Raw genomic sequence first — 72089 nt, 5'->3', positions numbered from 1 at the left:
AAGATTGATCTGATATTCATATATCATCAGTTACACATTAAGGAATAGGACATTTACAAGGCAACTTTCTAGACTAGGTACATGCATTATAAGTTTTTTGTAGTTCCATTTGGTTTGACTAATGCTCAAACTTCCTTTATGTGCTTTTTGAGTAGTGTGTTTCATCCTTATATAGATAAGTTTCTTATTGTATTCATTGATTAAATCTTGATATCTTATAAAAATGAGGAAGAGCATGCCAACCACTTAGCCGTGGTGTTCAGATTGATGAGAGAGAATTAGTTGTATGGAAATCATAGCAAATGAAGCTTCTTTTAGATAAAGGTACATTACTTGGGACATGTTGCTTCCAAGGAAGGTATATCAGTGGATCTAGAGAAGATAAGAGATATCATGGAATGGGTGGCTCCTAGAAATGTGGATGAGGTAAGTTCATTTATGGGGCTAGCATGTTACTATATGAGTTTCATCAGGAACTTATCACGTATTGCATATCCTATTACGTCATTTCAAAGGAAAGGTATGAAATTTGAAAGGATAGAGGAATGTGCAATTAGTTATGAGCAATTGAATCAGATGTTGAAAAATGCTCTAGTGTTCAAGATTGTAGATCTCGACAAAGAATTTGTGGTATGAAAAAATTATTACAAGAGGGGACTTGGTGGAGTCCTTATGTGGGAAGGATAGGTAGTGTGCTATGAGTCATGGAAACTTAATGAGCATGAGAAAAATTATCTGACACGTGATCTTGAGCTAGCACTGATCATCAATGCATTAAAGATGTGGAGGGACTATGTTCTTGGGAGGAGGATTGTATTCATGAGTGATCACAATGGATTGAGATACTTATTTGATCAACCAAACTTTAATGGTAGGAAATATCAATGGTTGGCCATGATTAGTGAGTTTGATTTTGAGATCATGTACATCAAGGGTAAGGAGAATAGGGTTGCAGATACTCTTAGTAGGAGGTTACAGGTGAACCACATGGAAACTATGAGTTCTTATGGGATAGACCTACAGGGCTCGATGTCACAGGCAAGACAATAGGATGACAGGTACATGAAACTTATGCACATGTTACAACGGGGTACATGTGGTCAAGATGTGCACTATCATCTTAAAACATATGGCTTGATCAAATTTAGGGACATGATATATGTGTCAGATAGTAGTGAGATCAAGAATACTATCTTGAGAGAGTTTCATGCGAAATATTATTTAGGTCAGCTAGGGTATCAGAATACATTGAAAATGGTGAATAAGTTTTATTATTAGTCGAATTTAAAGAGATATGTAGTAGCTTTTGTGGCTAGATTCTAGGATTTTACGTAGGTAGAGGCAGAGTGTAAGCATCCAGGTGGAATACTATAGCCGATTACAATGCCGGAGTGGAAATGGGTGGTCATTTCCATGGATTTCATCACAGGTTTTCCAAGTCCATATAGACAACATGATTCCATCATGGTTGTGGTGGATAGCTTGAAAAAGGTAGCGTACTTCATTCTAGTGAAATCTACTTATCCAGCTAGTGATGTATCACATGTCTTCATCACATATGTGGTAATATTACATGGTGTTCCGAAGAATATTGTGTCAGAGAGGGATGCTAAGTCCACTTCCATGTTTTGGAAGGAGTTGTTTGGAGAATTGTGGATAGAGTTGGCCTTCAGTACATATTATCATCCACAGATAGATGGATAGATAAACAAGGTCAACAAGATATTAGAGGACATGTTGAGGATGTATGTAATGCATCAACAGTGGAAGTGGGAAGAGTTTTTTCGATTAGTTGAGTTCCTTACAACTATGGGTATCAGGAATCCTTGAGGATGAGTCTGTTTGAGATATTGTATGTGCAGAGTTGTAATACTCCCATCAGTTGGAGTGATCCCATAAATAGGATGTTGATTGGAATATATATATTGGCAGAAATGGAACAGGAAATGCAGGTAATCAAGAAGAATATAAAGGTAGTAAAAGAGAGGAAGAAAAGCTATGAAAATTAAAATAGGTTGTTTAAGGAGTTTTAGGTTGGGGAATAGGTGTATTTTCACATCAAGTCAAAGAATATCTCCATGCATATTGGATCATGTGCCAAGATAGCACCTCGGTTTTGTGGAACTTTCAATATTCTTGAAAGGATTGGAGCAGTAGCCTATCTACTTGCACTGCCTCCAACAGGTAAATTCCATGATTTTTCCCTGTCTCATTGCACAAGGAGTATGTTAAAGATGTTGATCATTTTATTGACTGGTTTATATTGCAGACGGACCCAGATGGAGAATTCGAGTTGGAGACATAATGCATATTGTAGAGAAAGATGCTCATGCTCCGAAATAGAGCAATCGAGCAAGTTAAAATGCAGTGGTAGCACTTTGAGTCCGATGAAGTTACATGGGACATGACAGATCATATGTGGGCTATGTATCCTTTCTTATTCGTTGGTTGAGTTAATGCTTTTTTTATATATTTTGGTGTAATGTTTTGGTTTATATATATATATATATATATATATATATATATATATATATATATATATGGATGTAAATACCGCCATGAGTTGTGCTATAAAGCTCCAACAAGTGATATGGGTGTCATGTCATTATGGTTGTCATATTGTTATTTTGTCATGTTGGTTTTCTTTTGAGCAGGATGATAATTGTAAATACTGTATCGAGCTAATTGATAAAGCTCCATGGGAAATATGTTTTTCTTACAACATTCTAGTTGGTTGTAAGTGTCATTGAACACTGAGGACAATGTTCCCCAAGGAGGAGGGCACGCGAAGTGTTCTGCAATGGCCTTGGTGAAAATTGCATGTAATAAAAGTTAATAAAGGAAAAATAATAACCATAGTTATGGGACACTTATTCCAAGATGAATGTTGGGAAATACTTCCTATTGTGGGTGTTCATTTGGTGTATTATCACTAAGGAAATTGGAAAAATAAAAAGCAAAGGCTTTGAAAATACATGAGGGACTAATTGGAATTTTATGTATGAAAGTAATTGAAATTATGAGTAAAGGAAGGTGAAAGGTCACAAGTTTCATGTGAGGAGGAAAATGAAGGAAAATAATGGAGAATTGAAGAAAATAGAGGCCTCATTAATAAAAAATCTTCTGAGGATAAGTTGGTATATTTTTTTAGTTCAGTTTTGGAGATCTCTCTTTATTTTCTCTCTCTCTCACTTTTGGATACTTAGAGTTTTCTTGGAGCACTTCAGCATTGGATCAAGAAACGAAAAGAAGGCAAAGGAAAGAAAGGATCAAGAAAGGAAGAGCAGGAAATAATAACTACAGTAGGATTATTTGCAGGTTTTGATTTTCATGTGTGATTTCCTTACCAAATTTTTCATGCATGGTTATGAATGTGTGTCTTCTTTTTCTTCTTGTCATTAGCATGGGTTTTTCTAGGTGTGACAATGTTTTTAAACCTAGCCTTTCCATTTCCAGATAGCCTTGGTGTGATGGGGTTCTCATCTTTTGGTTTAGTTGGATTGCAAGATGGATTTGAAACTAAGTGAGGTGGATATATGAAAGGAAGAAAACATGGACGAGGCATCCCTGGAGCACATTATGGCCTAGTAACCCCTGGACTGAATTGTGGGTTACGATAAAACAAGATTTTTTGTTGCCTCGGTGGGCTTAGGAATCATTGACTAGTGAATGGTGGGATATAAGGTAAATCCTAGTCATGGGTTTCCTTAATCAGGCCTAGGAATCCTTGGTCGGTGAATGGAAGGATATATGGTAAAGCCCGGAGGGTGGTGTATCGATTATAGCCTAGTGATCCTTGAATAAGACTGTGGATTGCAGTAAAGCGTAGAGAGTAGGAGATAGTAAAATTCCTCATGGTGTAGGTGGAGAAATCTCGTGGCATCCATTATTATTCGTTTCTTATTTTAGTTATGAGTCCCACATTCATTTCTGGAATATGGAAGAGGGGTGATTGGCTAAAAGAAATATTTGGTTCAACCAATATATGGTCGGGTGGTTTGTGGAAGTCCTAAACCTAGTTCTATTTTGTATTCATTAATAAGAGTTCCTTCTCCTTATTATTTCATGTGTAAATGTACTGGTTTACATGTGGATTATATGGCTGTTGTATCCTTATTATTCCTATTTTTTATATGCTAGTTATGAGTATGTTTTATGACAATTATGATGTATGGATCTCATTATTTTTTTATTTGTAAATGAATGAATAATGAATACATGACCTAATAGATGATAATGCACCTAATGTGATAAGGCGTTAATGCTTCTTAGCAGTTTTCAAATAACTATGAGACCCCTATGCTTAGATCTATTGTTATGACATGTAGAATGCATATTTGTGATATGTTTGATGAAGTTTGGGTCATGGATAGTAGGGGTCCATTCAAGTATTTGGTCAATTATTTGCATTTGTATAATTATTTCAATGTTACTCTTCATTTTTGGAAGTTTCAAGAAATTATGGGCAGTGGCCTGAGAGTTGTCTCTAAAAAAAGTGGGATAGAATCTAGATTTGTTGGCTCTAAACTAGTTGATAAAGGCCCCGATCACTTGCATACCCTTGCTGTGAGAGCGACTGGAGGACCCATTTCACATGCATACCCATGTCATTGGAGTGAATGAGGCTGTAGGTCAGTAAGATGTAGGGTTTCCTTAGGGTTCAGTCACTTGGGAAGTTTGGTTGGCTCCTTGAGGTTCTGTAGCATGTGTAGAAGGTTAGGATGGTTGTTTTTTGTTGGTTCCACTTACTTAACTACACATGGGGAGTTGAATCATAACATAGTAGCCTCTCATCACATGTTTACCCCAGCGGAATGGTTAGCTTTTGTAAATGTGGGATCAAGGTGTTACATACCACATTTAAAGTGTCGAGACAATCAATAAATGCACGTGGATACCCCTCCACAATCTTAAATATTTCCTAGAGCCAACCATTCTACATTAATTCAAGCGCAAAATTACCAAACAAAAACTACAAAGAGAAAGTGCCTTCAATTTTTTACCTCAAATATGCCATTCTTCAAGTGTTAACAATATTTGGAAGATTCCAAAGAAAGTACATGATGTTGATGATCCATAATGAATTTCAAGAACCGTCCTTGATAAATTTGTTTTCTCTTTATTCGAGCAAGATTCTTTAAACGAATACCTAAATGTGATGTACAATGAGTATACACTACTTCACCCAAAGAATATAGCATCACAAATGTTGTATGATTTTTAGCAAAACCCTGACAGCAATTCATCACACGTGTATCTAAATCTTCATTAGTATGTCCCCTGTCACACTTTTCACACTTATAGGGAGAAACTGGTGCTTTCTTCCAGAGCTTTGAGCCATAATCCTGAACCAACCAATTTTTGGCCCTTTCCATTAGAACCATTTGTGCTTCCTTCTACATATTAGTAAAATGTATTGGGATAAAGCTTCCTTTACTATTAATTTGGGCTTCTTATTCCATAATTGAGTAGCTCTGTTGACCCCAACACTTAGGTAATGACTTTCTAATTCCCCCATTAAATATTCAACTATTACTTCTTTAGGAAAACCAATAGTAACATGGAGAAGTTTCTCCTCTTCATCCTTCTGAATGAGAAGCCACTAACATCATCAAACATACTAAGTGGCTTGTTAACTAGCCACTTCACCCCTACATATTGATGAAAGGAATCTATGGCACTGTCTCCATCAGTTGTGGGCCTTGTAGTTACCAATGCCTTTTCCATATAGACACTTCAAGCATATTCCTCAATAGTTTGATAGAAATTAATTTCTATCATTACTTGCAAAACCTTGAAAATAATTTTCTAATTAAATTACATCTCATGACAACTAGTAAAATATAGAATCATAATATATTTATGATACTAAGGAAACATACCATGTTTGTGGCACCTTTAAGTCTTGACTGAGAATCAAAAAATTATCTCATAGAAAATTCAGCACCCTCTTTCTGGCATCATCAAATTCATGTTTCTGCACAAAAAGTAGAACAAAATCGTTCAAATTCAAACACTGAAAATTTTTTCCATTAAGGGAAAATAGTGCTAAAAAGAAGCTTCACCACTTGTACCTTGTACATCAAATACAGATTCTTTCCCAACTTCCCCAAACCAAGAATAAACTTTTGTGATAGGCCTCCTAATCCATATTTATGATAGATGTTGTACAAATATTTTCATTTTATTTATTAAATTGAACTTCTTCTACCTTAACTTCATCAGGTGGAAAATGCAAGTTAAACTTCACAACAATGTCATCAACAATACATTCATACTTTGAATTAACAACGGACTATAAAATTGATTCTAATATATTCAATTTATTTTCATCTCCACATGTTCCTTTTGCAACACACTTCTCATAAGATGCTTTAAGAGCATTCTCTCTCATTTGAAGTAGAAGCCACTTCCTATCGGGTCTAATCATGGAGTTGGGTTACACCTTTTGAAAAAACAAGGGTGAATTTTGGTAAAGAAAGGTAGATTATTCAAGCCATTTAAAGAACTACTTAAGTGCTACTAAATAGTTCGATTAAGAATTTAAACAAAATCTCAATCAAGCTCATGCGTTACCCAAGTTAATACAAGATCTTGATAGAGTTATAGGCTTGATCGAGCCTCTATTGGGCATTAAAAGTCATGGTCGTGGTCTACCAAGCCATTTTTTAAACTATGAGGCAAACGACATCTCAAATGAGGTGTTTAAGTACCCAACCGAAGATTTTGGAGGTCGATTGAGCGTTTGGGAGATGGAGCAGTGACCCCGCCAATGTCCCCAAAGATCAAACTAACCATTTTCTGTAGGCCAAGGTAGGTTTCCTATCATTTTTTCTTTATTTGAGTTATTTTTCTTGCAAAAACAAAGAAATTATTTTGAAATGAAAACCCACCATAAAAAAACCATGAAAACCAAAAAGAATAACCATAGAACCACCCAAGAAAACCCTTAAAATCCAAAAAAACTAGATAATTTAGGTTTTAATTTTTTTTGTCATTTCATGGAATATAGCTTTCAATAATTGGAATGGTAGGCTCATGTTCATTATGATTTTTTTTTTAATTTTGAATGGTAAAAACTTTATTTTTTTATTTTATGTTTTGAAGTTCTTCCTTAGCAATATAGAGAAATAAATTTGCAAAATATTTTGATTTTTTGTTATTTAAAATGCATTTTAAATTTCGAACAAATTTGATAAAAAAATATGCCCAAAAAAACACCAAAACACAAAACAACCTAAAGTATAACCAATAATAAATAAATTATGAGCTTAAGATTCACATAATGAATGTGGTTTCTGACCACCTCTATTTATCAAATAAGAAATTTTGTTTCATTTTTTTATTTAAAATTTAAATTAATTTATATTACAGATATTTATTAATAACAAATCTATCATAATTAGTTTAAAAAAATTAATTACTTAAATAGAATATTATCTTTAAAGTTAAAAATCTAAAAAAAATGTTATTTAATTAAATTTTACAATATATATATATATATATATATATATCTATATATATACACGATTACTATAACTATTTATTATATTCTAATTCTAATTCTAATTATATATATTTAATATAACATATAACTATCGATAACATAACATAGCTAACATGTACAACATAACTATAACATAATATTTTTATAGCTATAACATTTAACACACACACACACACACACACACATATATTCACGTTTCAACAATGCATCATTAATAGATACATTAAATCCATGATGAAAAGTGCATTTTGGTCTTTTCTAATTTGTCTCCATTTTCTTGCATCTAGTACATGTAATGTTTCAAAGTTAGATATTATAAGGATTTAATTTCTATTGGAGTGTTTCATTACCATGAAATTTTATTATGTTTTCAAATAGGTTTATTTGAATTATTGTACATATATATTTAAATATTTATGGCCTATGAATAAAATGCTTATTTAGAAATGGGAAAAAGTATGAAGGTAGATGTGATCACTTCTTTTGATTGTGTTTACATGGAACTCAATACTTTGCTTTATATATTATCAAAATATGGACTCTAAAGTTTTGGACTTCAAGCTAGATTATTCTAGTTCACTTTAGATACAGTTTCTTTATCAGCATTATTTCTAAGACAACATTTTTTTCTTGGACTAGTTTATATCTATCATATGTAATAGTTTTGTATTATGTGTAATAGTTTAGTCAATTTGTTTTTTGGATTAGTTTATATGTATTATATGAAGATCAATCTCCTCTACTCCCCCCAACCATAATATTTGAGAGTGTGGTGGGATTGATTATACAAGGTCAAGCTCGTCATAGACCATGTAGCCCAGCTAGAGTATGTGTTCCACTCATAAATCTTGTCTCTAACACCAATCAGAGAGTCAGAGGAAATGTTTCTATCTCTATTGAAAATCATATTAGAAATAGTTGACCATCTTCACCTACTATAGGTGCATTTGTAAATCCTCTTTAAACATTATGTCATTTTGTCTTGAAATTTTCTTTAATTTTTAAATTGTCTTCAAGTCATGTGTTTGAATTTAATGTATACGTTATTTTTCTTCTAGTTTGTTAAATATATATGTTAAATTACATTTATTATTTGTAGAACGTCAGTAGGGTGAAGCTAAGGATCACAGTGTAGCGTCGATCCCTCTGCGTGATGATGTTATAGCTTGTATCATAGTAGATAATGTTACAACCAAGCATACATGGATCACACGAGATCTGGGTAAAATCTCTAATAGTTCACCTACTAGGAATAGTTTCTCTTTGATGTTAGATAACATCGATAGCTTGATCGAGACATACCAGAGAGTGGGCCGAGAGAGCTGCCTCCTACATTCCATACATGCAATTAGGAGGTAGGAGGTTAGAGGGCCATATACTTGGGAGGCGGTGAAAGATACCACCAAGAACATATATGTTTTTGGGGAGTTGTTTGACATCCCTACGGAGTGTCATTCTATACATCAAGGTCTGATTCCACTCAGATATTTTAAGAATGTTAATGCAACCCATTTTCTTTATGATCGATTCATTGGAGCTTAGGGCCAGTTCCCCCACCATGACCGGGTCCACTTTCAGTTTTCAAAACATATATAGGCATAGTTCGTGCTACATATGAGGTCAAATTACACCAACACAAGATCTGATTTTTATGGATCTAGATTGGGACATACCTTTGATCGTGACGGGGCTTGCAGGGACCCTAGGCATGTAACACAGCCTCCAAGATTATTCCCACTACCATCTTGGACCGTGGTATTACCAACAGAGCTAGAGGAGATGTTGCAGCTAGGCCCTAGGACCATACATACCATTATAAATAACATGCAGATGATATTAGACAGTTTGCATGTCCAATTTCATGGAGAGATGAGAAGACCACCACCATTTCGTCGTGACCTCCTAGCTCCATTATACGATGATTCATATATTGTGAGTCTTCCCACTCGTCATCTCTTGTCATATGCATGTATGTGTTGTGCTGCCATTCGTGACACTTGGAGGGTGCATGACCCACGTGACGTAAACCAAGAACATATATATGAAACATTTGACTCTTATAATCAAATGATACATAATTATTTATATTAATTTAGGTTGTGTTATATTTCATTTATATCAATAAGTTCATGATAACATGTAGACACAACCCAACTACATAGATGAGGTTATGAGTTCATCTAAGGGGGTAGTTGATCAACCAGACTAGCCTCTTCTAGTGCATGTTTCCATGGATTTTCCTCTACCTCCACCTCCACCTCATAACACTCATGTCGAGGAGGGTCACAATGTACAACCACATAGACCAATAGTTGAGGTAAACTTTTTTATTCCTGTGAGTTCAACATTTTCTTATTTTAAGTTACATGCATGCTAATTAATTCGTAGACTAATTATAATGTTTCTTTGTTATTGTGTACACAAGCCCATATGTAAAGTGTTATCGATGTCAAAGTTATGTGGACGGATGGGTGGTATGTTGTGTATATAAGCATTAGCGATGCAGGTCCAACGATGCAGGCCCCAATCTTTGAGCCACAGGTAGGGGAGAACCAAACCCAGATTCATCATATCCCCATCTTAAATGTGTTACATTTCACCTAGAGTGAGGTTATTAGATTCATATATGTAATTAAATATTGTTCAAAATCATTTATTTTCATATTTTTTATTTGGTACAAATAACAATCTAATTCATTTGAATTTGAATGTGTTATATTGCAGTACCGATTATGGACAATTAATTTGCGCAACGAAACTCACATAGGATTTCTAGCGCTACTTACACTGAATAGTTTGTATATTTTCAAAACCATTTCATAGGGCACATTCACATGTGATACAAACTTTTTATATTTTCATACATCGAAAGTTTATGGACGTACGCGAACATTATTTCAGTTTATCAATGCTTATTACTTGAGTTTATGGATGTTCATGTAACATTTGTGATTTTTATATAATTTAATATGGATATTTTATTGATACATTCATTATTTCACTTTATGGATTTTTATTAATCTTGTTTATAGATGTTCATTAAATTTTGAAGTTTATCAATCTATTAATTACTTCATTAGCTTAAATTTTTTCTATATAGTAAAAAAAATAACAATTTTGATTTCTAGTCTTATAGACTAAGAAGATAAGTACAATATTAAGCTATAATGCAAGTCACTTTGATACTTAAAATGAAATAAAATATATTATGGTTGAATTAAAAAAAAACAAATAAGATGGAAATAAGTTTTAAATTCAATTTAAAAAGATGATTGATAAACAACAAATAAGTTTTATTCAAATTTGTTTCTTTTGAGGTCATCTACAAGAGCTTAGTCATAATATGATATTTAAGTCATATGTGTTGTAATTTAATATAACAAAAAATAATTAATGATATATCTTTCTATAATTCTATATATAGTTAAATATGAATTGTCCAAAATGTACTTGGTTATCTCAAGGTTCAATTAAAAACACAAATGAAATTGAAATAAGCTTCATTCTATTTTAAAATATATCTTGTAAACAACAAATACGTTTTATTCAATTTTATTTATTTTGAGGTCATCTATAGGAGCTTAGTCCTAACATGATATAATTACAATATTGCTATGATGAAAGTCATTTTGATACTCAAATTGAACTAAAATATATCATGTATCAATTTAATATTTAGCATGGAAATAATAAAAATTATGTTTTATCTTGGCTTGTAGAAAGTGCCTTTTAGTGAAATCAATATATATGTTATTACAATGATTTTAAAAATAAATTATTTGAATTGTAAATTCATCCATATTATATATATATATATATATATATGGAGAATTTTGTGACCCGCCCATATACCATTGCATGGCCAACTCTTTGAAGTATATTTCAATCAATTCCTTATCTCAAGGTTCAATTAAAAAGAAAAATTGAAATAAATTTTATTCAATTTTAAAAGATTCCTTGTAAACAACAAATAAGTTATATTCAATTTTATTTGTTTTGAGCTCATGTACAAGAGCTTAGTCATAACATGATATAATTACACTGTTACTAAGATGCAAGTCACTTTGATACTTAAAACGAACTAAAATATATCATGTATAAATTTAATATTGAGCATGGAAAGAATTACAAATATGTTTCATATTGACTTGTAGAAAATGTCTTTTAGTGCAATCAACATGTATATTATTACAATTCAATTTAAAAAATAAATTATTTGAATTCTAAAGTCATCCATATTATAATAAAAAAACTATATATGAAAATTTTTGTGAGACACCCATATAACATTGCATGGTCAACTTTTTTAATTATTGCAATCAATTTCTTATTTCAAGTTCAATTAAAAAACAAAATAGGATTGAAATACGTTTTAAAATATGTAGTGTAAACAATAAATAAGTTTTAGTCAATATTATTTTTTGGAAAATTTCTACAAGGACTTAGTCATAACATGATATAAGTCATTCGTATTGGAATTTAATATAGTTCAAAAAATAGTATATGACAACATTTCTATAATTTTATATAATGTTATCAACTTTCCTAAATTTACTTAGCTATCCAAGTAATTTAATCAATTCCTTATGATTGAAATAAGTTTTATTCAACTTTGAAAAATGTGAAGGTGTAAACTACAAATAAGTTTCATTGAATTTTATTAATTTTGAGGTTATCTATAAGATCTTAGTCACAACGTGATATGTGTGGGTGTGTGTATGTGTGTGTGTTTGTGTGTGTGTGTGTGTGTTGTACTTTTTATAATATAATATGAAGCATGTGTGTAACTCTTTCCACGCTTTACAACAATCTAACACATGACATTTACTAATAACATAATTTTTTTTAATGTTGTTCATAATCAATATCTATTTGAATTTCCATTTTATGTGAAATAATATCATATCAACTTGGTTAAATTATCAATAGATTAAATTTTATATCTTTATTGATTATAAATCTATGGGGTCCACATAAGGTTCTTATCCTTAAAAATAAAACCTCCTAGAAGTTTGGAAAACTTTATTTTACAAGGGCTCGATCAAACTTAGTAGATTGATCAAGGGTTATAGCTTGATCGAGGTCATTATTAATAGTGTAAATGGATCGATTGAGGGCTTCTTAAAATCTTGATCGAGTTATTTAAATTTATTTTTTTATGCAGTTGATCAAGCTTATGAGGTCCTAAAAGCCATAATTTTAGCACCCCTTTTGCAGATTTCTCTACAACACCATTTTGTACCCTAGAGGAATTATGAAAACAATTGTCCTTAAGTGGAAGAGTTGATCATGTTGGTTTCATCAAGGAATCCTTTGTCGAGTGCATATGAGTTTGACATTTTCGAATTCATATGATTTTTTCATCTAATTTATTTTAAACATAGTGCTTGAAAGTTTTTTGGACAACTTCAAAGGGGTTAAATAAAAAATCAATGACTTAAAATATACAAAATAAAATAACTTCAAAAAATACTACTATCTTTGTTTATGAGTTCTCTTCAAAAGGTTCCTCCCGGTTTTCCAATTTATTTAAATTGTTGAAAAAAAACTTATGCAAACACATGTGTCTTGAAATATGACTTCGCCAACTTCAAAAAGTGATGAAAAATATAATTTTTCATAAAAAAATTAATATGAAAAACTTAGTTCTCTTTGTGTAGATCATTTTTATATATAAAATTTTTAAAAATTACACATTCTAGACTAAGTTATGTTATGTGAACACACACATACCTCTTAATATTTGTGAAAATTTGCAAGGACAAACATTTCATTTAATCGAAACTTAAAAGATTATATGACACTATTTTTTTTTGCAAAAACATATCATTAGGACAACAACATAATTCTACACAAGTTCTCTTTTTACTTTGAATCAAAATTCATAATGCTTATATGAATTTTGAGGGCTTAAATTCAATAAAAGAGTAAAATTTTAAAATTTCGTAGCCACATTTGGGCCAAAAGTGTAACCCATCTTCATGCATTCACCCTATCCCACATTTGTATTTCCCATAATGCCTAAAGAAAACAAGGTATATACAATGATAATATGGTTATGAAAGTTAACTGTAGAAGAATATGTTGTTAAGCTAAACAATTACCTTGTACATTTTCAATTTAGGCTTTTCATCTTTGTCAACATTTTCTGTTGAATTATGTCTTTCATCTCAAAGAAAATTAAGGCATTTTTCATCGTAATACATAACAATAAATGGAACTTGTTGTCCTCTGAGATGACTCTAGGTCAGTTAGTCATGCCATAGCATCTAAAATATTTTATTGGTTTTAAATTTAATGGATGACCAATGATATGAATTATTTAAAATAGGTGCTTAAGCCTTAACAATTACTAAACTAGATGACAGGCTTGTTATTTGTCTAGCTATAGTGAATTGATTTTAGAGTGAATGAATAGAACAATATATGATGTTATAACTTGCTAAATATTCAAACAAAATATTTGATTGGTTATAAGAAAAGAATACAGGCAAACAACGTTTCTTGTAGAACAAAATATATTCAAATGAATGCATATTTGTGTGACAATTAATTGATATAGGGGAGTTTATAATAACAAATAGTCTGATAAGCTAGTCCTTAGTTATTGATGATAACTTCACAGGGGATTTAAGACTCACTAGTACTCAATATGATCTAACCATATCTCTGCATAAAGAATTGAATATATGAAGCAATACATAATGAAATAAGCACATACGAAAACTTATAAGAAGACAAAACTATAGTATATAATCCTTTCATTAGCTTTGCAAATATCCGACTCGATTACAATTCTATTCTCAATGCTCTACAAGGGTTCAACCCTTAATAACTTGTAGAAGGATTTATTTATACAAAAGTTCTACTAGATATTTTCAAAACAAAATTACAAAAATAATACAAAATTGTAGGAATTTGAAAACTTCTAAGTGTTGGTCCTATCCTTTAGGAATCTATGGATGATGTGGTCCTCAAAAAGTGTTTCCCAGTTTTCCTTCAGTTGTTGATGAAAGTTACTCAATAAATATACATAAGTGATCCCATCAGTCTTCACTTTGTATCGCAAAATTTACCAATTTTCCGTAACCTTCATCAACCTCGGTGTATTTCTCAAAAGTGGGATTATTCAGAAAAAAAATATTTAATTCCATGCTGAATAGTTAAATCAAAATCTAAAGCTTCTAATGCTTGTTTGCCTGTAATATGCCCCTTTATACATGCAAAGTTTGATTTATCAGTGGTTATGGTGTAAAGCTTCTAGAAGTATTCTTCTAGACTGATCATCATGTCATTTGGGGCCACTAATCCTGGAAGTCCTCTCTGATTTAGTAAATTAAATTTAAAATGAAACCTATGGACCAAAGTATTCAAGGTTTGACACTTGGTCTCTAACTGAGTCATCAAGTTCTTCTTCTACAACACCTTCTTGATTTCCAAGATGGTTTTTGTTCTATCCAAAATTTGAATCTGCTACAATTCGGCCCTAGTTTTTGAGTTAAGAACTATGATCATGTCTGCAACCTCACTTGGTTTATCGTTGAGTAGCTTCTTCACTTGATCAATGGCTACCTGACATCTTTTTACAAGTTCCTCCTGCTCAAAAATGATTTGAATGGAAGGCCATACTTCATTCATGGCCTAACTTATATCTGCCCATATGCTTTCCTTGGCTTGGGGCAAGGTCTAGGCCATCAATGATTGACTCTATAACTCTTCAATTCTTTTGCTCAACCTATGTGATTTTTGCATTTCCTCAACATACAAACTACTTATTTTCTGAGCTTCCACATTCTGAAATTTCTTATGAAGCCTTTCATTCTCTTGCTTCTGGTGAGTGAGCTCCTGTGAGAGTTTGTTCAAATCCTATGTTGTCGATGAAGATTCCCCTGTGGCTGATGTTGATTCCCCTGTTGTTTTGGACACTGTAATAGGAATCGTAGTGATGGGAGCTATAACTAACTGAGTAAATTGATTTTTTCCTTAAGAAATTTCTCAATCTTCTCCTCCATGGTTTTAATCTGTACATTCTGCTCAATTATTAGTTTGATAATTTCTTCCTTGTGTTACTCATTCTATGATATCTCCTTGGTCTGGGGGTCCTTTGTAGAAGGAAGTTTCAATTTTTTTTCTCAATAATACAATGTATGTGTTCTTCTTCCTGATAATATCTTCAACAACTTTGACATCACTAGGGGCATATCCAATTCTAATTACTAAGTCCTCCAATGACTTAACCCTGTTGTCTTTATCTAAAGATGATATTTTCTCAATCTTCAACTTTCACTGGACATTTGACATAGCATTTTTCAGCTTTGACAATGCCATAACAGTGTCGTTCATGGTTGAGAACAACATCTCACCAGACTGCCTATGCATGTCCATTTGATCAATTGGATGTATCTGATTTGCATCAAATGTAAATACAATTTTCTTATAATCAGAAGAACCTTTAGGAAAAGGGACTTGAGCCTGCAGAAAGTCCATTTCCATTCTTCCTTTCTCACTGTCAAATGTTGTCAATAACCTATGCTGTGACGTGGAAGTCTGCTTTCAAAACTGTGCATGAACATTAGCTTTCAAAGCTTCAATCTTCTGCTTGATTTCAAGGAAGCCAGTGAAAACATTTGACTCTATTTCACTTGCTCATATTGATTGAGTAATTTCTAGAAAATTCTATGAAGTAGAAGAAAAAGGAGTAGTAGTAATCACAGGTTCTTCTGTCCCAACAGAAACATATGAATCACCCAAATTGATGATGATAGGCTCCTTCTAACCCTGAGTTGTAGTAGTAGTTGTAGTGCCCTTTGATTCAATCGTTGATTTATTCTGGTAATGGATGAATTCCTTCTCTCCAATTGTTGATGATGATGATCCTTCCCTAGGCCTCTTCTCATGTTTAGTTTGAGAAGTGGGAGTCTAAAGAGTACAAGGAGGTAGAATGTGCTCTTCTGCTTCTTGAAGAGTATTCTCTTCCCATCATTCCTGATTTATAAACTTCTTAATATATGGCCTAGGTGTATGATTATAAGGAGTGGTTTTGAGTTCCAACCTTAAGTCTGAAATAATGTTCAATGGATCATAGGACTAGGTAAAGATGGTTTAGAAATCCAACTATCTCAAAATAACATCTGCCTCTAAACCAGCTGGTCTAGTGTTACAGATGAATTATCCAACCTGTGCCTTTATCTTAAACTCTCATCTCCGCATCCCTGAAATGAAATGGAGCTCATCCATGTCCATCATCTGCCTAATATATTCTAAAGAAAATATTCTCATTGGAACATATTTTGGCAGCTTGTACGGAGCAAATTCACAGCCATATACTCGGTTCTCTATGTAGTTCTGGTAAAGGTACCAGTCTCCTATTCTGACTTTATCACTGAGGTGTGGGATCCTTTTAATTTCTAAGCTGATGCTGGGTTCACTTTGATTCCTCAGGAGCTATGCAATTGGGTGAATGAAACAATCTATGAAATCAGAGAATCTAAACTTAGTTGAGTTATTTCTAATTAATCAAGTCCAGTCAATAACTGATTGATTCTCTTGTTTATCATCCTTCTTGTGCAAAACAATAGGCAACCTGTATCCCTGCTAAGAAATAGACATATGAAATAAAATGGAGGAGTATTTAAACATTCCTTCAGTAGTGAGGTTCATCAATTTCTCATGCATAGATTCAGCCAAAAATTGACTATAGTTATACATGAATGCAGGCTTACTTTCTTTGGAAAATATAGATAGATGGCCTAGGATAGCTTCATCTACCCATTAGTCTGATTGATAGCCTAACAAGCAAGAAATGAGAGAAATTATATGTTTGGCACTTTCAGGGAACATAGATGTTGGGTAAGGAGGATTCTTCTTGGGGAGCTCAACATCTTCAGGGAGAAATATTTCAAATATTTGAGCTCTCTAAGGGAAAGTTAGTTTGTGATACAGGTCAATTGCAGATGTAGTGGAGAAAAAACCAAGGGAGTCACTGTGAGCTATCATAAGCATTTTGTTTATGGTTTTTGTAGAAATAGTTATTAGAATGTCTCCATTATAAGCTACAATTGTTCTTTGTAAGGGATTATATTTAGATTGGCACCAGATAACTAGGTCAGGAAAGGAATAAGTTTGGGGAAACATGTACAAGGGTAAATTGGATTCCCAAAGGTTTATTTCATCCTCAAAATCAAAATAGGTTTTCTTCAGCGAGTTGTGTAATTTGAACATGTCGAATTCACATTCGGTGTCTACAACTTTGAAGTATTGATCGACTAATGGAATATGATCCAAGTCCAAGGCATCAGAGGCCTTTTAGGTTTCTGGAGTTCTAGAGGAGATGGAAAATTTCTTATCCTTCTTCTTTGGAGCCATGGGTATAATAAAGTTGTAATGGTGCAGGGTAGAAAAATGCAGAGGTAGCTAAGAGGATACTTCCAGTTACAGGCTCAGCTAAAATAGGGAATTTTGCACACAAGAACAATGAATGGTAAGAGTGGAATAGTAGTAGAAGAAAGGAAGATGTAACGGGGGAGATGAATATTTAATAATGATTTAGGACGAATGTTACATAAGAAGTCGTTGTTGATCGGCTAATTAGGAAATTAATACGTTAACGGGAAGGAAGAGCAGCAACGGAAAGGGAATTTATGGTGGCAACAGATACACGGGAACGGTTAAGAGCTATTAGGTGAGGACATGTGGCATGGAGTCATTGGAGGAGGAAGGCGTGGGAGAAATGGCTGTTGGCGCAGTATCCGGAAGTGTGGGAGTGTGAATGGCGGATTTTTGGGGGGGGCTAGTGGTAAGTGGTTTGCAACGAGGGCGGTGAGAAGTGTTGGGGGAGTGACACGTAGGTGAGGGGGCCCACACCAACGAAACCGCTTTTCGGACCCCCCTCATTGTTATCTCATTTCGTAGAGAGGGGGTGTGAAGAGGGTTCACGTCGTTGATTTGGGCGGGAAGGCCGATGACCGTTGATCTTTACCCGAAGTTTATCATTTTCTGACAAAATAATTTTGTCATTTATGACTTTGATTTAAAAGAAAAAGAAACATATTTATTTACAATAATTAATCACCCTATTTAACAAGGTAATTTAAAAAATAATGAAAATTAATCTAACTAAGGGCGCGTTTAGAATAGCTGCCCTTTTAAACTATTTAACTAATCTAACCTAATCTATATGACTTTAGGCCAATTTTTTAAGCATATTAGGCCTTTTATTTGCCCCGATCCAACCTAATTTCTAATTTTCAACAAAGATTAAACTATTTGGTTAAATTTATTCTCTAGTATATAACAAAAATTTAAATGGTCTCATCAAGATTAAACAGTTTGATTGAGATAAGAAGAAAACCTAATTTTTAATTTTCAACTAAGATTAAACTGTTTGGTTGAACTTATTCTCTAGTCTATAAAAAAAATGTAAATGGTCTGATCAAGATTAAACAGTTTCATTGAGATGAGAAGAAAAGGTTGTGGCATAAAAAACAAGTTGCACATAGACCTTTATTATTAAAAATGGAATTTATTCATGAAGTTCATTTAAACAAGCACATTTATTCAAATCTTTTGACTTTCTATTGATGAGTTTCTATTTCATCTTTTTATTTTCTATGTTTTCAATATTTTTTCATTTTTATTTTTTATTTTTTATATACCCTATTTTATAAAATAACAACTAACTTATAAAAAATAAAACATGTTACAACAAAACCTAACAATACAAATCATCTTTCAACTCAATCAATAGTCAACCTAAACATAGAGAAACATAGTTTTTACATCATATGAACTTGCCTATAAAATCCAATAGAAAGAAATATAGAAACTCACTTCTAATTTTTTATCTTAAAACATCTATAATACATTGGAAATTTCCTTCACAACTTCTTCCTTGTCTAGTTTCATATATTCGTTTTCCTCAAGTACTATATTCTCATTGTGTGTGACTAGACATGATATATCTTCAGACAACTGAGTAAACAAAAAAACAGATTTACTTTTAAAGTCAGAATAAACGCAAAGTTAACCTTTTAAATTTAACAAAAACGATAGCGTACTAACTAGATGTAAAAATGTATTTGTTTTCTTTGTCGAAATGGAACTATATTGCTCCAATTAGATATTGGCACATGCTACCGAGAGGAAAGGAAACAAACTTACTCTTGTGATGAAATGATATTCTCCTGCTGCATAAATGTTTTAGCATACTTCTCCATTTCAAGAACCTACTATTTTATTTTACACCCATTCATTACAGACTAAAGTAGAATTGACACAACCCCAAAGAGGGAGGAAGGAAACATCGAACTGAGTTGAGTGGTTATTTTGTTTGACCATCCATAAAGGCACACTTCCATAGAATATATAAGAGATTTATTATTATAAATAGACCATTTGACTTATAAGATATAGAGCTAAGCATAAATAGCTTAACTATTCAATACAAAATTTCAATGATAAAACAAATAACACTTTTGATACCTGAAAAATAACTCGTAAAAGTAATGCAATATAACAATACCTTCAGCTACATAATCTCAGACTAGACACATACACTTACCTTAAAAAATTATTGTAGTATAATTCTTGATGGACTGACACTGCAATAAAAAGGAATAGTAGTGATTTTCTTAAAATTATCAATTCTAATGATTTTTGTTGTGAAACCCATATCATTTCTAGTCAAAAAGACTAAAACCCATATCCTATTGAGACTCTTCCTTTGTCTTAGGTTTCCTTTCCTCTTCCTTTGGAGCAGTCGCAGTAGGTGAAGCTTCTGTAACAAGAGAAATTGGGGTAGCAACAACTGCAAACATGCTTAGACCCTTCGAATAATCCACTTTCTCGGCTATTGGAAAAGAATAATCATGTTCAATCTCGACTGTCAGAACTTTCTTTTAACCATTGATGATATCATGTGGAATGATTGACTATTAGAACATTATTTTAACCATTGATGATATCATGTGGAATAGATAGAAGCAACATGTCTTATTGTTGAACACCCACGGCACAAGATTGAGAATATTTATTAGCCAGTTAGTCCCAATAAGGTCATGGTTTTCAATCATAGAAACTATGCTATTGTGATCCTAAAAAATTCCAGGTAATGGTGAATCTGATGATGGTGCTCACAAGAATTTGAAGTTTCTTCATCCATATGATACTTTGCTTCTAGGCCATAACTATCTACTAGTTACCTTTGAAGACGTTTTGATGGAGATGTTTGGGAAAAACTATCTACAGTTGAATAAATTAAGTTCCTTAAAAAAGGCTAAGGGATTAGATGAGGATCTTGTTCAATTATCGAACTCAAGTTCTATGGTCAAAGATTATCATTTAGATGTGGAGAAAGAAGAATGGAATGAAAATAAGGTGCATGCATTCACAATATCAATGGGAAGACAAGGGCAGTGGAGACGAACATTACCAGGAAAAAAAAGGATAGAATGTGGAACAACTGGAATTTTAAAATAACTCATGGCTAGAGAAAGAGATTTTACGATAGAAATACCAACAAAAAATTTCTCTATCAAATCATGCTTTGTGAGATCAAAAACTTAAGGATAAAATGATGATCCATTGTCACATATAGATTGCCCAATCAATCCATAGTAAAATGGTTGAATGCGAAGTTTCACAAGAAAATATATCTCGGAAAAACTGACCTTGTCTCCCTTCTTAATAAGCTCCATAGGTGTTATAATTTCAATATTACGTTTGTTAATATTTGTCAGAATATTTAACACTAAGAAGAAATATGTCTAAGATGGATCCAAATCAATGTTTCTAAGGGGTAGCACCACATCAACTGGTGCAACTAGATTAACATGAGATAGAGCTACAACCTTTTACTTTGATGCCCCTCCCACACCTTCTTGAGGTCACCCTTTGTGAAAATAAGAACAACATTTCCCACTGTTGGACACCTAATCCTCTAAGGGTTGGTGTGGAAGTTGAACAACCAAAAGCAGTCCAAGGGACCACTTGGAATATGAAACCAAGGGTCACTCCTATTTATTATAAATATGTATCATTGTGAATAAGAAAAACAATCTCATGTTTATCTTTCCTATTTTGTCTCTGCCATGTGTGTGTTTAACATGGTATCAGAGCAGGTGATTTCCTGTCCTGCTAATATTTGAGCCACAGGTTTTCTGGCCTCTCTGTGCATGTCATTTTTTCCATTTCTGCTCTGTGTCAGAAGCGTTTCCTTTACAGAAACTCTGTAGTCTACACTTAATTCCCTGAAATTCTGCTCTTGAGCTCTACGTTGAAAGAGCTGCGCCACTTTAATAGAGGTGTTTTCTGATATAACCCAGGTCTGACAATCCTTTGCATAACATATCTGTGCCTTCTCTGCCACACTACCAATCAGTTCTGACCTTTTGGTCCATATATTCTCCTATTCCATTATTGCACAGAGAAACACTCCTTCACTCAACGTTATTGGTGCCATTTCTATCCTGCCATTCTAAATGTGCTCAGTCATTTCACTCAGTCGTTTCTCTGTAATAACCAATTTATAGTGTCTGCGCCATTAAACTGGAACCCCAAACAGCTGACATTTAAAAATAAAAATAAAAAAAATCATTGGTGGCCAAGCTCAATAGCCATTGAATGGTTTGCCCACTTCGGTTGAATCTCAGCCTTCTGGTCAGGTTTTGCAAATCTTGCAATTGACTTGGAAATAACCAATCCATGATCTACCTGCCATTGTTGTCTCTTTTTGGACCTTTCATTGCTCTTGCTGTGGGTTGTCTTCACCTTTTTGGTAGGGACTTCAACAGAGCTACTGGTTGCTTCGCCAGATTTTCGTGGAGGCAGATGTCCTTCTGTGTTTGCAAAACCCTTGTGCGTTGAATTCCCTCTTGAGGTTGTGTTTCTTTGCTGGGTGAGGGCCACTCTCTTTGTGCATTGTTGGACAATGTACTTCATTAGGACCACGTATTTTCTTGGTGGGTTGAGCGTAGCCTATTGCTGGAAGTTACTATCAGTCACAGATAGACCGTGAACCTTTTCTTGTTGGACATGAGAGCTAGTTCTACTATTCCCTGTGTGTATTTATTTCTATGTCTCGTTGGAGGACGTTTTGGGCCTATTGAGACCATATTACTCTTGTTGGTCGAAGTTGGGACTTACTTCATCTGCATTGAAGTTTTAGCAGTGGGGACCCTGAGCTCCTTATTATTGGACAGAATATAGGTCATGGGTCATCTTTGTATGCTGGATTCAAAGCATTTATTGGTGTCGCTGATGTATTTCTGAGTCAATTTCTGAGATGAGGTCTCTCCACAAATTATATATCCAGGAGAAAATTCTAGTAGCTGAAGTTTCCCATTAAATAACTACCAAGGTTCATGCCGAATTATTCAGTTTATGAGAGGGCCGATTTGAAATTGGAAGGTGCATTGTTGCACGTAATTCTTCTTTTTGGCCAAACATCCTCAATTTGAAACTGAGTTTAACATCAGACGGTTCACATTCAGAGTTATGGAAAAAGACGAATCTTGTTGCATCTGTCAGAGGCCACTTCAGGAAGCCAAGATTCACTACTAAAAGGATATATCAACTGTGGGCAGATTTATCATTTGGGCACGAGTTCTATATGGAAATTGTCAGCTGAACGTACACATATGTATCCTCCTTGTTGTGCTTGTAAGGCAAAACTGAGAGCCTCTCCTGGACATTTGTTGAAAGGAGCACAATACAAGATTGAGCTAGCCCATGCTAGAGGTTAACCAGACTATAGCTGCACTTGTTCATTTCTGGGCCAACCCAAGTCTTCTTTTGCACAGAATGGTCACCTGTAGCTTAACAATGATTGCTACCACAACTAATTATTCCTAAACAGAGCTTGAAAGATTCCAGCAAGGTCACTCTATTCATATGTTTGATGGCAAAGCATCTGACTTCATCTGCAATGAGTTCAACTCCTGAATGCATTACACCCTTGCCATTCCATTAGTCATATGGAGCAATTCAACGCCATGAGAAGTTGAAAAGGTACGAGAAACTGTTTATTTTATAATATTCAGCTACTTGAATTCCACAATATGCCCTGAGGAGAAAGTAGGGCTGTAACGATTTTTGCACAAGATTTTTATCCTCACCATGATGCTGGACCGAGGTCTATGTAACCAGATTTGATACTAACCTATTTCCTGTTTTGAGTCTCATCGTTTGGGAATGCACAATATAATTTTCCTTGTATATGAATGCAACCAACCATCGTTTTGTGTGGATTTGGAGAATAATTGTAGAGTTAAAATCTTGCTTTTGGTTCATTCCTCAAGGAAGAATATCACTTGATTGTTGTAGTTTTTTGTGAGAACAAATTTTGAGAGTACCTTGTAGTGACATTGGCTCATAGTTGTGAACAAATTTTAAAGTGTAAATTTGACATTGGAGAAAATGGCCAGAATCAATGAAGTATTAGAGTTCCTCAAAACTTTGATATTGTCTACTACTCATGATACATTAAAACTCAACAAAGTTTCTCTCACAGACATTCAGGTCTGTCCACAAAATGCACAAGAGACAATTGACTTTTTGCTGCTTGAATCTCAGCTACAGCAAGTAGAATTAAAACAATGGAATCGTCATTCCCAACCTGTTTCTGTTCAAAACATTGAGACAACAACCCATCAGCAGCAATTCAATAATATTACAGTTCATTCAGATTTAGTACCCAATGATGTAGCAGTTGTACACGCAGATGCAGAAATTCAGTTTGCACTTCCTAAGCCCATCATCAGACCTTGGGAAGAGCTTGTCCACAACAAGCACAGAAATGGTCTTGGATATGACAAGGACGTGTCCCTTCATATTCTAGATTACTCAAAGCCCATTCAATTTCAGAGCGCTGGATTCCTTCATGACAGTTCACCTTCAGCTTCTGCTCCTCTTCCACAGCAACAACAACAAATTGTGAAATGCCAACACTGTGACCAAGTTGGCCATATGAAAGATCATTGTTTTGATCTTCATCCATGTAAGCATTGTCATAAAACCAGTCATTCTTCAAACAAATGCTTCAAAAACAAACATCCTGCAAGAACAATGATTCATCTGGGATGGATTGCTTCTTGGCAATGGGCTTCAACAACCAAGAAGATATTTCGCTCATACAATAGGATTTGTTCTCAAATATTGAAAAGTTTTGCAGTTGAGATCTCTTCATCTTCTTGCCTTGTGATCCAGGTGGATGTTGGTGGCCACCCACCTATCCCATTTGGACCCCCACAATTGTCTCTTTTAGCTTTTTTCAGTTTCCTAAATTGTAGCACAGTTTACTATTTTTAGCAGTTTTTCGAGTCTTGAACTTCCGGAGTCGTTTTGAGGCCCTAAATGACGTTTTTTTTGGGAATCTGGGGCAACATGGGTCCATGGACTGATGTTGCCTCCCAAAGTGGTAGTAATCGGATAGATCTTTCTAACGAGCTATCGTACGCGTCAAACGGAGATCGTATGCCAAAGTTACGACCCCGGGAAATTGATGTACCAATTTACTCAAACGGGGCCCACAATCTAGCGTTTCATCTTCTAGGGTTAGGTTTCGGGATGTGAAGGGTTTTCCATTGTTTCTCAACAATAAATAGGCCTTCGAGCCTCATTGTAACACAGTTTAGAACAGTTCAGAGGCATGTAGCCGCACATCTCTTCTCAGAGATAAGCTACCATCGCCCTAGCTGGTTTATTTCCATTTCTGGTTGTAAGCATATTTCAGTATTTTACAGTAATGAAATGAAGTATTATTTCCGCTGCATCTTTGTGTTTATGGTTATCTCTGTATTTTATTGCGTTCCTGTTTAAATCCGGATCAGTGGTATCAGAGCGGTCTGCTTTTTCTCTGTTTTTCTTTGCATGTCCCCAACGAGGTCGGGATATAAGGAGTTAGGGCTTGAACTGGTCGAACCTTTGCAAGACCAGCCTCACAAATCTCGACGGCCTCCCATGGCGGATGAGAAGAAAGACGAGGGGGCAGGAGATCCTATCAAAATCTTGCTCGAAGAAGCGCTCGAGCGTCAAAGGAACGCGATGATGGATAGCTTTGCGCAGATCCTTCAGCGGCTACACAAAGGCAACGCATCAGCTTCCAACAGCGACTCTGGAAACGCCACACCGTTTAAGGTACAAGTTAATTTTGAAATCCCCATCTTCGAGGGTCAAATAGATGCAGATGCCGTAGATAAATGGTTAAATCTACTAGATGGGTATTTTTCTGTTCACGAATTTTCAAGTCAGGAAAAGTTTGTTTTTGCTCTTCTCAAAGCAGCCCCCCACGTCAAGGACTGGTGGGAAACCTACTGCGAGCAGAAGGATGAAAGTACAGGCTCACTATTTTCAGCCGCACCCACTTGGAATGACTTCCGAGATGCCATCAAAGAGCAGTACTACCCTGTCGGAAGCTATGAGGACAAATACATCAAATGGACCACACTCTGGCAGGGACGAGACCAAGATGTGCCGGAGTTCACAAACATTTTTCATACCCTTCGCACACAGTTGGGTATCAAAGATTCTGAGTTGCATCTGGTACTCAAATACCGTGGCTGCCTGCACAAGTACATCCAGGAAGAGATGGTGTTCTTGAACATCTCCTCACTTGGCACAGCATACCGATACGCTGTCAAAATCGAGCAAAAGTTCAAACAGAAGAAGCGAGACTTTGGATCTGCAAATCCGAAGCCCAAAGGACAAAACCAAAGCGGGGTGACCCAAGACAACCCGTCGAAGCCGCAAGAAAAGAACAACACCACGAAGCCGAAGAAGGACACAGGAAAGTGGTGTGAGTTCCACAAGAGTCCCACTCATAACACAAGTGAGTGTCGGACCAAGCAGTCGCTTGTGGCCGAGTTGAAGGCTTCCGAATCAGATGCATGTTCTGACCCTGAGCCAGAACCCGACAAGGGGAATGGCAAAGGGAAGCAAATCATTGATGCGGATCCCAGCGCCACTGTTGCCACCGCCAAGATCCAGAAAGATGAGACCGAAAATCCAGAGGAAGGGGAGCGTCTTTTCCACTCATAGATGTGGGTGAAGGGTTCACCGCTACAATTCATTGTCGACAGTGGCAGCCAAAAGAACCTCATTTCAACAGAGGTCGTGAAGTGGTTGGGCCTACCGACTACACCACACCTGCAACCGTACAGTATTGGGTGGCTTCACGAAGGACGAGATCTAAAAGTTCACCAGCAGTGCCGCCTTCCGTACAGCATCAAGCCCTTCACAGATGAGGTATTGTGTGATGTTACACCTCTGGATGTTTGTGATGTATTATTAGGCCAACCATACTTGTGGAGGCGACATGTTGTGTATGAGTCAAGGCCTCGTGCTGTCATTATTTCTTTAAATAATTCATTATACAGGATACTGGAGGTAGCCCCACCTACGGCCACATCTTTGATCACTGCTAAGAAAGGTAGCAAGCTCATCTCCCAAACCAGGAAATTCATCTGTCTGGTTCACTCCCAAAGTAAGGGGAAGATTGCCATCACATCCATGACCCCCACGAAGTGTTCCTCCATGCAGCATTAGCAGCAAAGGGATACAGTCATGACAAGACACAGGAACAACTTCTCCTCACCCACATGGGTACCACACAAGTTTCAGGTGGGCGACAAAGTTTGGTTACATCTGCAGAGAGAATGCCTTACCAAAACCCATCAGAAACTCAAGCGACTCCGACATGGTCCTTACACCAGTACCAAGGCTACGGGCAACAATGCTTTGAAGCACAACATTCATCTATTCCTTCGCTTGCACCAAGTGTTCAATGTGGACCATCGCCGACCATGCTTCCCACCATTTCTGGTCACAGCAAAGATTGCAGAACAGCTCACCAAAGACCCATCTCAGCAGAAGCTTCCTCATCTCAGGGATGAACTCAACGCAATGGGGACCATTGCTTCCTAAGGGGGGAGGAATGATCCAGGTGGATGTTGGTGGCCACCCACCTATCCCATTTGGACCCCCACAACTGTCTCTTTTAGCTTTTTCAGTTTCCTAAATTGTAGCACAGTTTACTATTTCTAGTAGTTTTTCGGGTCCTGAACTTCCGGAGCCGTTTTGAGGCCCTAAACGACGTTTTTTTTGGGAATCTGGGGCAACATCCGTCCATGGACCGATGTTGCTTCCCAAAGTGGTAGTACTCGGATAGATCTTTCTAACGAGCTATCGTACGCGTCAAACGGAGATCGTATGCCAAAGTTACGACCCCGGGAAATTGATGTACCAATTTACCCAAACGGGGCCCACAATTTGGCGTTTCATCTTCTAGGGTTAGGTTTCGGGATGTGAAGGGTTTTCCATTGTTTCTCAACAATAAATAGGCCTTCGAGCCTCATTGTAACACAATTTAGAATAGTTCAGAGGCATGTAGCCGCACATCTCTTCTCAGAGATAAGCTACCACCGCCCTAGCTGGTTTATTTCCATTTCTGGTTGTAAGCATATTTCAGTATTTTACAGTAATGAAATGAAGTATTATTTCCGCTGCATCTTTGTGTTTATGGTTATCTCTTTATTTTATTGCGTTCCTGTTTAAATCCGGATCACCTTGTATCTGACAGGGGGGGAAATGATGGTCATCTACAACCTTCAAAGCCACATCAACTGAGCCTAAGCCACAACCTACCATACCAGATTCAGAGTTGTAGCCAGAGAAAAATATGCCCCTGAGCATGCCTTCAGTCGGTGATACCTCTTCAAAGAATTGGGGACACTTCCTCTAGCAGAAGACTTCAGCTTCTTGCCAGTTTTGGAAGAGTTCTAGGAATTGCATTAAGCATTCCAGAGTTGTTGGTCATCCTTAAACCATCACAGGTTGAGACCTCCCTTTTCAGGTTGAGGTTCTCCCTTTTATGCGAGGTGAGACCTCCCTTTCATGGTTGAAGGTTTCCCTCTTCCAAACATCAGAAACACTTCCTCTAGCAGAAGACCTGAGCTTCATGCTAGACTTCGAAGAGTTTCGGGAACTGCACTAAGCGTTCCAGTGTTGGTGGTCATCCTTAAACCACTGCCCTTTATACCAACATTTCAGAGAGCACATTTAGCCTAGTGTTGCGATGCATTTTTGCTCGTTTTGAATTACAACTCTCTTTCTGGACTCATACATAACCCTTCGGATTAAGGGGGGGAATGTTGGACACCTAATCCTCTAAGGGTTGGTGTGGAAGCTGAATAGCCAAAAGGAGTCCAAGGGACCACTTGGAATATGAAACCAAGGGTCACTCCTATGTATTATAAATATGTATCATTGTGAATAAGAACAACAATCTCATGTTTATCTTTCCTATTTTGTCTCTGCCATGTGTGTGTTTAACACCCACCAACAAAGGAATGAAGTTATGATAAGCGATGTTCTAAGACTTCTTTGCATAGAGATAAATGGATCTCTTCACCATGGTATTTTCCCAATAAGATTGACTGAATCTAGCCTCAAACTAGGATGAATGTTCTGCACTTTCTTCGATCCCCCATTGTATACAATGCAGACCAACACCTATGAGTATTTTTCTACCAAATCACATATTTTAGTTTTCAACTACTTGGATCCCACATTATCTATAATGCAGACCAACACCTGTGGGTATTTCTTTAGAAAAGTATATATTTTCTTATAGTAGTTGACCTTCTCCATTGCCTTTGTTCTCTTTAATGCCATTCACATGCCCCATGGAATACTCTCGCAAGCTGCAAACTTAAATAACTATTGCAAAACCCGTTTAAAGGAATTATCATAGATTCATATTTGTAACACTATTGATAATATCTTAAATTGTAAGGCTATGTTTGGTTGCAAAGCAACCATCACTTTGAATATAGATTATTTAGATGAATGGAAAACATCATTTACTTGATATTTCAATAAGGAATGATGTTACTTTAAAAGAAAAAGAGGTTTATGGCAACATTGAAGTCATGTGATATTCAGAGTGCTTCATTTATACTGGATAGATTTATTTGTTATCTTCTTTCCAATGTCCTTAACGTTCAACGAAACCCACAATGTTTTGCAACCTGCAAACCATGTTAGTAATAAATAGTGAAGCAGATCACGTTATGTGATCTCAAATGACATGTCCTAAGAGTTTAGATCCAACCCAATAAAAAACCTAGACAATTTTCCCCAAAATAAACAGGAAAAAGTAAGACAAATGTGGCATTGTTGGTTTCTATCCATGCATAAAATTATAGGTGGTGATCTCATGCAACCTTGCAAATATCTACTCCCCCATTGTGGGTTCCCAACATTTACAGATTTCAGGAAGCATTCAAGGCCAAAGGATATATGCAGCCATCTAGCCACGTAGTTAACCTTCTGGTATGCTCAGAGTAACCAGGAAATCATGCTAACACCAGTGCAATCTTGGTCATCGTACTTCACAGTTAAATCGCCCTATGGAATCATACTAATTTCTCATGATAACTTATAGTGGTTTTATACTATCCAGCATAAGTAGGGTGTCATGGCAAGTTGTCACCCTCTGTCATGTCTATTTACATCCCCTGCTACCTCCATTGGAGCCCAGTCGTGTCGGCAAACAATGTGTATGGCGGTATCAATGCGGAGAAAAAATTCCTTTGATGTTGCTTCTTTCTTCTCTTTAGGAAATTGGCTCGTTCCTGAGTATTTTTGGGTGGTCTCAAAGGTGGAATGGTTGTGTCACAATTGGTTGGACTCTCGGCCATCCCCGACCTCCAGTGCTAGCAGGATGGTTTCAAAACCTTCAATGGCCCCTTTGGCTCACTATATTTATCCAAACTTCCCAAAATCTCCTCTGCTTTCTTATCGTTCACAGGATTTATATACAAAGAGGCAAATCTCGGTCTAATTTCTCTATTTCCTTAATTCTCTATATGTTGAGAAATTCGGTAAGAGCTGATGCAATTAGAGAGGGGTGGCAGAGCTCAATTGGAGCAATTCGGGGAGGTTCTGCATGTGCAAGATTTCATGCAGAGCCTCGACCATCAAGTTCCCTTCTCTGGTATATAAGAGTTTATATAAGGCTCATGAGTTGTCGTGGATTGCAGTAAGTAATAATTGGCTTCAATTTTATTCAATTGGTCTTTGCATGGGGTCAGTTTCGTGTTATCTGGGGTCAGTTTAGTGTTATGTGGACCTGTAAGACATGTCATCTCTACGCATAAAATGGAACCCCTTTTTGGAATATATAATTAACCACAACAGGGTCTCGACTCTCAATTAGTTTCTCATGGGAGTCTAGTTGATGCTATATGGAAATTCAAAAAATCCCAGCTTTAAGTGTGATGTGGATTCATTGATAGGGATCCTCTCTGTACTGAAATCAACCTCAAAGATTTGGGGAATCATTATGGTCTGAAACCTCTACACGGTGGTCCATGACAGTTCTACAATGGTCCAGATCATCAACGATAGCTGGCGGGTGACCAAAACGTTGGGTCAGTAACGATCCTTAGTGGGAGATGGTTGGTCAACACTTGTTATTTTTGCCATACTGTTGTTCTCTTTAATGCATCACCTTAGCTGTGGAGAAGTTGGAAAAATTTTGTCCAGTTTACATGGCCCTCGTGAGTAGGGCCATCATTTTTGTAATGATATTCACAATATTTCAGTCTAAGACCTCCTCTTTTTTGTTGTTGTTGGAAACGTTAGTTAGGAAAAACATCAGTCATATAAGAATCTAAACTTGTGTTATTGGTCAGACCAATAGTAAATAGGAAAAAAATATGAATCCTTTTGATTCAGTAATATAAACATGAGAATTACACAGAAAAAACCTTGCAAATGTATACATGATTGTACGTCCTCTCTCCTTATTTAAGTTTCATGAATATCCAATCTGACCATCAGAAAGAGAATGAACATAACTTACCCCATAATTGTTGCTTTAAGCTATGGTTTAGAGAAAAGGGAAAACCGTGTCAGGGGCTCATCAATATTTTTCATTCCACAACTTGATTATTCAAGTTATAAAAAGGATTGAACTTCATGAATAACCATGGACTTTGTGTCAGCAATTCTATAATAAGTCCAGACAAAACTGTATGAAATGTTCGCTATGAAATTATTGATTGGTACTTATGCATTGTGAATAGGTTAGATCCAACGTTTCTATTTCACCCATATAATATCTATGCCATAATTATGTATTTCACTGTTTGATAATAATATTTATGGTCTAATTTTTTCCACTATTGCAATTGGTTTTTAGGATTTTGTAAGCCACTTGTTTATTAGACAAAGAGGAAAATATGAAGTCTCATACATGTGCCAAAGGTGCCAAAGGTGCCAAATCTCAACGATTTTGTAGAAAAAACACAACACTACGACTATCAGTGGAATGTCATTTATGCTTTCTGAGATTACCCTCCAACTATTTTAAAATATTATATCTACTATGTGTTGCGAGAAGGCTTATCTCCTTATTCAATTGACTCTCCAATTGTTCTAGAATCTTATATCTCCTTTATGTTGTGAGAAAGCTTATGTTCATATTCATAGATTTTCCACTTATTAAGAGGTTATATATATATATATATATATATATATATATATATATATTCAGAGGAAAGGATTAGGAATTTAAAATAACACTTTTGATTTATAGCCACTAGTGGTGCAACTTTTGAAATCTCTCCTCGTATGTTTCCAAACAAAAGCTTGTATTCTTTATTTAATTCATAACTAAGGTAGTATAAAAAAATTGAAGAGAGTGTTTCAAAAACACTGTGATACCACCAAATTTTGAATTATTTATGATAATGCTCTCACAACCAAAAATAGCCACTAGAAAAAAGATATTACCTATCTCCAATAATAGGCATGGAAAATCCCTAATTTCAAATAATCATCAATTACCCTAAAAATGACATTTTACTATTTTACCACACGATGAATAAAGATTTCCAATTATTTCCATCTAAAATGAAAATCACTTGTTATTCCAAATTTTGTTCTTTCAAACATTAATAAAAGAAAATACTATTGAGAATAGTGAACAAACACATATCATGTTGGAACATAAAAAAAAATTATACACAACTAGTTTAGATAAATGTAAAACTCAATGGAAAACCAATAATTAGAGACTTGGGAGCTAAGTCTTGCTAAATTTCTAGGCTAATTTCTTAACACCATCAACCCTAAACCCAATGCAGGGCATATTCCATTATCTTATGTTATCATATCCTCATCCTCACATGTGCAACTTTTCAATGGAAATCCGCAAATTCAATTTTCCAATGGAGTTAGAGGAATAGGCCATCCACCAAGATTCCATTCTCGCTAGTTCACTTCACCCATTTTGGATGCTATAAATGAAGGTCCAAGATGCCATATTAGAGCAAGCAAGAAAGAGACTCTGAGAAGGTTTGAGTTACATAAAGTTTGGGTGAGACCAAGGTGGACAAATGGGGTACTATAATGTAGGGATGATGCCAGATACAAATAATAGATGAATATTAGTAGAATAAAATACCCATTATAACTAAAAATTATATTAAAAGAAGTCCATGCATTTCAATGCAACCTTTCTTCTTCTTTTACAAATTTGAAAATACAAACAGATATCCAAAAAAACCAAATTTCCATATGAATCCCTCCTGATTACTAAATACCTTGATATTGCTTATCTGCGAGTCAATTATGTTCCCTGTATTTGTGAATATCACAACCTAGGAAACCACAAGACCAATCACCACTCTACACAAATGTCCCAATTATTGTTTTGATGGAACAAATACATACATTATTACTTTTTGACTAAATGAGAGAAACACAAATTCCCAATTTAATATTAAAAATATAACCACAACATTATGTCTATCTATAATGTTTAGAGTTCAATTTTTTGTCCTTATTTTTTTGCCAAGGTTGGCAGATGGAGAACAATATCCAGAGGCTATGTGTCCACTACGATTAGAGCAATGTCTGTTAATCGCCCGTGGAATGTCCTGAAACTAACCTAGCAAACGCAAATTCATTACTTATCCTCAAATAAATAAATATATAAATAATTATAGCAGTAGCCAGTGAATTCACTTTCATGCTCATGTTTCTTCAGTTTTCTGACCTTAGATGCATCCTGAACAATATATATTATTGTTGTGTACAGCTCCCTATCGGCTAGTGGTCAGGCTTTCATATTTACATTTATTGTTGCTTATGTATAATCACAGTAAATAATCAATGAGACACCATTCCTAGAGACTCCACTAAAACCCTAAACCCCATTTGAAAACAGAGATAACAAAGCTAGAGAGAGGAGGATCTTATTGTCTTGTCCGAGGCATTACTTGCTATAGATATGTGGCGAAGAAAGCTACTTCTTACTCGTTGCTTTAATAGATGATGTAGAAGTAATGATTTGGCAATTTGCACTCCCATTCAAACAATTCACATGTCGATACGAAAGCCTAATGATAACTTCAGACATTCATCTCTTAGACCCTAATCATGCTCAGATTCATATCATCGAATTTGAAGCCGTCTTGCTCGATCAGACTTATTGGCATTCGTTTACCCCAATACCAAAAAATTGGCTTTGGGGAATAGAAGATACGAACCTCAAACCATCCTCTAAATCATGATGGGGGAGAAACGAATTTCTTCTTAAGAAGCACACCAGACCTCAGAACCGTGGCTTGATCTTGGCCATTAGCGCATATAGCAGACTTCATGGGAACCAAAATTAAGCACACACGTGTCCCTTTTCAAAAGAAGCTAGTTGTCCGCATAGAGTTCTTTTGACTTAAATTTGTTATGAAGATAGTTAAAATGATTTTAGATTTTATTCTAAAATAATTAAAATATAAATATAACGATTTAAGACAAAATAATTATTTTGTCTTAAAAGAATGTCTTAAGACCCCTTTCTATCGGGGAGTGAGGTTAGTTATGCCATTTGGTCTATGTATTGAAGCAACTATGTTCATTAGAGTAATGAATGATGTACTATACCTTTATCTACATTTATTTACTATTATTTATTTCGATGATATGTTTCTTTAGGTTTATACCTATGACGAACACATCTCGTACTTGATGAAGGTGTTAGATACTATAAAAAATAACCATATACTCGAAAATATTAGTGAAAGTGAGTTTTCTTAGCATTATTTTGTGTATTTATGACATTTCATTATTGGAGGTGATATTAAAATGGATTCTACAAGGATGGAGGACATCATGAAGTGGCCAGTCCTTATAAATGTCTCCAAGGTCAAGAATTTTGTTGGGATTTCACAATACTTGAGGAAATTAAAAGATTAATTTTTATTAGTATCTACACCACTCCATGCCATAATAATGAGTTGCAAAACCTTCCAATGGCAAAGGGCTAGCAAACTAACTTTGGATATTTGAAAAAGAAAACTATCATAACACCATTTCTAATGCTACTGAACTTGTCTTAGCCTTTCTAAATAGAGATTGATGTGAGTGGTTATGCCATGGGAGTGGTGATCATGCAGGGAGGAAGGCATGTATGCTATCAATTTGAAGCATTTCATAGGATTGTCCTTAACTACCCTAACTATGACAAGGATCTCCATGCTTGGGTACAAGTTAGCAAAAGATGGCAACACTATCCAATGGGAAAGGAGACGAACATCCACATAGATATCTAATTTTTATAGTACTTACATGCCCAGAATAAGGTACAATATAGTAAAAACTAATAGGATATGGAAATCTTACAACATTTTTATTTAACCATCAATTACAAGGAGGGGGAAATACAAACAGGTTGGTTGGCATGGCTTCAAGGCCACCCAAATAAAAAATTAGAGCTTTGATAACTTCGATGCACATGGATTATTTGGTCCATGATTCGTACAAATTATGGCATATATAGAGAACAAGGAAATTAAGAAGGTATTTAAACATCTTTAAGGCTATAGTCATGTAGATGATGGTGAAAACATAGTTGATTATGATCTCCAAAATATGTTACTCTACAAGTTGGATATTTTTTTTGTTCCTAAAGTTTAGTGACTATGACTAATCAAAGAGGCTCACACCTCCAATGTGGTATGGATTTTTTTTTGTCGGAACACAATTCCCAGCTTATAGATGTTTGTGTACTAGCCTAGAATTCAAGATGATGTAGCAAAATTAATTACAAGATGTATATTTTGTCATACTAGTAAGCTCAATAATAGGAAATAGGAGACATGCCATCCCTTACCTATATCAGCCCATCGTTGGGAAATAATTTTCATGGATTCTATGGTACTTTTAGCACTAACTAGGAAATGACATGACTACTTCTTTTGGGTGGTTGATAGGTTCAAAAAATTGTGCATTATCATGCCCCATTAAAAGACCATCAGTGGGAAGAGGCAGTAAACACTTTCTTTGAACATGTTTCGGTTCACTATGGGATTATAATAGGAATAATTTCAAACAGGGATACCATGTTTCTCAATTTATTTTGAAATACATTGTGGGAGAATATAGATATGAAACTAAAGTAGCCTACCACATCCCATCAATAGGGAGATGGGAAAATGAAACTAGTTAATCGGAATTTGATGTAGATTTTGAGGGGTTATAATCAGAAACATTCAAAGTTGTCACATGTAAATATGGATTATATACTAAAATCCTATAATAGATCAATCCACATTGTTCATAGTATGTACCTATTTGAAGCTTATTTTGGATATTTTCCACCTTCCCCTTTAGATGTTGTATATGGACATCAAGGATTACTGAGGTAGGATATCACAAGGGATGCATTAAGAGAAGGAAAAATGTTGAAAATATTAGGTAGATCCAATTATATGTACAACAGACACTAAATAATTCATAGAAAGAAAAAATGACAAACGATATCAACATAGAAAAGATAAGTCATTAGGAGTAGGAGATAATGTATGCTTCAAGTTGAACAAGGAAGGACTATAGTATCTTAGTAAGAAGATCAAATATTTTCAATATTGTTCATTGAAGGTCCTCGAAAAGGTGGGATATAATTCCTTCAAATTTATTCTACCCCACATAGATGCATTTATTCTATGGTGAATGTGGATACATTTGAACTCTATGAGCCTTCCACTTTGGATAAGGAGGAGTGGTAAGTCGTACTTCCATGGATGAATTAGCACATGATTCTTAGGAAAATATGGAAAAGGACACAATTTTTCCAAATAGGTATAGAAATAAAAGATAGTGGAAACATCACTTTTGGTATATTGGCATGAAATGACAACTTCGAGGAAAAGTAAAATGGTATTCTAGGGAGAAGGTAGATGAAAAATGTCATCACCTCAGTCAGTGAAATATTTTGGGGACCAAAATTATTACAAAATAGGGAGGTATGAATTGTATTCAATCATTATATTGTTTATCATCTATCTAGACGTTTTTAGAGCAGAAAAATTACGGGGAAAAACTTGCAACTTCATTTCCAATTATTGGTTCTAGCTTGGATAGCGAGGGTTTGAAATATTGAAAATTCATTTTAAGGTATTAAATAACATTTTTCATATTATAAATCTCTCACAAAATTACAAAACCAACTAATTTCATTATGTGGCTAGATATATTTCCAACAATTCAGGAATCACATTAATTAGACTTCATATGCAAAATTTATGCCTCCCTCAACTTCACCTATTGTAATTGACCACCATGATTCAAGAGAATTCCATGGGAGCTCTTGTTACTCAAGAAAAGAGAAATATCCATGTTTGGAACATGAATACAAATCTATAATGGTAAAATTTATAGTTTTAGATGAGCATTGAATAAAACTCGAGTTAGATATTGAGAAATGTCAAAATTAGTCCATCAATAGGAGAAGGGGTTCCATTCTCATTATATTTTGTTCCAATTTAGTGAAGAAAAACTAGTATTGGATGTTAGAGATAATAACATATGGGGTTATTACTTTGTAGTAGCTAAAAAACCCACAAGTTTCAAGTAACTCCACAGAGAGTTTCTTTCGCTTTTACATAAATTATTTCCATATAAGAAAAAAGAGTAGAGTAACCTCACCTTCTTGCTAGATTTTCTCCCATAATAGTTTCCAAGGGAATGTATTTGTGTTCATTGTGGATGGTGTGTGATATACTTGTTTGTCCCTATTTTCCATAATTTCTTTACATCATTCATAAGAATAAAATAAATAACTAACAAATCCATAATACAAGTGATTTTAACCTTCACACTATATATTTTAGCACATTTGATGTGTCAAAATATATAATGGATTATCGATAGCCATTTATATATCATATTTGTATTAGCGAATATTTCATTGAGGATGTTTTTGAGAACTTTGTAGGGGATCCAGGAAGTGATTTAGGTAAAAGTATGCAAAACCTTAGCGACGGTGGATTACTTTATTTAAAAGAATATAATTTGACATAAAAGATATTTGTGAGGCTACAAGTGTACATCGGTGACATCAACCATAATATGTACCTCCTTATCATTACTATAGTGAAGAAACTTGGAATTGAAGAATATGGGGGTTCTAAATTATTGGTTAGCTTATAGGAAAAATAATGGATCATGAAGAATTAGAAAAGGACTCAAGGAAAGATCTATAGAAAGAGTAATTTATTTTCAAAATGTCACATATCCACATTTCCTATTAATGATGGAAGTTAAGTTCAATTGAATGCTAGACCATGGTGAGTCGATAAGTTAAAATTTAATTTCTAGTTGCAACAATTTGAAGTATACATTATGGTTCCCTAAATAAATAAGGAGCATAAAATATAATTTTCTAGATTGAAGTTAGATTTTCATTTTCTAACCCGATGAGATTTTCATAGAAATGAACTTAGACTAGATTCTTATCCCCTTGTAAAATAAGTTGTAGGACATAAAAACCCTTATAAAATCCTATTTATACCCTATGAGGTATATACAGGACCAATATATTTGATGGTAGCAGTTTAGGAAGAGGTTTGGGAAAGGTGTACAATAGTAAACCATCAAATAAAGGATGATTACCATCATGAAAGATATGTGTTCCAAGAGGATATGCGTACTCAAGTATTTATAGGGCAAACATATCCATCTATGAAAAAAGGTGTTCAATCAAAATTATCAAATGATACTTGTGTACATGAACAATACATAAAGATAATAGGCCAAAAGAAATCATATTCATCTATTTTGAAATAGAAAGGGAACCAATAAGATTCGTTGCAATGAAACAATAAGTGGAAACGAGGAAAGGATTAGAAGAAAAGATACACTATATAGTAGTGTAAGGGTCATATTGACCCCTGTAACCACTACAATATTGATGGTCACACTAAGGAGAAATGTGATAAACTACATAAGAATTTGAACACAAAGATACATAAGAAAAATGGGATGAAGAAGAATCTTCTAGTAACATATACATGTAATCAAGTGGAAATTAGTTTTGATGTAGATCATAATATTATTTGCACATTAATGCAAAAGGAGGTGAATTAGTGTAGACCAAAATATTCCACATTAACATGTAGAACAAGAATACCAAGATTAATTCCCTATCTAAAACAAGTTAATAGGATAATATCATATTAGTGTATTTCTTTAAAAAACTTGGATTGGAATTTCGATAACATCCTATCCCATATACATTTGTATCAGTAAATAAAGATGCAGTAATCAAGGTAAAAAAATTGTTATCATTGTTGATTATGTTGATGAAAGATAATTGGATGTGGTAGCAATTCATGTATGTGAAGATGTGTTTGAGATCACCTACATGTATATGCAAGATGTAATATTCATGCACAGAGCCAATCTATGTAACCTCATGAATGATAGGAAATAATTCATCTTTAAAAAGAAGGAAGGAAAGTCCAAAATTTCACTAGTAGGTTCCAACCAATCTAATAAATTGAATGATATTGGTGAGAAATATCTTTTATTTTTCTTAATAGAAAATCAATCTAGTTATGTCAATAAGGGAAAAGGAATCCCTATAAGGGTGTAATAAAGAATAGAAACGCGGTTTTTATAGGAATATAGGGGAGTTTCCTAAGAGCCTAAGGGATACCACAAAAGAGGAAAGTAAAGCACAAAATCCAATTAATACTTTAATCTCCACTACCAAATATTGGGCTACACAGATAGTCCATTATGGAAGAAAGGAAATAGAAGAATTAGCTTCATTAGCTATTAGAGAAGGATGTGATTAAACCTAGTGTTAACACCATAAAATCGTACACATATTTTTAAAATCCAAAATACGCCCAAATTCATCCAGCATAATATAAAATTGAATATTTTCTAGCGGAAGACATTATAAAGTTCAAAAAAAAAATTCTCCTAATGTTTTATGTATAAAATTGGAGTGCGCAGCTTATGCTCAGGAATAAATTACAACTATGGGACATTTTCTTTTAAAGTCATGTGGTCGAAGAAAAGGTCGACTTAGCGAAATCAAGGCTACTTCCTACACTTGGAAGATGATTCCCTGACATGTTCCAGTCAAGGAAAGCCGAATTCAAGTTTCCTTGAAGATACGAAACCCTCAAAGGAATGCTCTTGTCCTACTCATAAGTCACTTTCATTCATGAACCAAGAGAGGGAAGAGAGATTAAAAAAATTCTATATAAGCAGGCCATGGGAGAACCAAAGAGAAGACAATGTTATGCTAGAAAAATTGATATCAGAGAAATCCTTCATTTCATTGTTGAAGCAAAATAAGTAGAGAACTATTGTGTTGGTATAGTTTCTTCTTAGAAATCCATCATTCTAGTGTGGAGATGATTTCACCATTAAGAGAGCCTTGATACTTCATCGATAGAGAGGAGAATATTACAAAGAGATTGAGGAAAGGAACCTCCTTATTGAGGATTTTTAAGCACCATAGCTCAAGGAATTCTCTTGAAGTGTTTAGTATTCATCCATTGTATTCATCCTCAACCACCAAATCATATTCTTGGTTTCCGACTAGCATAGCTTGGCCCAAATGCCACCCTCACAACCTCGCGCAATCCAATCCAATGTTAGATAATATTTTTCACTTAGACGGATATATTTTAGAGGCCATGCCAAAACTTGAATGTCCATGGGATTCCATGCACCATCATTTGTTCTTTCTACCTAAAAAATAATTTGTACCTACTTTCGCACCTAGCCTTGATGTTTGCGCCATAGAATCAAAATATTTCTTGCCTCCACGAAATATAGATTGGTCTAAGAATCCCATCCTGACACGAGATGCATTTAAGGAAGGGAACATGTCAAATTCACCTACCATTAAGGTAAATATTTTAAACAAACCTAGCTAGTTGAAGAGATCTAACTAGGGGCAACCTACCCTTAAGAAGAGGTGGCCTCATACACTGACTTGTTCCAAGAATATAGGGATATCCTTGCATGGGTCTACTCTGGGATGCCAAGTATTAGTCCCAACATTGTGGAAACCCATATTAACACCTGGCTTGACACCCACCATGTTAGGTAGAAACAACATAAACTTCATCCCTCGAAGGCAGAAGTGATCACGAAAGAAATTGAGAAACTCCACAAAGTTGGTTTCATCTATCCTATTGCTTACACTTTTTAGGATTATAACCCTATACACATTATGAAAAAATAGTGTATCATTCGTTCTTGTACTAATTTTTGAGATCTAAACTGATCATGTCCCAAGGATGATTACCCTATGCCATTCATCAACCAAGTCATTGACGCTTGTGAAGGTCATGAATCCCTATCCTTCATGGACATGTTCTTTGGGTATAATCAAATTTAGATCCGCCACACATATCCGTATAAAATAACCTTCACAACCCTATGGGACACATTTCCATACTGAGCGATGCCATTTGGCCTTAAAACTGCTGGTGCCACCTTCCAGCAAGCCATTAATTATATCTTCCATGATATGGCTCATCGCATTCTAACCTATTTGGATGGCCTTACTGTAGGATCCCAAATGCATGATGATGATTTGGAGGACCTTCTCCTAGTGATCTAAATATGTCGAAAATATAACCTATGATTGAACCCTCTCAAGTGTGTCTTTTGCGTTAACGAGAGATGACTAGTGAGACTCATTGTTTCCCATAAAGGTATAGAGTCAACCCTATCAAAGTCCAGGTCATCAAGGAAATATCACCTCCAAAAACCTTAAAGTAGCTCCAAATCTTGCAGGGTAAGGTCAACTTCTTACGTCACTTTTTTCCGACAACGCTACTTCTTCACCTGACTTCTTACACCTTCTTCATTAAGATATCTCTCTCCATTGGGATAAGAATGCACAAAGCTCATTTGAAGCCCTAAAAGAAGCATTATCTTAGGAACCTGTGATTAGCCCTCTTTTGTGCTATTCAACAACCCCGCCCCCCATTTATTTATATATAAATCTCTTAGGAAATTATTATATAAATAATGGGGACGCTTTTAATTTTTAAAACATAGAAAACCAAAATATTTTAGTGCTTTAAAAGGACAAATTTGAGCTTATTTGAATAAAAAATCCAAATTTCATTGACCCAAACAACTCGAATGAGCCTTCCTTAAACAAATCCTGACATTATTGAATTTCACAAATCCTAATGAGTAACCCCTTTTTTATCCTTTTGAAATGATGCGATGTGATAAAATATATTGCAAGTCACATATCCCAATGCGTATAGCCCTCGATAACAAAAATATACTTAAGCTTTAAAAGCTTTAGGTATTGTTAATACATCCACTCTATATTGGAGCTTACCCACATCGAAAAATTTAGAACGAGCACGATATAAAAGCCCCAAGGACCTCTCTAATTGCAATATGTGATAAACCTTCCGGGCCCAATAAAACAATTAAGGCAACCCCATAAATATGTCGCGTCTGGATGAGTCGAAAATTAAAAAAAGGGAGGCCAATCCATTCACTTCAGATCTTCTCATTGCGATAAAGCCCTTTATTAAAGCACAACTTTAATAAAATCATAAGAACAAATAAAACAAAGGAAAATAATGTCAAAACATAATAGTAAGTCATCGCTTGGGCCCGCTCCACTGCCACATCATTCCTCGCAATTTCGCAATCACAAAAGGCTTTGGTCATTTCCATTCTCCTCCGCTCCAAACCCCTAATTGCAATATTATGATCATCGAATCGCAAACTTTTGATACCCAAATTGCCGATATGACAGTATCGCAATCGCATATCGGGAAAACACATTGAGACATAGTTACGATTATCGTTTGAAAGGTTTTTGTGATACGATCTATTAATGGAATAATAAATTATCACATGAAGCCATGATTTTAGTTATTAAGGACTTCTAATGGTATTTATGATTTAACTCCCCAAGGTGATTTGATGGCCCATATATAGATATTTCATATTTTTTCATTTAAACTCAACTCTCCATCATTTCCAACCTTGTATGTTCAAATTCTCTCACATTTCAAACTTTTTGTTCTTCATTCCTCTGTGCTTCCAATTGTAGATTAAACCCGAGAAGTAGTGGCGTAATAGGATGAACAAAGAAAAGAAACGAAATAAAGCCATGGAAGCTTCGCAATACACACCTTTTGCTTCCGAAGTAACAAAAATTCCCCTGCTTTTCTTGGACACTACGTGCATGATAGACAGTGGAACATCCTCATGGGAATCTATGTATCAATTTCTTGAAAGTGAAGGACTTAAGGTAATTTAAAGAGTGGTGACAACAGATGTTGCTTCATCTTCTGAATTCTCCAATTATGAAGCCACCAACTCTTTTCTTCAAAGGATCACTGCTCGACCCAAGATCCTTCCTTACACTGATATGATGAAATTGATAATTGAGAACATCAATATCGCTGATAGGACATTCTTGACTTCAAGATAAATAGTCATCAGCGCTTTTACCGCTAATAAAATCCTTTTATTCTATTACCAATCAAGAAAGTTTATCCTTAACAAAGTAAAGACTTCTTGTAGCTAAGCATCTCTAACTATAACATTGTCATCCAAAACGCTTAATGAGTCAATGATTCTCCCCATCAATTAACTTTACTTTTTTTAAAGTCTAATTCAAAAATACATTAAAATTAAAAGATAAGGGGTCTCATCACGAGCCTGCTTACCATGATCATAGGGGAATGGTAGACTAACATTACCAATACTCAATATCTAACCAGGGTAATGGCTTATGATTATTTTAATTATATGACAAGGGGTCTCATCACTAGCCAACTTGTTCAATTCAATTACAACCAATGGATGGCATTGTGACTTTCTGGTCACCAAACCAAGATAATGAATTTTAGGTATTGCTAAAAAATTATCAAAATAAAAGTAAAAAAATAAAAATTGAAATATACATATAGTTTGAAATTACCTCTAAAGTTTGCACTCTTAAATGGATGGGATTTTGAATCATTGATTGTTAAAAGGTAACCCTGTCAAGGCTATGAACACGTGTTGGCAATGTTGGAAATAATACTGAAAGGGGGGGTGAATCAGTATTATCAAGTTCTTTTAATAAATCTTCCTTATTTATTCTTTGAATTATTTTTGCATGTCAGTACCATAAAATAATGAGCATGAACAAAGAAAACAGATAGTCACACCAAAGAACACAAGATGTAAGGTGGAAACCCAATGTGGGTGAAAACCACCTGCTGCAATATGTCTCTATATTATTTCAAATTAGAAACTCCTTTTAAAATGGTTTTGTACTGGTGCAGTCCTTTACCAGTACGCAGGCTGCAACCTGCAGAGAGCTACAACTCTCTCTTGTTTTCCAGTCTCTCCTGGAAGGGAGCTACAACCCCCTACTTCTTTTCTTTCAAGGACCACTTTTCATAAATTTTCAAACTGGATCCAAGAACATCAAAAACCCATCAACTACACTTGCATCATCAATCTTTGATTTCACCAAAGCCAACCCGCATACAGATATGCAAATATTTCCTTATAACTTTGCAGTTGTTACATCAGACATACCCAGATCATAACATGTGTAAAATAAAACATGCATCAATAATTCAGACCCAGATTATTAGATTTATAGATCAAGCGTATGCCACATATCACAGATCAAAATCATATAGAGATACCACTATTCCAGCCTTAAGATTTTGACCCATCAATAGAACTTATCCTTCTCCTTACGCTCAGGTTCCTTCTTCATTCAGATCCAGATCTGCACCAAAACCCAATCACAATATTCCAGATCTAGCACTTTATCAGATATTCAATAATTCAGAAGATGCTTTGCCAAATGATCTCCTTCCTCTTTTATAGTCTTAGGCCTTTCACAATACCACGGGCCAAAACCATAGGATCAAAAAACTGTTGGACTAATACCATGAACCAACCATGAAAGTACGTGAGATCAACACTTTTGGATGCAATACCACGGGCCAAAACCATAGGATCAAAAACTGTCGGACTAATACCATGAACCAACCATGAAATTGCGTGAGATCAACACTTTTGACGAGGTACCATGGTCCAAAACCATAGGTTCAAATACCAAGGACTAACTACCATGGACCAAAGGTAAGTTCTCCAACATATACACGCTTTTCCTCATAGGTTCAAATACCAAGGACTAACTACCATGGACCAAAGGTAAGTTCTCCAACATATACGCGCTTTTCCTCATAGGTTCAAATACCAAGGACTAACTACCATGGACGAAAGGTAAGTTCTCCAACATATACGCGCTTTTCCTTGCATGAAAGTGCGTGAACATTTTCTCTACATGAAATAAACTTTTCTCTGCATAAAAGTGCGTGAACTTTTCTCTACATGAAATAAACTTTTCTCTGCATAAAATTGCGTGAACTTTTCTCTACATGAAATAAACTTTTCTCTGCATATAAGTGTGTGAAATTTTCTCTAAACTATAAATTATTATCTGAGATGAGTGGGTTGCCATCAAGTACAACATATGTATCATAATGCCAACAATCTCCCCCTTTGGACTTGATGGCAACAACAACCAATCACTCTCCCCCTTTGACATCAAGGGCAAAGGGTTATGCTCCCCCTAAGAACATGCTCCCCCTGACTATAAACCAGATCTACAAAGAAAAACCATAATCCATGACCATGAAAGAGATAGAGACGTATTGCAGCAATATTCAGACCAGCATCCATGATCTCCTTCTGTACTTCCTCCATAATGCCAACAATGCATGATATGCTCCCCTTGAACCTGTGCCATTCGATCTTTGACCAATCCGCAAACCAACACATGTACGCATATACTTCAGATGAACCTTGCGTACAACCAACAATCAGAAGAGATTCAACAACAAGATGATGCATCAACAACCCCCAGCTTTTGCCTGAGGTATTCAAAGGTCTCCCTAGGCAATGGTTTGGTGAGTATATCAGCAACCTGTTCCTTAGAAGGAACATACTCCAACTTGACCTTTTGTTCAAGCACTTGTTCCCGGAGAAAGTGATACTTGATTGGTATGTGCTTGGTTTTTGAATGCATGACTGGGTTCTTTGAAATGTTGATTGCACTTGTATTATCACATAAGATGGAGATGGGTGGTGTACAAGTGATTTGAAAATCCTGCAAGGTCTGCATCATCCAAAGGAGTTGAGTGCAGCAAGATGCAGCAGCAACATATTCTGCTTCAGCTGTAGACAAGGCAATCGAACTTTGTTTCTTGCTGAACCAAGATACTAATCTGGAACCCATAAAGAATGCACCACCACTTGTGCTTTTCCTGTCATCCACGCTTCTGGCCCAATTTGCATCTGTATAAGCATGAAGTGTGAGATCTGTATCTCTAGGATACCATAAGCCATAGTTTTGAGTCCCTTGAAGATATTTGAAGATTCTCTTTACTGCCTAAAGATGAGTTTCCTTTGGATTTGCCTGAAATCTTCCAACTATTCCCACTGCATGCATGATGTTTGGTCGGGTACCTGTCAAATAAAGTAGACTTCCAATCATAGATCTGTAAGTTGGTTGATGCACTGCTGCTGATTCATCATTTGCACTGAGGTTACATCCTGTGACCATGGGTGTACATAATGGTTTTGCTTCTTCCATACCATATTTCTTCAAAATCTGCTTGAGATACTTGGTTTGAGACAAGAAGATCCCTCCTTCATTTTGTTGGATTTGCAAACCAAGAAAATATGTCAGTTCTCCCAGCAAGGACATTTCGAATTCTTTCTGCATCACCAAGGCAAAGCTTTGACTCATAGCTTCTTCATTGCTGCCAAAGATAATGCCATCTACATACACAACAAGTATCAACAATTTGTCATTTTCAACTTTTATATAAAGATTGTTGTCTGCTGATCCTTTTGAAAAACCTTGTTGATGAAGATATTTGTCCAAACGATAGTACCAAGCCCTTGGAGCTTGTTTGAGGCCATAGAGAGCCTTTTTCAATCTGCATACAAGATTTGGATCATTTCCAAGAATGAAACCATCTGGCTGCTCAATGTATACTTCTTCTTCCAGGTCTCCATTCAGAAAGGCTGATTTCACGTCCATTTGAAATACTTTGAAGTTTTGAAAGCTTGAGAGAGCAAGGAACATTCGGATGGCCTCAAGTCTTGCAACAGGAGCAAAAGTTTCTTCAAAATCTATTCCTTCTTGCTGCGCATACCCTTTACAAACAAGTCTGGCCTTGTTTCTAATTACTTCTCCATTTTCATTCAATTTATTTTTGAAGACCCATTTTGTTCCTATAACATTCTTATCCTTTGGTCTAGGAACCAGCTCCCAAGTGTTGTTTTTTTCGATCTGCTCAAGTTCTTCATCCATTGCTTGGACCCAACATTCATCTTTGCATGCTTCTTTCACATTTTGTGGTTCAGTGGAAGAGAGTAATGCCAAATAGCTTGAAGCTTCTGCAATTCTTCTTCTTGCTTGTACACCTGCTTCTTTCTGTCCCAAAATCTGAGATTCTGGATGATTCTTCTGAACATATCTGGATGGAGTCTTCTCTTCTATCCTTATCTACTCCTCTGGTTCTTCTCGAGGTTCTTCTTCTTCATCATTCTGTCTTTGAGGATGGCCTTCATCTTCTTCGATATCTTCATGATTTACTTGCCTAGGAATGTATCCCTTCTCATCAACCACTACATCAATGCTGTCAACAATTCTTCCAAGTCTTTTATTATAGCACTTGTATGCTTTGCTGTGTGGAGAATAACCAAGAAGGATGCCTTCATCTGCTCTAGGTTCAAGTTTGCCAAGTTGCTCATCAGTGTTTTTAATATAGCATTTGCTCCCAAAGATTTTGAAGTGCTTTACCGAAGGAGTCTCACCATACCAGAGCTCATGAGGGGTTTGAGTGCTGTTCACTGGGACATTTGTTTTGTTGAGAATAATAACCGCAGCATGTGCTGCTTCACCCCAGAAAGTTGTGGGAGTTCTAGATTCATCAAGCATAGCACGAGCCATTTATTGGACAGTTCTGTTCATTCTTTCCACCACTCCATTTTGCTGAGGAGTTCTAGCTGTAGAGAATTCTCTTCTTATCCCATGTTCTTCACAGAAATCGAAAAACTCATTTGAGGTAAACTCCCCACCTCTGTCGGATCTAAGACACTTAATTTTGTATCCTGATTCATTTTCAACCAAGGCTTTAAAGGATTTGAATTTTTCGAATGCTTCATCTTTGTGCTTCATAAGTCCTAACCAGACAAACCTGGAGAAATCGTCAATGAATAATATCAAGTATTCTTCTCCTTGAGGTGTCCTTTTCCTGAATGGACCACATGTATCTGTATGTACTAGCTCAAGAGGCATGCTAGCTGATCCTTCCTTTTCCAGAAAGGTAGTTCTGGTTTGCTTTCCAAACTGACATGATTTGCATATGGTGTTGTCTGGAACTTTGATATCTGGAAGACCACGAACTGCCTGATATTTGCATGCTTTCCTTATTTGTGAAAAGCTTAGATGCCCCAACCTCCGGTGCCATAACCAGTGCTCATCATCCTTGCTCAGATAGCATTGTTGTTGTCCTTCTTCAAATATGTATAGATTATTTGGAGTTCTTTCACCTTTGATCACTGTTTTACCTGTATCAAGATCACGAACAAGACATCCATTTGATCTGAATATCACCTCGGTTCTTTGATCACACATCTGGCTGACACTTAGAAGATTATGTTTCAATCCATCAACATACAAAACATTTCCAGCTTTGACCTTTTCTTTTAACTGAGCAGTGCCTTTTCCTTTTATAGTTGCAGGAGTATCAGTTCCAAAAGAAACTTTCTTTCCTTTTTCTAGAGCAGAATATGATTCAAGTTTTTCTTTATCACCTGTCATATGCTTCGAACATCCACTGTCAATGTACCATAGATTTTCCTGTCCCTCTGCATAAAATGCTATCCCACATCTTTCTGTTTGTGGTTCCTTTATTCTCCATGTTTTGGTGCTTGAGGCTTGTTCCTTTGTCTGCTGAAACCTGCTCCTGCATTCATAATCTTCATTACCAAAGTTATTGCAAATAGAACATTCAACTTCATTTTCAAGAACCGAAAAGTTGTTATAGGTCCTTTTTGTAATCCAGGTCATACTTCTTTGTTTTTGAGCTTCTCTAGTCATGATCGTTTTATATGCAACACATTGAGCTGCTTTGTGACCAAAGCTATGGCAAGAAAAGCATTGTCCATTGAAGAAATTTCTGCGGTTATCAAATCTTCCAGCCAAACGATTGTAATTTCTATTGTCATTCATTCTTGAAGCAAATTGAGAGGATTTTACCTGTGGCTGGTTGTAGCTTTTGTTCATCCTTAAGACAGATTGCCCCTGATTTGCCTGATAGTCTTTGTTTGTAATTGGTCCCTGCTTTACTTGGTGATCTCCATTGTGCTTTTGCTCATTCCTTCTTGCTTCATCAAGATAACTCTTTGAGGTGGATGCTTGAGAAGTTTCTCCATTATAGCCCAGACCTGTCTTGTTTAGAGGAGAGCGCTGTACATTGATGATCTCATCCAGAGTTTCAGATCCTTTGACAAACTTAAGATTAATAGCCTTTGTTTTCTCAATCTCTTTTCTAATACCAACAATTTCGCCTTCTAACTTTGCAAGATATTTTTCTTTTTCATCAATTTGAAGTTGTAGAGTATCAATGATCCTATTCTTTTCTTCTATACATGTCTTGAGTCTAGAAATTTCTTCACAAAAGCTATCCACATCTATAGCATCCATGTAATCATCATCTTCAAATGCCATTAAGAGTTTATAGTCATTACCTCGTTCATCTTCATCACTATTTGATAGACCATCACTATCTTCATGAGTGTAGTAGCTTTTCTTATTTGCAATCTGTTTCTTGTTCCATCTAGCAGGTTCCTTTCCTTTATCCTTATGAGGAAATTTTGCAGCATAATGACCTACTCTTCCACAAGCAAAGCATTTAAAAGGTAACTTACCTCTGAACCTTCCAGTTCCCCTTTGAAGATTTCTGACAAAATTTGATTCTTCTTCTTCTTCTTCTGGCACGTGACTTGCTTCATAATAGTCTCCTTTGCCTGAAGCCTTGAAAACAACTTCTCTTCTATCTGATGGACCTCCCTTTCTCATTTCATAAGCAGTTATAATTCCGTGTAGCCGAGACATAGTAAGAATTCGTAGATTTTCCTTTTCTTCTATTGCAGACACTTTAGATTCAAACTTTGGGGACAATGATCTTAGAACTTTTTCAACCACAATAGCCTCTTTTATTTCTTCACCCAAGTTTTTCATGCAATTAACAATCTCATCTACCCGAAGGAAATAGTTAGCCACACTTTCATCATTATACATTCTGAGATTCTCATACTGAATCCTGAGGGTTTGAAGTTTAGCACGCTTTACCTGTTCATCTCCTTCGTAGCTCAAGACAATCTTGTCCCATATTTCTTTTGCAGATTTATATTGCATAACCTTCACGAATTTTGTTTGAGATAAGCATCCCAGCAGAGTATTGACTGCTTTAGCATTTGTTTCATATTTCTTCTTTTCGGCCGTATCTGTAGGAGTAGCTGAAGGAAAAGTGTAGCCTGTATCTATGATATCCCAAACTTTTGTACCAAGAGATTGAGGATAGGCAGTAACTCTTACCTTCCAACAATTGAAGTTTGTCCCATCAAAAATTGGTGGCCTGATTGATTCTTCCCTCTCGTAGTTGCTCATGATGAATGATCTTCCTTCAAGCGATCAAGCTTCTCTGAAGGACCTGCTCTGATACCAATTGTTGGAAATAATACTGAGAGGGGGGGTGAATCAGTATTATCAAGTTCTTTTAATAAATCTTCCTTATTTATTCTTTGAATTATTTTTGCATGTCAGTACCATAAAATAATGAGCATGAACAAAGAAAACAGATAGTCACACCAAAGAACACAAGATGTAAGGTGGAAACCCAATGTGGGTGAAAACCACCTGCTGCAATATGTCTCTATCTTCTTTCAAATTAGAAACTCCTTTTACAATGGTTTTGTACTGGTGCAATCCTTTACCGGTACGCAGGCTGCAACCTGCAGAGAGCTACAACTCTCTCTCGTTTTCCAGTCTCTCCTGGAAGGGAGCTACAACCCCCTACTTCTTTTCTTTCAAGGACCACTTTTCATAAATTTTCAAACTGGATCCAAGAACATCAAAAACCCATCAACTACACTTGCATCATCAATCTCTGATTTCACCAAAGCCAACCCGCATACAGATCTGCAAATATTTCCTTATAACTTTGCAGTTGTTACATCAGACATACCCAGATCATAACATGTGTAAAATAAAACATGCATCAATAATTCAGACCCAGATTATTAGATTTATAGATCAAGCGTATGCCACATATCACAGATCAAAATCATATAGAGATACCACTATTCCAGCCTTAAGATTTTGACCCATCAATAGAACTTATCCTTCTCCTTACGCTCAGGTTCCTTCTTCATTCAGATCCAGATCTGCACCAAAACCTAATCACAATATTCCAGATCTAGCACTTTATCAGATATTCGATAATTCAGAAGATGCTTTGCCAAATGATCTCCTTCCTCTTTTATAGTCTTAGGCCTTTCACAATACCACGGGCCAAAACCATAGGATCAAAAAACTGTTGGACTAATACCATGAACCAACCATGAAAGTACGTGAGATCAACACTTTTGGATGCAATACCATGGGCCAAAACCATAGGATCAAAAACTGTCGGACTAATACCATGAACCAACCATGAAATTGCGTGAGATCAACACTTTTGACGAGGTACCATGGTCCAAAACCATAGGTTCAAATACCAAGGACTAACTACCATGGACCAAAGGTAAGTTCTCCAACATATACACGCTTTTCCTCATAGGTTCAAATACCAAGGACTAACTACCATGGACCAAAGGTAAGTTCTCCAACATATACGCGCTTTTCTTTGCATGAAAGTGCGTGAACTTTTTATCTACATGAAATAAACTTTTCCCTGCATAAAAGTGTGTGAACTTTTCTCTACATGAAATAAACTTTTCTCTCCATAAAAGTGCGTGAACTTTTCTCTACATGAAATAAACTTTTCTCTGCATATAAGTGCGTGAACTTTTCTCTACACTATAAATTATTATCTGAGATGAGTGGGTTGCCATCAAGTACAACATATGTATCATAATGCTAACAGGCAACAATGGCTCTGCCTATGAAAAATGAGTATATTAAAAGGCTAAGTTGTAGAAGCCCCCTACTTTATCTTTAGAACCAATTCAGGACTGATATAGACAAAAAGTATTTCATCTATAAGAGGATTTGAAAATAATTATGATTAAGAAATTTATATATATATATATATCTATATATATATATATATATATATATATATATATATATATATATATATATATTTTCTATTTTTTTATTTTTTGTTTATTCAGAGTAATCTTACTTATCTAAATATTTTGAAAATAGTTTTCCTTTCCTGAATTATTTTTACTTAGTAAAGTTTTAGAAATTTCATTGTTATAAATTAGAGATAACTGGTTCTTCCAATGAATCACATATTGTTGTGCTATTCAACGACCCCTGCCCCCCCCCTCCCTCCCCATTTATTTATATATAAATCTCTTAGGAAATTTGAGCTTATTTGAATAAAAAAATTAAATTTCATTGGCCTGAAGGACTCGAATTATCCTACGTTAAACAAATCCCGACGTTATCGCATTTTGAAAATCCTAATGAGTATCTCCTCATTTTGTCCTTTTTAAATGATGTGATGCGATAAAATATATTTAAAATCACATATCCCAATGTGTATAGCCCCCGAGAACAAAAACATACTTAATCTTTAAAAGCCTTAAGTATTGTTAACATAGCCACTCTATATCAGAGCTTACTTGCATCGCAAAAATTATAATGAGTGCAGTATAAAAGCCCCAAGGACCTCTCCGATTGTGATATGCGATAAACCTTTCGGACCTGAAATAACATTTAACACAACCCTATAAATATGTTGCGTCTGGATGAATTGCAAATTGGAAAGAGGGAGGCCACTCCATTCACTTAAGATCTTCCAATTGCGATAAAGCTCTTTATTAAAGTGCAAAATTAATACAATCATAAGAACGAATAAAACAAAGGAAAAATGCATCAAAACATAATAGTAAGTCATCGCTTGGGCCCGGTCCATTGCCACATCATTCCTCACGATTTTGCAATCTCAAAAGTCTTTGGTCATTTCCATTCTCCTCCACTGCAAACCCCCGATTGCGATATTATGATCATCGCATCACAAACTTTCAATACCCAAACCACTGATATAATAGTATCACAATCGCATATCGAGAAAACACATTGATACATGGTTACAATTACCATTTGAAAGGTTTTTACGATACGATCTATTAATGGAATAGTAAATTATCACATGAAGCCATGATTTAAATTATTAAGTACTTCTAACAATATTTATGATTTAAAGTCGCAAGGTGATTTGATGGAATGTATGCAAATATTTTAGATTTTTCACATTTAAACTAAACTCTCCATCATTTCAAACCTTGTATGTTCAAACGCTCTCACATTTAAAACCTATTGTTCTTCATTCTTCTGTTTTTCCAATTTCAGGTTAAACTTGAGAAGCATTAGTATAAAAGGATGACCAAAGCATAGAAAGGAAAGAAAGCCATGGAAGCTTCACAATCCACACCTTCTGCTTCTGAAGTAACAGAAATGCCCTTGTTTTTCTCGAACACTACGTGCACAATAGATGGTGGAACATCCTCATGGGAATCAATCTATCAATTGCTTGAAAGTGAAGGACCCAAGGTAATTTTGAGAGTGGTGACAATGGATGCTACTTCATCTTCTGAAGCCTCCAACTATGAAGCCACCAACTCTTTTCTTCACAAGATCACTGCTCGACCCAAGATCCTTTCTTACATCGATATGGTGAAATGGATAATTGATAACATCAGTATCGCTGATAGGACATTCTTGACTTCAAGAAAAACAGTCATCGGGTCTTTTAAAATTCAAATTTTGAAGAAAATGTACCATATACTTGACCCACCGAAGTTATATGACAAGTCTTTCCTTGAACAGTTTGAAAATGAGAATGAGGTGGAATCATATCCAATTAAATGATGGATATCCTACCCAAACAAACAAAAACATGAAAAGTCAGATATGTACGCTATATCTTCTCTCGCCTCTTCATTTTCTTATATCGTAGCTATGATGTGTAGGTTATTCGGGTATGCTAATAGAGCTAAATTATCAGTGGAATGGGTTCCTCTTATTGAGGTAGCAGTATATTATTATATAATGGATTGGGGAAATATCATTTCAAATAATATTGCCTCCCAAATCCGAGAATTTAGACAAAATTGGTATGTTACTACCACAGTAGTTCCACCATTCTTTACGAGTTCATATACCATGGATGCATTATGTTTTAGTTCAGATTTCACAACCATGGGATGGAAATGGACCATTCAATACCCCACTCTTATCCATTTATATCATAAAATCTTGTGGGAATCTAATTTCCGCACCCATTTTTATAAAATTTTCCAAGTCATAATGCTAATACACCAAGCCATTTTTCATAAAAGAGCCCCAAGACTATCCAAAGAGGAAAAAAATGATTTCATACCAATAGGCAAGTGTTTTGGTGAAGAACTATTTACCTATGTTAGAGTCTATGGAAGTCTGGAACCTCCTCATGTTCTCCCATTATATGTCCTTCATAAACTACTGGCTAGGGAGATTTCCTATCAAACTGTAGGGGATGGATTGACAAAAACCCTAAAGGAAGCCAAGAAATATTTATGGCCTTCATTCCCTATTGGTCTATATTCTCTAGATTATTTCAAGAATTCTTTTCCTAACATTGATAACATAGCATGTTTAAATCTCGCTACTATGCCTGACAGACAATTTGATCCAAACAAAGTAGCACAAAATGTTATTTCTCAAGTAAAAATTAGGAAATTCAGTCACGAAGATGATGACTATGATTACCTATTGGAATATACTAAGAAATTACCACATGTAGAGCAACTGGACACATTGAAACTTAATCCAGAAACGCTAGCACAATTCAAATAATATAGGGAAAGAAGACTGCAGAACATCCCATTGGATCTATTGTGGATTCCTCAACCGATTTCCCAAGAAGAGCAGAGTTCAGAGCAGAATTCAAAGTAGGGTTCATAGCAGAATTCAGAAAATAATTTAGAGAATAATTCAAGATAAAATTTAGAGCAGGATTTAGAGTAGGTTTCTAAAGATGTTGAAGTGGAAGATAAATCCATAGAAATCCACACTGATAAAACACCCTTCAATAATGAACTAGATGAAGCCTGGAAACAATTTGACGAACAGATAAAAGGACAACAAGGGGCAGAGAATATTGAGCTAGAGAAAACATTCAGCACACCCAAAAACACTCACCCAAGCTCATTTACTGATAGGGATTCTGATAAATTTGTCACTACAGAAGAAATTGAAATCATCCTGGCATTCCCTTCATCTAAAATTGTCCTTAAAGTGGAAGAAAATCCTCCTCTTGATGTCCTTTACAGTCTCAAACATCGGGCTGTCGTGAAAAGATAGAGGAAAAGGAGAAGTACAAAGTCGTCATCAGTAGTCATTCATGATGATATACCAATGGACATAGTATGGAAGGATACAAAAACTAATCCTTCAGAGAATTTAACAAAGTTGTCATAGTTCGTAGGTGCCTATGCATATGCTATGATTGATAAAGAAATAGAAGTTTGATAACTGACCAAGGGAATGGAAGAAATAATTCAATAGTTGGAACAACAGATGTTAGAGGAAAGACAAAGTAGAGATCAATAAGTGAAGACACAATTGTCTCAACTCTAGTAGATCTTTGATCAATTAAAGCTCCAACATTAGGTAGAGATCCATACTAAGGATACTCAAATCCGACAACTCCAATTTTCACTTGATTAGCTGAAAGAAAATCCTAAAGTGGAAGACTTTATAAAGGAAGCATTGGCACTACACACTCTGTTATCAAAGTAACAAGCAATGTTATGTCAAAATTTATCTATCATCAATCCACTATGTGTCAAAAGTGATTCACTAATGAATCAATCATACGATCTGAGGGTGACTCTCAATGACGTTGATGATAAAATCTAGGGATTTATAAGGTGGCAGGATACACCAGAAGGCATAGCAGCATACCTTCCGAGAATAGAGGAATCTCATAAGGAAATCCTCTTTATTGATTAGGAAATTCAGTTGAAAGAGGAAGAAAGAGCAGTCTCTAGGGAAAAAGTTGAAAGAGGAAGAAAGAGAAGTCTCCAGGGAAAACTATGTTCCCAATAACATCATTGAAACTATCAATGATAACCTGCATAATGCCAACCTGATTCAAGAATGCCCACCTGGTAATCTTCCTGATATTAAAGTTCTAGAAAGGAGATGACATTAAATTTTGAAAGCAAAGGAAGAAGCAATTAAAAAGTTGACAAGAATGACTAGGAGATGTACTGGAAATATCTTGTGAAGCCACACAATCAATGGATAATGCTTCGCTGCCTTGCTAACTCATCCAATCCTATGCTTCCTGTGCTTTCAGATGTAGTGTATAATGGATAGCTACACAAGGGGACAGGTCAGCCCCTGAAGCTAAGCCAATTTTAGATATTTACGAGCTAAAGTAGTGAATGAAAGAATAAACACAATTTCATTCATGAGCTTGTGATTTCAACAAATTCTATTTCTGTCCTATTGTATCTTATTTTAACGAGAGTCGTTTCAACCACCTCAACATGTTTTATGTATCGTCTATTTTTAAGCTTTATTTTGTTATATAGACACTTTTATGTCTACAAAGAAGGGGTCCCCAAATTTTATAAGGAAAGACTTTGGAAGGTTGCACTTCTGTACTTTCAAGCTTATCTTAGTAGAATGACTAGATCAAGGTCCTGAGGTTTTGTAGAGAAGGCTTTGGAAGCTTGCACTTTTGTACTTTTGAAACCATCTTAATGAGAAAGATTGGACCAAAATTATTTCTTTCATGAGAAGAGTAACATACATCGGGTACTTTTATCATTGTATTTATGTTTTGTTTATGAATTGATAGTCATTCCTCTTTATATTGTTTATTATATGTATCTTTTCTAACGCAGTTTTGCATTAACTCATTTCTGAACATGCTAGAATTTTCATCTTTAATACATATATAAGCGATTTGTTAACGTTATTTGATTGTGATATGAGTTTCATCAATTATTTTGATTAACTATTTAATCAAAATAATTATCTTAAATGCTTTTCATTTCTGCAAGTGTTTGATTAATCTTTATTATCATGCACTAAGGAAAATTGTTCTATATCACATAAACATAAGTAAACTTGGGTAATATATAGATTAATATACATGTATTTTAGTTTATAAATCACCCCCATTTATAACTTAGTTTTTTATTATAAACACTCTATCCATTTTATCACATTTTATTGGGAAACTAGTCCCCTTATATCAAGTCGGAGCCACTATTCCAAACAAAAAAGGGATGGTATTCAAGTCCCCAACCGAGTGGTTATCCCCCATGTTATTGCAGCAAATTTTGAGGCGTCAACATTTTGGTGCTAGAAGGAGGCCATCCAACTATGAATGCCAAAAAAAACTCAATCTAAATTAAAAATCCATTCCAAGCGTCACTCCCCCTCAAGATCACCCCCAACCTCTGGATCTTCATCTAAATATCATATTTATAGATAAGAAGTTGGGAAATCACCACCTAAATATCCTCGCACATCTCCTGAAGTACCCTCTTCATTTTATCATCCAAAATTACCTGATGTCGAGACTTTAATAAAGAAAGTGTGAGAAATTTATATTTCTCCAGAAAATCATGTGTCATCTAAAGCTTCTAAAGGAAGTATAACCTCTATTTTACAACCTACTCGGATTTTAACCTGTTCTCAAAGAGAAAACCTTGAGGTTCCTCCATTTGAGTTTTATCTTCCTTCTTTTCGGAAAAACGACTAAGCAATCTGTGTCACAAACATCCACTAGTGAGATTTTGTCAAATTCACCTCCACAAACTCCTTCATTCCCTCCTTTCATTCCTGTTAATACCCCTTCTTCTCAAAGTACTAGTGCTAGCTCATCCAACAGTAATACAAAACGTCCCTCTTCTTCCATACAATCACTCTTAACATCCACCTCTTGCCAAACTCCAATAATGGTAGGAAGACAACAACAACCACCCCCACCACTAGTTAGACCATGGGCCAGTCCTGGAGTTGTGCAAATTCCAACACCTCTCCATGATCTACATAAACATCCTGAAACATGGCTACTAAAATTTAGTCTTGATGATAGATTAATTGTTAAAGAGATATCTCCACAATTATATGTTAGACATTAATCTTAATGCAGTAGTTGAAGAATACTGTGTAGTAAGATTTTTTCCCTACAATTTTCAAGGATCGAAAGGTTCATGGTATTTTTCATTACCACCAAGATCTATTACTAATTGGGACATGTTTGAACAACAATTTTTAGCTAAATTTGGTGACGATCACACAATTGCATCACTTATTAATAATCATTCTAATTTAAAATCAAAATTGGGTGAAAATATCAAAGATTTTAATTCTAGATTTAATCCCAGTTACATCAATCCCTGGTGTTGATGTACAAATTGAATGGTATATTTCCTCTCTTCCTTCCAAGATAGCGATTTTTTTGGATAGATCCAATAAGGCTACTTTAGTAGAAAACATGAAAGAAGCCTTGTCTATAGAAAATAAAATAATTGCATTAGAAAAGAAGATTGCCCAGGAAGAAAGAAAAATGAAAAAGGTTACATTTCAGGATGAATCAAAGAAGAAAGCCCCTAAAGATCCCTTCGATCTTGAAGGATTACAAAAGGTCCTTAAAACCATGTCAGATGAGATAGTAGAAATTAAAAAACAAGTAGTTGAGTCCTCTTCTAAAAAACCTTTTAGATCCTTTAAGAGAAATTAGACATCTAATCCTCAACCTCCAAATACAATATCTAACGTTGAGTTTGATTTGGATGAAGATGATGAAGAAACAACATTATCTGCTGATGAATCTGAAGATGAAGAATTGGTTGAAGTACATGGGATGTGGGATTTTATCCTACCTACTTCTGATAATGAAGATGAGCAAGAAGCTTTACTTGTTAGCACTAGGAGTAAAGGATTTGTTGATTCTGTACAATCAACCCAAAAGAAAAATCCTTCAACCTCTACTTCTAAGGATAAAGTGGTCAATAAAAGGTCTTCTTCCACATCTTCTCAACCTACCCCATCATCATCTAATCCTCCATCCTCATCCAAAACCTTGTTAGTTGCAAATACTATGGAGTATAACATAGTGGCGGCATGAAAAAAGCGAGAGAAAATATCTCTCTTCATGAGCTCAGTGAACTTAAACATCAACAAAAGCTTTTACTCAAAGTACTAAATGCAGTTCCTACTTCTCCTCTTCCTGTTGTCGTTATATCCAAAGCTTCTACAGGAATGGGTAAGCCTCCTAATGATTCATCAAACAAGGTTAGTTTCATTGATGCTATCTTAATTCGCGCTAGATCTAACTCACACACTCCCCCTTTCCTCTTCAAGGGCCTCTTTAAACATAATGCAAAGATCTATCTGCATGAAACTAAATGTCTTATCCCAAAATTCTACAGTTCACATTTTCCAACTTGATAGAACAAAATTCGAGGTTTTAGGGGAAATGAATTGAGTCATAATTAGACTTTCTTCTAATCCCCAAGTTTGTCAAGTAATTGAGATACTAGTTGCTGATATTCCCGAATTTTATGGTTTAATTCTTAACAAGGATTGGTCTGAGAAACTTCATGGTTATTTTGCAACAGATTGGTCTCATATGTGGCTCCCTTACAATGGAAAGCCAAATCAAATCAGAATTGACCGAGAAAAACATTTGAAGTATACAGTAACTGATTTTGAAGATGAAAATGAACGAGTAGCTTTTAACAATAATATCATTGGAAACTACTATGCCGAGTCATTTTTAGGAAATTTTAATGCACATAAGTCAAATTTTATTTGTAACACTGTTAATTTCCTATATTGAGAACTTTTCACAAACAAATTATTCCAAATGTATAAATCTTGTAGATAAACCATTAGTTAAATATTTATTTTGGACATTACATTTTGATGGATCTAACTCCAATGATGGTGCAGGAGCTAATTGTATATTAACTAGTCCACAAGGAGAAAAAATAATGCTAGCATGTAGGTTGGAATCTGAATGCAAAAACAAAATTGCTAAATATGAGGCATTGATCGAGGGTTTATATAAAGCAATAGGTCTTGATATCAAATATCTTCAAGTATTTGGATATTCTAAAATTGTTATCACACAATTGAGAAACATTATTCATTGTCTCCTTGGAGATTTAAAACATTATCAATCATTGATTCAGGACCTTACTTCACATTTTTTAGCATTCAACATTTCTCCTATTCCAAGAATTCAAAATGCAAGTGCTGACCTTTTGGCTAATATAACATCCAAGCTTATACCATCAGAATACTACAGTTCAGATAGGTTTTCTATAGAATTAATTTTTCAACCATCAATTCCCAATAATGTCACTGACGAGTGTTTAATGACAATGAAGATATCCTAAGCTTTTTAACATCTGAAGGATCATATGACAACTAGATAATTGATGAAAACGAACATGACAATCATTTGAAACATAACCCCAATGAAAATCCCATACCTAAATCTATGGTGAAGCTTGAAGATCTTTATGATCTAAAAGACAGATTTAAGAAGGTTACTATTTCAAAACTCCAAAGTTAAACCTTAAGGTTTGAGCTAGTAAAACTTTGAACTAATCTCAAACCCCAAAACATCAATTTATGAATTGGTCTCTCACCTGATGAGAGATTAGAATTCATTCATTTATTAAAAAATTAAATGTATCTTTCGTTGGAGCTATAACAATCTTAAAACATATGATAGCTCCATCATATAACACATGATCCCGATGGTATCCAATGGCAATATAGTAGAATAGAAATTAAGGAAAATTCACCCGAATCTACAAAGCCAAATCAAGTCTGAGTTGAATAAACTCCTCAAAGCCAAGATTACCTTTCCTATTAGGCATTCAAAATGGGTTTCAAACATAGTACCTGTTAGGAAGAAAAATGGTGATATTCGTATTCGCATAGATTTTATAAATCTCAATAAAGCTTCTTAGAAGGACAATTTCCCATTACCGACCATGGAACAAATACTGCAACCAGTAGTTGGTTCTAAAGTAATGTTAAAGACTAAATTTAGCAATGAATGGAGAACCTATGGCTACCAGAAAATGCCTTTTGTTTTAATAAACGCAGGCGAAACCTTCCAAAGTACCATGGGCATAGCTTTGAAGGGTCTAATAAACAAAACTGTTTTTTTTTATTTGGATGACATAACTGCTTACTCCAAGAAGAGAAGCAACCATTTGAATGACTGGAAATAGATCTTCAAATTCTACAAGAAGTAGTGAGATCTGATTTCACTCTAAATGGAGAGCTTTAAGGGTTCATTGTATCCAGAAAGGCAATCTATATTGATATTGACGGAATAAAAGAAAATTATGAAATTCCTTTGCCCCACAATAAAAAATCCATGCAATCCTTCCTAGATTAGATAAATTTTGTTAAGGGATTTGTCCATAACTTTTCCTAAATCGTTTTACCACCACTAACCTTGATTAAGAAAAAATTGTCTGAAAGTGGGTACATAACGAAAGGGAAGATTTTGATTTAATTAAAGAAGCCACTATGGATGGTCCCTCATTAACATATTCAGATTTTTTCTAATCATTTCATTTTGTACACTTTCGCTTCTCAAACATCTTACGCTACTATTCTAACACAACTTAATGATCAACATATTGAAGCACCCATATCTTTCTTTATTTCTAATTTTCAAGGTGGTGAACTAAATTATTCAGAGGTAGAGAAACAAGATTTTTCTGTTTTTAAATCTATAAATCACTTTATGCCTTTTCTTCTAAAAACACACACTAAAGTAGTAGTATCATTCTCAACAGTGAGACAATTGCTTATGCAAAGGGAATTAGGAGAAAAGAGGGAAAATTGGGTAACAACCCTGCAAGAATATGATATTGACATTAAACCAACTAAAACTATCAAAGGGTAAGGTTTTTGCAGATTTCTTACACGAGCTTCCAATCTACCAACTGATGAGGACTCAAATAATACTATACACATATATAAGGTAAGCGTAAATGACTCTAAGTCCCAATATGCTGATCTCATTTTCTATTTAAAAAATAGATATGCTCCTACCAAACTCAATCACAAAAGGAAAAGCACTTTAAGATTAAAATCCAATCAATATGAGATCATTAATCATCTGTTATTCAAAAGAAATTATGATTTTGTATTATTAAGATGCTTAGAAAAGTTTGAAGCATAGAAGGTTTTGCAGTAACTTCGTGATGGACCAACTGGTGGAAACTTTGGAGGAGATACTAGTGCACATAAAATGTTGGGTTGTCTTATATTCTTTACAAGGGGGATGGAAATGAACTATGTACATTGTGCCAGGGGGTCATGCGGGGTGGGGTGGGGGGTGGGGGGGCGCAGTTGCCCACCTTGTCGGGGTGTATGCAAGGTGTTGGTAGCCCCATTGCACAGGGTGCCCCAGGAGAAAAAATTTGGACCCTATATTAGGTGGGCGGACCTACCTATGGTTTTGTGTATGGATTTTGCACATGGTTTTGGGCATGATGGTTTTATGTCCATGTTATTTTGTACATTCGGTCAAGGGAACTAACGTTATGTTCTAATCCAGGGTTAATGGATTGGGGTTTAAGGATGCTTCAACATGTATATATATGTACTATAACATTGAAACGAACATAATGAAAAATCAATCTGGTAGTCCCGATTTTGGGATGCAGGGGAAAATATTTATGTATATCTATTTTATGTTTTATGCCCTCGCCATTATTTATTTTATGTTTTTAGAATTCGTATGCAGGTAATTTCTATACGGGGTTAACACCTACATTTGGTATCAGAGTTATTTTAGCTTCATGGGGATGCTTTTGTTGCGGAGGGGTTTTTGCTCGAGCATGTACTAGACCCTGTTCAATGGAAGATCTGCAAGATCGATTCTTGTGGTGAAGGAAGATGGTGAGTAGTGGAAAGATAGAGATCAAGAAATTTAATGGTCAGAGTTTTGAGTTGTGGAAAATAAAGATGGAGGATCTGCTGGTGGATAAAGATCAGTGGATTATGGTAAATCCAGGTACTAAGCCAATAGCCATGTCAGCTAAAGACTATGAAAAGTTGGATCGGAAGGGAAAGAGCATAATACAATTGTGTCTCTCAGATTCAGTATTGCTGAATGTATTAGGGGAAGCTTCAGTGAAGGCTTTGTGGGACAAGTTAGGGACTTTGTACCAATCTAAGTCTCTGGTGAATAAATTATTCCTACGGAAAAAGTTGTATAACCTGGGGATGAAAGATTGAGACTCGGTGACAGAGCATGTGAACGCATTTAATACTATGGTAAGCCAATTCTTATATATTGATCTTAAAATTTTAGATGAAGATAAGTGCATCAGTTTGTTGTGTTCTGTACCATATTTGTGGGATAGTCTAGTTGTTGCAATATGTAACAATGTAATTTCCTTACAATTTGATGAAATAGTCTCATCCTTGCTGTTCGAGGAGATGAGACGGAAAAATATGGAGGGCCAGAATGGTGATGCCTTGTCTATATGAGGACGATATGGGAACAAAAACAAAAATAAGTCCTCAAGTGGGAAATTTGAATCTAGAGAGAGATCTAAATCTCCATGAAAACCTGTAAAGGTGTGCTGGAAACGCGGAAAGGAAGGGAACTACAAAAGAGACTGTAAATCTGAAGCTCCTAAGAAAGGAAAGGGATGTGATGGTGCTCCTTCTGCAAAGGTGAAAACCACCTTAGATGAAGGTGGGGATGTGTATTGGGCTTCTTCTTCAAGTACACATGGAGATCATGAGGCATGGGTGATTGGCTCAGGTGCATCCTTTCACTTCACTCCCCATAGAGAGTGGTTCTGCGAATATGAGAAATATGATGGTGGTGATGTCTTCTTAGGGGATGAGAGGAAGGTTAAAATCATTGGTCATGGAAAATTCAAGTTGAAGTTGCAAGGTGGAAGGATTAGAACACTTTCGGGTGTTCTACATATTCCTGCATTTGCCAAAAATCTTATTTTTGTAAGAAAGTTGGATGATGCAGGTGTGAAAACAATGTTCAAAAAAGATACCTACAAGATGGTTCGGGTAGCACTGGTATTGATGTGGGGAGTTCAGACTGGAACTCTGTACAAGCTTCAAGGTAGCATTGTTATTGATGGGTGCAACAGTTTTTTGGTTCCTAAAACTGGATCAGAAAATCTAGTGGTCTCTGGAGAACAGACCATGCTATGGAATCAAAGGCTTGGACATATTGGAGAGAAGGGCCTTCGAATACTTCATGGTAATGATATGGTAGAAGGTATGTCTAATATCTCTCTGGATTTTGATTTCTCTAAAAATTGTGTAAATGGGAAGCAGAATCAGGTGAGTTTCCCCTCTATTGGTAAGAGGGTGAAACAAACATTAGAGCTTGTAACACATATTTAATTAAATTTGGAATTAAATAGTGGATTTAGAATTTCAAAATAACTAAAAAACTCAATTCTAGTGATGTCCTTGTAATAAAAAATTTCCAATTTTAATGAAATATGTGTTTTGTGCACAGTGATGTATTTGGACCTGTGTTGGTTCCATCAATTGGAAATTTTGTGTACTATGTATCATTTTTAGATGAATTCTCAAGGAATACATGGATATATTTCGTTAGGAACAAATCTAAAGTCTTTCATAAGTTCAAAGAATTAAGGTTCTGGTGGAAAATCGGACAGAGAAGAAGATAAAGGTGTTAAGGACATATAATGGTGGAGAGATGTGCAAGATGGAGTTTGAAGAGTTTTGTAAGAAGTGTGGTATAGCACGGCAGAAGACTACTCCATACACACCTCAAAAAAATTGATTTGCAAAAATAATGAACAAGGCATTGATGGAAAGGGTAAGAAGGATGCTCAGTGGTGTTAGGTTAGGACAAGAATTCTAGGCAGAGGCAGTGGAGACTGCATGTTACCTAGTCAATACATCACCTTCATCAATGTTGGAGGATAAGACTCCACAAGAGGTATGGATTGGTAATAAACCGTCTCTTTCACATCTGATGGTATTTGGATGTGATGCATATATACATGTTCCGAAGGAGAAAGAACAAAGTTGGATAGTAAATCTGAAAAGTGCCTCTTTATTGGATATATGGTTTAAAATGTTATAATATTTGGAACCCAGAAACATGGAAGGTTGTGTACAACCGAGATGTGGTGTTTAGAGAGGTGAAAGATGTTATTAAACATGAAGTCCAAAAACAACAACTTGAGAATATAGAGTTTGAGCTAAAGGAGGAAGAATCAAACTCTACAGAAGAAGAGAAATCAGAAGACGAAGAGCCACAAACTTTGGCTGTGAGAAGATTAGGTCGAGAAAGACGTAGCCAGAAAGGTATAATTCATCTGCTTTCTGTTCACATTTTTCTTTATCTATTACTGATGATGATCCCAAAATGGTGAAGGAAGCAATAGATTCAAAGGATGGCAAACTCTAGAAAGAGGTCATGGTTGATGAAATGGGATCTTTGCACAAAAATGAGGCTTGGGATCTGGTGGAGTTGTTGGTTCGAAGGAAAACCATTAGCAGAAAATGGGTGTTTAACAAGAAGATGAATGGAGAAGGAAAGGTGGAGAAATACAAAGCTTGATTGGTAGCAAAAGGTTATTCCCAGGTGCCAGGAATTAATTTTGGTGATATTTTTTCTCCTGTTGTCAAGGTATCTTCTATTAGATTACTTTTATTTGTTGTTGTTGCTTTTGATTTTGAGGTAGAATTGATGGATGTGAAGACTACATTTCTTCACAGGGATCTGGAAGAAGAGATCTACATGAAGAAACCTGAAGGCTTTGCGATGAAGGGTAAGAAATAACTGGTATGCAAGTTAAAAAAGTCTATGTATGGGTTGAAAAAATCACCAAGGATGTGGTATAAAATTTTTGATACATTTATACTCGGACTTGGCTTCAATAGAAGCAAAGCAGATCACTATGTGTATTTTAAATTTATTGGTGACTGTTTCATTTATCTAGTCTTATATGTGGATGACATGTTACTAGTTGGAAATGAAAAATAAATAATCCATGATTTGAAGACCCAATTGTCCTCCAAATTCGACATGAAAGATATTGGTGCTGCAAACTATATTTTCGGCACAAAAATTAAATGAGAATGGGCAACGAGTAAGCTCTGGTTAAACTAGAGGAAGTATGTCGAGACAATATTGTAGAGGTTTATTATGCAGGATAATAAACGAGTGAAGGTTCTTATTCCTGTAGGTGTAAATTTATCTATTGAATAGTGTCCCAAGACACAAGAAGAGGAATAGGACATGTCCCACGTTACATATGCAAGTGTAGTTGGTAGTATGATGTATGAAATGCTATGTACTAGACCAAACATTGCAAATGCAGTGGAGTATTGAGGAGGTTTATGTTAAAACTAGGGAAGGAGCATTAGACAACAGTGAAGCGGGTTTTCAAATATTTGCGTGGCACTAGTGATTATGGTTTTCTCTACCAGGAAGACGAGGATTCGAAAGAGTTTTGGATATATGTGGCTTTGTTGATGCAGACTGGGCCGAAGATCTGGATTAGAGAAGATCTACAAGTGGGTATGTGTTTAACCTATTTGGAGGTGCATTCAGTTGGATGAGTAAGAGACCTATTTATGAGAAGAAAATGTTGGCAATACTACATGCAATACTACATGCACTAAAGCAATGGAGACCTTACATAATGGGAAGACACTTGAAGGTAAAAACATATACTGATAGTATTAAATACTTGTTGGAACAAATATTATCTTCAGAAGAGTAGAAAAAATGGGTCACAAAGATGTTGGGTTATGACTTTGAAATCATCTACAAGAAAGGGAGGCAAAATGTTGTTGCAGATGCACTCTCAAGAAAGGATGGGGATGTGGAAGCATTTCTTTGTGCCAATTTTATTATCCACCTTAATTGGGTAACCAAATAAAGGGATGAATGGAAGAATGACGAAGAGGTGTAGAAACTCATTCAAAAGTTGCAACAAGATCCCAGTGCATCTAATACATTTAGTTGGAAAACGTATTAATTATGGTACAAAGATCGCTTATATCTTTATAAGAATTCCCCACTCGAGGAAAAGATTCTTTTGGAATTGAACACCTCTGCTTTAGCAGGGAACTCATGATTTTTAAAAACTTACCACGGGGTCAAGAAGGATGTTTTAGGATGTCCTTAAATATGATATTCAGAAGTTTGTGGCAGAATGTTTGGATTTCCAACAAAATAAAGTTGAGACAATTAAGACCTTGGGTCTATTACAACCTTTAGCCATTCCAAGTCAGCATTGGGAGGAGGTCTGAATCGATTTTTTCATAGGTTTGACCAAGTCTAAAGGAAAGAGTGTCATCATGGTGGTAGTTGATAGACTTACCAAGTATGCACACTTTTGCACATTATCTCATCATTTTAAAGCCGGTATAGTTGGTATTTCTTTTATGGAAACAATTCAAAAGATACATGGAAACTCAAAGATGATTGCAAATGACATAGATCCCATTTTTACTGAAAATTTTTGGACGAAATTATCTTCTTGTCTTGGTACTTAATTAGCTCATATCTCATATTATCATCCTCATTCTAACGGGACAACTGAGATAGTGAACAAATGTTTGGAAGGATATCTTTGTTTCCTTGTATCTAATAAACAAACACAATGGGTCAAGTGGTTACCTCTAGCTGAATGGTGGTATAACACTTCCTTACATACTACAGAAAAATTGACCCATTTATGGCACTTCATGGATATCATCCACCGACCATCACATCATCTTTAAGAGAAAATTCTAAGGTTCAAGTAGTGGAAGATAACATCAAGCATCCACAACAAGTTCTCCAAGTCTTAAAGGATAACCTCACTTTGTCAAAAAATCGAATGTAACAACAAACATATCAATATCGCAGTGAAATAAGTTTTGATATAGGAGATTGGGTATTTTTATGACTACAACCATATAAAAAATTTCCCTCAAGCAAGCTAAGAAGGATAATAAATTATCACCCAAGTATTATGGTCCTTACGAGGTGTCGCAAAATATTGGTACTATAGCATACAAATTGGAGCTACCTGCATCTTCTTGAGTACACCCAATTTTCCATGTTTCATGCTTCAAGAAGGTTATCAGTGACAAGCTCCTAGTTCAAATAGTGTTACTAGAACTTGACGAACAAGGAAAGATCATGTTTGAGCCTGAAGCAGTCACAGAAACAAGAAATCGACAACTATTGAATCGATTAATTTCAGAGTATCTCATTAAGTGGAAGAACATACCCGCTAAGGATTCCACATGTGAGGATGATAATTTTATATAGAAGCCTCCAGAACCACTCAAGCATTGAGGACAACACTTTTTTGAATGAAAGGGGCATGTTAGGCCCCTTTAATACTAGTGTATTCCCCTTATTGTTATTGTTAGTGTATCCCCCTATTATTATTGTTATTCCCATGTATCCCCATGTTTTTATTGTTGTGCCCCATAGAACCCCACTATTGTTATTATTGCGCCCTTACATTATTATTTTTATGTAGGCTCTGATTATACTGTTGCCCCTTAGACTCCTATATATACCAAGGAGATCTTACCATTTGTATCATTCAACAATTGTTCATTTATATAATTTAAGGGAGGTTTCCCCCTTGAAGAGGCTAATTTTTAAGTGATTGATCTATCTCTTCTTATATTTTGTGAGTTGGTTGTTGGCATTATGATGTATGTGTTGTACTTGATGGAAACCCACTTGTAGTAGAACAACTCACTTGTATATGGTAACTAGATGAATCTACAAAGGAGATATCAGATGTGACAGAATGCATGACAATAGTGTTTATAGATGTGATGAAATGCAGGGTATCTTGAAGGAATTAGTTTAGAAGGAAACTCACTCAGATGAAAGATCAAAGTAAAGCAGGTAAACAACAAAGAATTACAGAATGAAGAAACAGAGGTATACGCAGGTTCACCATTGACCAAGCTGCATACGCATGCGAGTTCACTATATACAAGTCGCGTATACGTACACACGCACTTTCACAGAAGGAAAAGCACGTATACCTTGGAAAACTAAATTTTTGGTCCGAAGTATTTGGTCCATGGCATTTTGATCCATGGTATTGGTCCAAGGTATCTGGTCTGAGGTATTGACCCCAGGTATTGGGTCCAAGGTATTGTTCTAAGTGGTTTTGGTCCATGGTTTTGAGAAAGGCCTACAACTATAAAAGGAGGAGATGATCATTAGGCCAAGGGGTGAAAGTATCAAATATCTGATGAAGTGTGAGATCTAATATGCAGGTTATTGTCTTATGGTGTTGTGCTTGATCTGAACCAAGGATGAACCTTAGCGTTTGATGAAGGATAAGATCTAATGATGTATCAGGATCTTAAGGTTTGAAATGAATTATCTATATGTGGTTTGATCATGTATCTGAATAAATGGCGCATGTTTTAGTCTGTAAATATGATGATCTGGGTGTGACTGAAGTCTGGAATTATTGTAATGTTTAAATCATCATTTACAGATCTGTACGCAGGTTCACTTTAGAAAAAGAGCATATACACACTAGTTCTACATATCAAAGCAGTGTATACATCATAAATTTTGATTTGCAGATCTGTACGCTGGTTCACTTTGGTAAAAGCACGTACACATGTAGGTTCGACAAATGGAAGTAGCGTATACCTTATAAAATATGATTTAGTTGCTTATGTTTTTTGTTGCAGTGTTTTGGGTTCTGGCTTGGGTTCTGGTTACTGTATTCTAGTGACAGCATTTTGAATGATCAGATTGATGGGTTATCAAAGTGATTGATTGATTCAGTTGTGGTTGGTCCAAAAGGAGATTGGTTGATGCAATTTGAATGATGTTGTTGATGGATCTAGTCTAAAAATTTATGAAACAATGTCCCTGAAGGAAGAAAGAAGGTTGTAGCCTTCTGTAGGTCAGCGCCTATGTACTAGTAAACATATCGACTAGTACAAGAGCTAGGGGGTTGTAGCTCCATTCTAGTAGAAGTTGGAGAATGAGAGAAGGTTGTAGCCTTCTATAGGTAAAATTCTGTGTACTGGTATAAGACTGCACCAGTACAAAAATTGTAAACATAATTTTCTTATTATTAAAAGAAGACAGATACGACAGCAATAGGTGGCTTTCACCCACATTTAGTTTCCACCTTATATCTTGGTGTTCATGTGTGTTGCTTATGTATGATACTTTATTCTTCTTTTACTGCATTGTCTAATGAATTCCTTATATACTGATTAAAGTTCAATCCATGATAACTTGGGTAAATCAAAAGATCTATGCATATACACTAGTTTCATTAAGTACAGTTGTGTATACATGCTAGTTCACTAAGCTGAAGTAGCATATAAAAATCAGTTCTGAAAACTAAATTATTGATCTGATAATACTAATTCACCCCCCCTCTCAGTATTATTTCCAACAATTGGTATCAGAGCAGGTCCTTCAAAACCAGCTTGATCGCTTGAAGGAAGATCCATCATCATGAGTAATCAAGAAAGTGGGGGATCCATCAGACCACCAATCTTTGATGGGAGCAACTTTGTTTATTGGAAGGTAAGAACCACAACATACCTTCAATCTCTTGGAACATATGTCTAGGAAATCATGGAAGGAGGATATACATTTCCATCAGCAGTTCCTACAGATACAGCAAGTAAAAAGCAATATGAAATGAATGCCAACATTGTCAATACACTATTGGGAAGCCTGTCACAATCAGAGTTTGTCAAAGTTATGTAGCTCAAATCAGCCAAAGAAATATGGGACAAAATCGTTCTAAGCTACGAAGGAGACTCTCAGGTAAAACGTGCTAAACTACAAACTCTCAGAATTCAATATGAAACTCTGAAGATGCACAATGATGAAAGTATAGCTAGTTACTTCTTACCTATAGATGAGGTTGTTAATTCCATGAAGAATCTGGGTGAAGAGATAAAGGATGTTACCTTAGTTGAAAAAGTTTTAAGATCATTATCTGCTAAATTTGAATCAAAAGTATCTGCCATAGAAGAAAAGCAGTATCTACAGAATATTACTATGACATAGCTTCATGGAATCTTAACTACCTTTGAGATGAGAAAAGGAGGTCCATCAGATATGAGAGAAGCCACATTTAAAGCTTCAGCAAAAGGAAAAGAAGAACTCAATGAATCAAGACATATTTTAGAAGAAGAAGAGGAAGTAAACTTTGTCAAGAAGCTTCAACGGGGTTTCAGAAGATTCAGAGGTAAACTACCATTCAAATGTTTTGCTTGTGGTAGAGTCGGTCATTATGCTGCCAAATGTCCTCATAAAGATAAATATGATAAAGGGAAGGAATTTGCAAAATGGAATAGAAAACAAAGTGTAAGTAAAAAGAGCTACTATACTCATGAAGATAGCGATGGTTTATCAAATAGTGATGAAGATGAAAAGAGTAATGACTATAGACTTCTGATGGCATATGAAGATGATGATTTTTTGGATGCTTTAGATGAAGATGACCTTTATGAAGAAATATCTAAACTCAAAATCTGTTGAGAAGAAAAGAATATGGTTATAGATACCTTGACATACCAGCTTGCTGAAAGATAAAAACACAATGAAAAACTAGAATGTGAAATTGTGGGTCTAAGAAAGGATCTTGAGAAAACAAAAGCTCTCAATCTTAGATTTGCTAAAGGATCAGAAACCTTAAATGAAATTATCAAAGTGGAGCATTCTCCTCTGATAAAGACAAGTCTTGGATATATTGAAGAAGCATCTCAATCACAGAAGCTGTCAACCTCCACTAAAAGCTATCTTGATGTAGCAAAGAGTAGTGAATAGTTTGGCAATCGTCAGCAAAGGCATAAAGAAGATCACCAGGTAAATTAGGCTTAATTTACTTCAAGGATGAACAAAAGCCACATTCAACCTTAGGTAAATCGTTCTCAATTTGCTTCAAAGAT

The 72089-nt window shown here is 35.4% G+C and overlaps 2 pseudogenes; both read right to left on the bottom strand.

Moving 5' to 3' along the window:
* Window positions 1-20184: 20184 nt before the first annotated feature.
* Window positions 20185-29173, bottom strand: LOC149237356 (large ribosomal subunit protein uL10-like; annotated as a pseudogene).
* Window positions 29174-33036: 3863 nt separating this feature from the next.
* On the bottom strand, window positions 33037-33880 carry LOC149237355 (uncharacterized; annotated as a pseudogene).
* Between the last annotated feature and the right edge of the window lie 38209 nt (window positions 33881-72089).

The sequence above is a fragment of the Pinus tabuliformis genome, chromosome 8 (genome assembly GCF_031772625.1).
Source record: "Pinus tabuliformis cultivar Carrire ecotype Pingquan chromosome 8, CPIR1, whole genome shotgun sequence".
Lineage (NCBI taxonomy): Eukaryota > Viridiplantae > Streptophyta > Pinopsida > Pinales > Pinaceae > Pinus > Pinus tabuliformis.
This window is presented reverse-complemented; position numbering and strand designations above follow the sequence as displayed.